General features: G+C 38.9%; 1 protein-coding gene and 1 non-coding gene across 4 annotated transcripts; both read right to left on the reverse strand.

Moving 5' to 3' along the window:
• Positions 1-3,610: 3,610 nt before the first annotated feature.
• STX7 (syntaxin 7) lies at positions 3,611-56,230 on the reverse strand. 3 transcript variants are annotated; one of them, XM_019951761.3, is made up of 10 exons: positions 56,105-56,230; positions 50,900-51,050; positions 22,824-22,893; positions 20,750-20,843; positions 19,930-20,067; positions 19,109-19,161; positions 18,483-18,579; positions 17,180-17,252; positions 13,219-13,301; positions 3,611-5,058 (listed from the first exon to the last, which is right to left on the reverse strand). In XM_019951761.3, the coding sequence occupies exons 2-10, from the start codon at positions 50,982-50,984 to the stop codon at positions 4,813-4,815; spliced, it is 939 nt and encodes a 312-aa protein (XP_019807320.1). In that variant the 5' UTR covers positions 50,985-51,050; positions 56,105-56,230; the 3' UTR covers positions 3,611-4,812. The 3 variants fall into 3 exon arrangements, with proteins under 3 accessions (XP_019807320.1, XP_019807322.1, XP_019807323.1); XM_019951763.2 differs by lacking the exon at positions 56,105-56,230 and adding an exon at positions 53,359-53,521; XM_019951764.3 differs by lacking the exon at positions 3,611-5,058 and adding an exon at positions 7,053-8,385.
• On the reverse strand, positions 38,686-38,792 carry LOC117307567 (U6 spliceosomal RNA). Its single transcript, XR_004521334.1, has one exon. It is a non-coding gene; the product is annotated as a U6 spliceosomal RNA (small nuclear RNA).
• Positions 56,231-72,089: the final 15,859 nt, after the last annotated feature.

Genomic DNA, 72,089 nt, shown 5'->3' on the forward strand with positions numbered 1-72,089 from the left:
GCAGTCAATTTCTCTTTGCTCTGTTCCATAGAGCTTGAGGGGGTTTTTAGATGGGAAAAAAAAAAAAAATACAAATGTCATATTGAAATCATTAGGTGGGAGACTTTGGTCTTTTCGTTTTCTCTTAATACAATGATTTTTTTTTAAAGGTTAAATCATACTACTTTACAAATCATAAATAGCTTTGAGGATTAGAAAAAAGTAGACCTTTAAGCAGTCTTCTTTGTTTAGTCAAAAATGACTGGCTAACCTCACCCTAGTTCTCTGAGGCACAGTACTACCAAGTCTTAGAAAAGCAAGTCAGCAAAAGGCCTGACCCATGAATCCCAGTGATCCTTACACACCTAAGTGTCTCCTCCAACCATGTTTAATCTAAACCAAACATTGCATAGTACCAAAATAAGACCTACTTTGTTTTTCTAAAACCCATATTACTTTGTCAGTGTGTAATATATTTGGGATTAAAGGTTTTTCCTTATTAGAACTATTCAGGAAAAAAGTCTAGACTACCCCCAAATCAAAGGATACTGTTGGCTGTGAGTGATCAAATCCCTCTCTGAAATAATACTCTTCCCCTCCGTCTGTATTTTGAAAATTACAGAAAAATTAATAATGTAAAATGCAATTGATGCTGAATTATTACCCAACAGACTAAGTTAAGTGCTTAAGATACCAACAAAGCAGATGAACCAGAAATTACTAAGAAATTTTAACTGTGATGAATTTATGCAGCATTTCAAAATAAGAAAATCTAGAAAAAAGTCATTTTAATTTCAGTATTTAGGTGTTTTATGACCTTCTGAAAAAATAAATTTTCTTTTGAATTACATATGGGGCTGTCATCACAATCTTTTTAGTATTTGGAGCTTCTAAAATTCTCAATCCAGCCCTGGATACAAAAACTCTAAACACAGAGTTAAGGCATCAAAGATGAAAGCTAGTACACTCACAACTATTTACATTGCAAAAGCTTTGCTCTTCTCCAAGAACATGCAGTTGCCCAAACGCTAACCTCTCTTTACAAGGTTATGCTTATTAGCTAGGATTTGAAGCTCAATAGCAACACTGTTCATCCATGGTTCAATTCAGATTGTAATTTCTTTTTAAACTACCTGACCCTTATAATCATATGGTGAGTAGGTCTGATCATTCATCTTCCTGAGGCCAAGTACTTGGCCTGAACACAGAGTCACTTGTGTTTCTGAAGCTTCTCAGCATCATGATGATTGGGGTAGAAACTGTTGATTGAGAAAAGTTTGAAAGAAACCTTTCATACAATGTTTTCATTGTCTTGTTCTTTTTCTGGAACTAAAATTCCTGACTGGAAAAGCAAAAGTCTTCCTAGATACAAGGATGAAGTTTTAAGAGATGTTTCTAATTGTTGTGGAAGCTATAAACAATTTCACTGTCCCCAATGTCAGAATTTGCTAAATAAGATTTTGCTTTTCCTAGGGCCCAGTATTTATTAAGCACTCAGCAAATTCTTATTGAATAAATGAACGACTCTACCCAACTTCACATCCTTGTCTTGAAGCTGTATCATCCCTCATAGTATTAAAATGTTGCACTAGTGTCCAGCTTCATATCCAGTGCACCACAGCCCACATGGTATCCAGATTGGATTATAGTTTGGAGGAGAGGAATCCTTGAGCTGATTGTTTAGACTGGGTTTCTGCCCTTCCCTGAACCAATCACTAAGGCAAAAGGAATGGGATGGGCTGATTTATCTAAAGTAGTGCCCACCATCTCTGGAGTTAGGTTGGAGTCAATTCCACCCAAAGCATGTGGCTGCTACCCAAGAGAGGAGAAAAAATATTCCAAAGGAAAGTCTGAGACCAGTAAGAACTGGCAAGAGGTGCATGGCTTCTGGGTAGGCAACTAACACGTACTGACAATGTAATTTCTATTTTCAATATGACTCAATGAAAAACTGATGAATATTACATATGTTAGAAATCATCCTTCTCTCTTAATATTTAAAGAAAAGCTCCTCTAAGTTGGTTTGGAAAAAGAAAAATTAGTTACATTTGACGCCACGCTCTTGTTTTTAGGAAGGGACCCTAAGATAGGACACCATCTACTGTAGAGTGGAGTTTTAGACTTTAACTAGACATTGATGATTCGGTGACTGGCCTTGAGGGTTTTTTAAAGTTAACAGTGCTATTTCCAAAGAGGTTTTAAATAAAAAGTTGTTTCTAAGAAAATTTTCCCTAATTAGAGGTTATAAAAACATTCTTTAACGTTTTCCTTCTTAGCACGTCATTCCTTCTTGCATCTCAGACCTTCCTTCTAGTTATTTTTCTCTACTCTAAATTCATCCTTATTCTTTAAATGAAAGTTTATTGGTCACAAATTCTCCTTTTAAAGAAAACAAAACTAAATATGTCTTTATTTTGCCTTTGTTCTTGAAAGATAATTTCACTGGGCACTCATTCTAGATTGACAGTTATTGTCACTTAGCACCTTGAAGATGTTATTCTACTGTCTTTTGGCTTCAATTTTTGGCACTGAAAATTCGACTGTCAAAATCTGTCATTCCTTTGCATGTGGATATTTAGTTATTCTGGCTGCTTTTAAGATCTCTTTGTCTTTGTTGTTCTTCAGTTTCCTTTTACTCATCTTGCTTGATATACGTGTTATTTCTTGTATATGTGGATTCACGTTTCTGATTAGTTCTGGAAATTTTTCAGCAGTCATCTATCTCTTCCATTTTTTTCTATTCTCCATCTTTGGGACTCTGATTAGACACGTATTAGATCTTCTCATTCAATCTTTCAGGTCTCATCACCTGTCATTCATATTTTCTATCTCCTTATCTGTCCTTACTACAGTATGTCTTATTTTCTCAGTTAATTAACTACTCATGAAAGCTTTTCATGATTAGGTCTTCAGCTACGCAAGTTACTAAAAGCTTGTATCTTACTCCTGGGCTAAATCTCTAGTTTCTAGAGATGTAAACTTGGTTTCTTTGATCCTGGTTTGACTTTAGCATTTCAGATGTACCATTTAACAGTTGATATGAAACTTCCAGAAGGCACTCACTAGCAACTGAAACTAGTATCAGTAAATCTTTGTTGAGGGTAAACAACTGCACTTCTAAGTTTCCACCAATGCTAAGAGATTTTGGAGTTAGTAACTACCGTCTAACGGTACTTACAGTAAACACTTAAAAATTTGTACTTTGGGTTTGCCAAAGTGGGAATTAATGTCCTTTCAAGTTTATTTAAAGACTCAGTTCAGTTCTAGCAGACTCCCTCTAAAACAAGTAAGGGTGTTATGCATGTAACGACTGCACAGGAAATCTGGTTTTGCCTTCCACCACTTACATTTTAAGCAGGAATGCCATCACTACACAAAACCTACAAGAATCCCACTCTGAGTAATTAAATGACCAACCTCTTAAAAACCTGCCAGAAGCAACAGGGTCTATAAAAATCTATTTAGTGTGTCGTTTAGTTCTACTTCTGCTTTTAAAATTAGAATTATTTGGAGAAAAATAAGCTTTCCTAATATTCATGATTTTCATGTTAACCAAAGGATTGCGAAAACAAAGGATTAAAATCGACCAATTGAAACAGTATTTAAATTATGAGAAAATGGGTTAATGTGAGCCATTGAGGGTGTTCTTTATTCCATTTTGATACCACAGAAAAAAATAATAAAAATTGCCAAGGGATAGGGCAGGGTTAAATTAAAAATGTTTTAAGGGACATTTTACTAGGAACATGCATAATGCATTGGCTTTGAGTACATTCTGAAGAAACATGGATTCCAAAATTCCCTTAGCTCTTTCCTCTTTCCAGTGCTCTTCCCTCTATTGGGAGTAATAATTTTGCAAAAGTCCTATAAATGTCAGTCCTATCAGGACGCCCTAGCTCTGAATCCAGATGCTGCCACCAAAAGATGGAAAGTTGTTTCCTGGAGACAATACATACAGATCAACTTTCAAATTAGTAGCTACTTTTTAGAAAACTATCACTTTTCTAGTAGTCTGTTAACTGAGAAAAGAGAATGAAATTCACTTACTTGGTAATGAGGTAATAGGATAAACAGGAAGCCAGTCCTTAAGAATGAGCAGTCCCCAGGTGTAGGTGGATTCATCCTCATTCAGTTTTTCCCTTACCTCCTTCCTCTCCCACCCACCATTTCCCTCCTAACATCAAGTGTTTTTTACATGCTTAATACCAAAATGTAAGCTCCTTGAGGGCAGGGACCACATTCTTTTGGTTCACTCTAATACCCTCTGTGCCCGGGCATGTGGCAGCCTGGCACAAAATAAATGCCAAATTAAGTACACAAATATTTATTGGGCAACTAGGGAAGGACAGAGGAAGGAAACAGCTAGGTGCTGGGGTCCCAGAGTATATATAATACAGAGACTTTGTTCTGGTTGGGAAAATGGGCTTGTTTACCATTTAAAATCAGTGTTATTTTTTTTCCCCACCAAAGAACCCCTAATGGAAGAGAATTCTGTGAGGCTTTCTGCTTCACCTTGTTTGTGCCCTTTCCATCTATCAGCGTTTCACCATTGTGATGGGCTGTCTGCTGTCACCTCAACATCACTGTCCCCTCCTTCTGTAGCGTTCTTTGCACTGCAGGGGAGCCAGAAACTACACTTTCCAGAACCTCCTTTGCTTTCTAGTTCTAAGTCAGTGTGGCCCAAAGAGAAGCATTTCCAGGGGATGGAGGAGGCAGAGAAGGGAGAGGCCACCCTCCCTTGGAGGCCATCCAGGCAGAAGTGTGCACAGGCCCGCAGACACGGGCATCGCAGCAGCTTCCAAGATCTCTCACAGGTCACCTGCTTTGGTGCTGTCAACAGCCTAGACAGCTGGTGACAGTTCCTTGAGACTCACTGCGTCGGTGCTGCAGGCTGAGGTGACGGGAGCTTCCTGGATGCTTCCAGATTCTCACGGCCTCCTGGGCCAGCTCCTGAGATCCGCCCAGGGTGGTACTGCAGATGCACCTTCCCTCGCCTGCCCTTCTGACGCTCGGTGGAAGCTTCTGACTCCCCACATTGAAACACTTTATGCTTACATCATCAGGTGGTTGTTTTCCTGACTGAACCCAAATAGAAAGGTTAAAATACTTGAATTTAGCATTAAGAGAAAAACAGGTTTCCTACATGTCTTAACTTAGTGAAAGAGATAATGCTTCACTGAGTCTACTGACTTTGTTAAACGCAGATGAAATGAAGAAAGATGAACCTGCAGGTTTACATCAGGCAATTTCTTTATTTCCTGTGTGACAGTATTTTGAGGACACAGATTCCTAAAAAAGTGGGGGAAATGGTTTTCTCTTCACTGATTGATGAACTATGTCTGGACAGTCGTTAAGCAGAAATGTGATGTATTCTGTCAAGGAAGTGGTCCAGTGTAACACTTTCAGGCTCCTGTGGGTGCCAATCTTGCTATATTTTCTTGCTGAGAAATACAAGGTCAAGCTGCTCAAATCTTATGGTGTACCGAAGAGGTCTGGGAGCCAGAGGTCAGTTTTTTGTTTTCCTAAGTGAATTATGAAAATATGCAATTTTTTTTTCCACGAAAGGATGCCTAATGATGTTCTTTCCCACTAATGAGAAATTTTCATCATATTTAAATGAACTAAAAATGTCATTTAACTCATAACTTACCCAAACAACTCTCATCTCCTTCTGAAATTTAATTTTTATTGTAGTAACCTGATCATGTGTAAAAAATAGTTTTGCTTTTCAAAAAATAAATGCTGAATAAGTTACCCTTGTGAATTGCTCTTCATTATTACGGCGGACAATGACCTTTTTTTCCTTTATATAGCTTTTTTTATTGTGACATTCCTTTTTCTACATGAAGAAACAAATGAAAATCACACCAACTAGAGAAACTACTCTGCATTTTCCTTGCTCAAACCACAGATTAATTTTTGTGGAACAAATTTTCAAAAGTCATTTTTCATTATAATTTTGTCTAGATCGGTATTCAAAACATGATTTTTTGTGTGCACGATTTTACTTTTTCTTTTCGGTACGCGGGCCTCTCACTGTTGTGGCCTCTCCCATTGCAGAGCACAGGCTCCGGACGCGCAGACTCAGCGGCCATGGCTCACGGGTCCAGCCGCTCCGTGGCACGTGGGATCCTCCCGGACCGGGGCACGAACCCGTGTCCCCTGCATCGGCAGGCGGACTCTCAACCACTGCGCCACCAGGGAAGCCCGATTTTACTATTTTTTAACAAAAGCAGTGAAGACCCTGAAGAAAGACCCAGTGGCAACGTCTTCCAGGTGCAGTGTTCTCAGTGAGCGACACAGATACAGCTGCCGGGCACCCAGTGTACTCAGTGCTCCTGACTCCAGAGGCTGCCTCCATGGTTTGTTGTCTCAGACCAAGCTCCATCTGTGTCCATATCTGTATTTTTTTAGGGTTGATCCCACGCCTAGTAAAACAAGCTGCATTATGTTGAAACGGCACCACTTATTTTTCTACCACTAATCATTGTGCAAAACCAGAACATTTTCTTAATATTTAATGGCTAGTACAACAGCTTAACCCTTCATGCCACACTGTCATTCAGTTTAAGCAAAGAGGCTGGTTAATCTCAGTCTGCGTTGTTCAAGTATGTCTTCAGAACACACTAAAATGAATAACATGTGTCACTTGATAAGGAAAGTTCTTCAGTTTGAGACTCAGTTCAACTCAAACAGATTCAGATATGTTGACAGTCATGAAAGTAAGCATCACTCTTTCAAAGAGATTCTAAAACTCACCTAAAGAAAACCTTTGTTAAGAACTTAAAAAAAATTGGCTACTGTATTGTTTCTCATTTTATTTTTTCTAATCAAGACTACTCTTTTGTGGAAAAAATTGAGTTTTGATGACAAGCAAAGCAGCTTCTACCTATTAGCGGCAAAACCTTTTAAGATTGCCAAAATAAAAACTTTTGAGTACGCCAGTACTCCAGCAAGATGCAGAATGGTGGCCATGTGGTTACATCTCCTCTGTTGAGACTGCAGTGGCAAAAGTGTGAGGTAAGTATCAAGTCCCACGGAAGCAGAGTTCTCCTGAAATAAAACTATCCAGACACTTTTTAAAATCATCTTTATTTTGGTTGCAAAGATACAATTTACTTAGTTACTTAATATTTCATTTGTTCCCATTTGAAGTCTCATAGCTTGCCATGTAAAACATTGCCTTCACTATCAAACTGCTATATAAGAACATTATAAAATACAAACTATAAACTAAGATAATCTTCTTTACAGTATTCAGATTAGTGCATTAAAACAACATTGATTAAAAAAGGCAAGTGAGTTAAGTGGCGAACATCCAATTCCCTTTCTAATGAAGGATGGTACAAAATGGTATGAAGGGAAACAGAATTTTAAGTGTTAGGTGCTCAAAAACGGTAACTGTGGGAAAGTTACTTCCCAAAAGTAATCTTTATTATTCTACAGGACATAAGAGAAGGTAATTAATTTTCCATCATAACAGCTGTGGAAATACACAGCCGAATACAAGTTGGGATCTTTAGAATTCTAACACAATAGGTATTGATCTGTCATACTCTTCCTCCAAATCACATTAAACATTTATAGTGACCACACAATCCCCTGCAAACGAACGTGAGACTTAAACAGAACCCATATAAAAACAATCTATCCTTAGTATTTTACTAGCCAATCTACAGCAAATGCTTACTATATACACATCAGGAGTAAGAGATATACTAGGAAGTTATTCACTGATTTCATTCAGAATAAACAAGGGTCTTAAGAGAAAAATAACAGTAAAAGTTAAATAGACAATTTGTGTTGCTGTGAACTAGATAAAAACAAAACTCCAAACACAAACATATATGTTAATTTTTAAAGTTATTGACAATACTTCCTCTGCTGGCCCAAATCAAAATTAAATTTAAGATTTGTAATTGAAGTAACACAAACGTGGGTGCATGTTACACTGTGACAGAGAGGTGCACACAGAACACACACACACCTTTGAATTTACTAATTCCAAAAACTAAGTCAACAGGATAAATAAATTATAAACGAAAGGCACATACAATGTGGGCAAAAAACTAAGTTACTAGGTCGAAAAGCAGGAAGCTATGCCAGCAGTGATATTTAAAAAACCTTTCAGTATTAGAAAATATCAGATTTAATCCAAAGAAAACTTCCCCCCAAATAAAAATAACAAAGTATGGGAACCATCCTTTAAGCAACAGCTTTAAAATAATAACAATTAAAAAAACCTACCATGATTAAAGGAATCTTCCTACATAATTTACATAATGTAGTGCAATATTGTGCTCCTTTATAATCTTAGCCTTTCACTCCCCATATGATGAGACCGATAATTACGACTCCGATAACAAGGATAAAAATGATGATGCACAGGGTTTTCCTGGATTTGCGCTGCAGATGCGAAAAAACAAAAACACGTTTACAGATGTAGTGGAGCATCTCTATAGCAAGTGAAGATCATTCGGTTCACTTCTAGAGTAAAATCAATAGTAATTTATTGCCCTCATTTTGGGCTATATTTTTTTGCTTTTCAATACATATAGCCCTATGCTTTCAAAAAATATTCTTCTTGAATTAATGGTATAATTCAGGGGGTAATTATTCAACTTCTGTTGGTACTTTTTCTAGATGTGTGGTTGGGCTTAATTTAAAAATGACACAGAGAAATAAAAATTAATAACTTGAGCAATAGAGTTTACCTATGTGTGAAAACAAAAAACAGCTTAAAGGAAGATAAAAAAAGCAGAAGGTAAATATTGGTCTTTGAAAGCAGAATTTTCCAACAAGAGAAGAACTTAGAACTCATCTCTTTCAATTTCATCACGAAAGGCAGGAAGAATATTTAATTACCCTAATGGTTTACCCTAATTTATTTATTAGCGGAATTAGCTCCCCAGTCCAAGCTGAGTTAGTACAGGACTGGCACAGATTCATCTGCTTTCACCAGTCCTTTAAGGAAAGAGGGTGGACGGGGAGAGGTTTTGGTTGTACGTGTTCCTGCTGGCCTGATGCCTGGTTCCTAGGCATCAGGCCAGGCCAGAGGCCTTCTAGGAGGCTCTGGGGTAGGGAAGGCCACATGGTTGGGGATTTAGGGGCTGGCCTCACTCAAAGCTGACGAAAGGTAGAATATATGAGTCCCTTCTTTAAAGTGGCAAGAAAACTTCCCTTCTCATCCAGACACCTACTCTCTATTCCCTTTATCCAAACCTCATAGAATTTTAACCAGGAGAAACTTTAGACAGTTTTTTGTCTCTTCCTTTTATAATAAGGAAATGGAGAAAGAGAAAGGGGAAATATCTTGCCCCATGGTCATACTGCTAGTGATTATCAAAAAAAAGGATGGTTCCTTTCCACTGATGACTTGTCTACTGATCACACTGTGCTTAGGCTGTGAGCTACGTTTTTTTTTTTTTTAACATCTTTATTGGGGTATAATTGCTTTACAATGGTGTGTTAGTTTCTGCTTTATAACAAAGTGAATCAGTTATACATATACATATGTTCCCATATCTCTTCCCTCTTGCATCTCTCTCCCTCCCACCCTCCCTATCCCACCCCTCCAGGCAGTCACAAAGCACCGAGCTGATCTCCCTGTGCTATGTGGCTGCTTCCCACTAGCTATCTATTTTACGTTTGGTAGCGTATATATGTCCATGCCTCTCTCTCACTTTGTCACAGCTTACCCTTCCCCCTCCCCATATCCTCAAGTCCGTTCTCTAGTAGGTCTGTGTCTTTATTCCTGTCTTACTCCTAGGTTCTTCATGACATTTTTTTTCCTTAAATTCCATATATATGTGTTAGCATACGGTATTTGTCTTTCTCTTTCTGACTTACTTCACTCTGTATGACAGACTCTAGGTCTATCCACCTCATTACAAATAGCTCAATTTTGTTTCTTTTTATGGCTGAGTAATATTCCATTGTATGTATGTGCCACATCTTCTTTATCTATTCATCCGATGATGGGCACTTAGGTTGTTTCCATCTCCGGGCTACTGTAAATACAGCTGCAATGAACATTTTGGTACATGACTCTTTTTGAATTATGGTTTTCTCAGGGTATATGCCCAGTAGTGGGATTGCTGGGTCATATGGTAGTTCTATTTGTAGTTTTTTAAGGAACCTCCATACTGTTCTCCAGAGTGGCTGTACCAGCTCACATTCCCACCAGCAGTGCAAGAGTGCTCCCTTTTCTCCACACCTTCTCCAGCATTTATTGTTTCTAGATTTTTTGATGATGGCCATTCTGACTGGTGTGAGATGACATCTCATTGTAGCTATGATTTGCATTTCTCTAATGATTAATGATGTTGAGCATTCTTTCATGTGTTTGTTGGCAGTCTGTATATCTTCTTTGGAGAAATATCTATTTAGGTCTTCTGCCCACTTTTGGATTGGGTTGTTTTTTTGTTATTGAGCTGCATGAGCTGCTTGTAAATTTTGGAAATTAATCCTTTGTCAGTTGCTTCATTTGCAAATATTTTCTCCCATTCTGAAGGTTGTCTTTTGGTATTGTTCATGGTTTCCTTTGCTGTGCAAAAGCTTTGAAGTTTCATTAGGTCCCATTTGTTTATTTTTGTTTTTATTTCCATTTCTCTAGGAGGTGGGTCAAAAAGGATCTTGCTGTGATTTATGTCATAGAATGTTCTGCCTATGTTTTCCTCTAAGAGTTTGATAGTTTCTGGCCTTACATTTAGGTCTTTAATCCATTTTGAGCTTATTTTTGTGTATGGTGTCAGGGAGTGATCTAATCTCATACATACTGGACATGTACCTGTCCAGTTTTCCCAGCACCACTTATTGAAGAGGCTGTCCTTTCTCCACTGTACATTCCTGCCTCCTTTATCAAAGATAAGGTGACCATATGTGCGTGGGTTTATCTCTGGGCTTTCTATCCTGTTCCACTGATCTATCTTTCTGTTTTTGTGCCAGTACCATACTGTCTTGATTACTGTAGCTTTGTAGTATAGTCTGAAGTCAGGGAGCCTGATTCCTCCAGCTCCGTTTTTCGTTCTCAAGATTGCTTTGGCTATTCGGGGTCTTTTGTGTTTCCATACAAATTGTGAAAATTTTTGTTCTAGTTCTGTGAAAAACGGTTGGCAATATTTCTTAAAGTAGACTTATTAATTTCCCAAATCATTCCCATCCTTGAATATGAATGGAAACTGCATTCAAAATCTCTCAACATTCAAATAAACTATAAAACACAAAGAGCTAAAAAAAATTCTAATACTGTCATTTAAAATATAAACGTTAAGAGTTTTGCTCCATTATTCATTCCTGGCCCAGCTGTAGCTTTCTATATTTCTCCAATGGCTTGTATATCTCACAGCTACAGGCAGGAATCCTTTTGCTTACAAAGTAAAAAAAATTTGTAATTTACTTTGTGTCAACTAGAAGTAGTATAAAATTTACAAAAAGAATATGTTCCTGACTCTGAAATTATCCTGAAAACTACTTATACTTTTCAGTATTCCATATGGCCATCTAATTTTTCAACAGAATATACTCTGCATATATTACATATATTACATATATATTACTCTGCATATAAGCAGTTCAAGTTTCAATCTCATCATGCCCATGTATTTTCCCCAGATTCCACCTGGTTACCACAGACCCATGTGTAACGTGCCTTCATCAACAATGAGAGCTGTTCCCCTAGAGTATCTTTTTTCCTGGGGCACCCTCTCCAGCGTGCGGTGGTGAGGTCCTGGGGTGCCATGGTGATGAAAGCATTTTCCACCTTCCTTTATGTTCATGGTCCATCCAAACTATTTAGAAGCACTGCACCGTATTTTGCAGAGGCATAAGTTTAATATCAAGGCTGCCAAGTGGGACTATTGGGAAGCTGCTCTCTTTCTAGCCCTTGTGTTGCATGGCTCTTTCCTCATCCCTCCAGGGCCTGTGGGATTAAGGATGGGGGCAACTCTTGCTCTGGAGGTACAACTTGGGAAGATGTGTTCCTTTTCCCCAGGGTGGCTATAGGCCTTCCCTTCCACAAGGAAGAGTAAAAATAAAACTTGGGGATATATCTATATCCCCCTGAAGTCCAAAAGGAAAATGAAATTATATGGAATCCCAGTCACTGATGAATCCTGCTAAACACTCTGAGCAGCTATAACTGTTGGTATTTACAGATTACTCTGTGTGTGTGTGTGTGTGTGTGTGTGTGTGTGTGTGTGTGTGTTCAACTATTCATGAATGACACCTACATTCTAGGACATGGTGACATTAGCTATCTTGAGCTGCATATCTGAATCTCATGCACAAAGACAGTAAACATGAGTTACTCTGTCGGTGAGCACAATTGGTTGTATAACTCAGCATCCTCTATATGCACTGATTTGTCCAGTGAAAAAAATGGCATTGAAACTAAAGGGAACTTCTAAGATCAGTGAGAAAAGTGAAAAGCAATTAAAAAATACCTAGGATGGTGATAATATCTTAGAAATTTTATAAGAAGGTAATAAGTTTCTGAGAAAATAATTATGAACAACTACATCAACAAAAAAAAATGAAGTTTTAAAAGGGAAATCAAATGCTAGGGTGGTATTTAGGGGTTCCCAAAGAGCCTGGGCTTATCTTTGTTAAACGTCAAAGGTCTACATATTAAGTGATATATTAATAGTTCATGGTGCTAATATTTGTAGTCCTTTATATATATTTGACTCATACCTATGGATTCCCTATACTAACCTGATTCACTTAAGAGATCAGTTCATTCCTGGTGAAGAGTCTGCTGAATGCTGACAGAATACCCACTGGTCAAGGACACTCACTCTAAGCTAATATAATTTCCACAGGACCTGAAGAGATCTTTCTGGACAAGGATCTTTGCCTCTTTAGTCCATAGTATCATTGACAAAAAAGAAAGGTAGAAGGGAACAGCAAGAAACAGAAGGAAATCGCTATCAAAGAGGTTTCTGGGTTGAAATGTCAAAATGACATCGGAGACCAAAAGTTGTCAGAAAAGACTGGAGTTGTGTACTGCTCCCCTCAAGACTCTAAACTTCCCATCCCTGTGGGCACAACACTGGTTCAAACCTGAGAACAGACAGGCTACATACACACAGTTTGAACTGACTGGCATATTTCTAGCCTGTCTTCCATGGTATTTTGAATTTTAACATCTCCAGCCACTTTAAACCTGATTTTACACACACACACACACACACGTTTAAAAGTCTGAGTTATAAGACAATTCAGCACAGTTAATATTACCTGATAGTCTGCCGCCCTTGACAGCTGCTGGTTTGCTTGCTGGACGTGCACCTCAGCATTTTCCACATTGGCTTCTATGCTATCTTTAAAATAAAACACACACACAAAGCGGGTGCTGATGCTTTAGTAACAGAGCTGTATCAATCACCAGATTTTATTCAAGATAAGATTAAACATGTTCACTATTCAAAGGTTAATATTAATAGTGTATGGGTAAGGCTGAATTTTTTTTTTTTAGTGATACTACTTCTCAGGTGATCCAAACAATACTGAAGAATTTGAAGGAAAGAAACTTGATTATCTTCATTATAGTGCACTCCAGTTCTACCTGGTAACCCCCAAAAGTACCGTCACCAGTACCTGCATTCTGTGATGGCCAACTCAGCAGCAAGCAAGGCATCTGAACTTTGGTTTAGGGTAAATATAGAGAACTGAAAACCGTCATCTGCTGGGCGGCCCTCATCAACCTCCTTCTGTGCTGAAACCTAGGCTCCCTGAGGGTCCCCAGAGCCTTCTCAACTGGTGACAATTTCCTCCCCCCCTCCTCTGACCTGGGGGTGGAACAGGTGTCAGTCTGTAGGATGGGTGACCACTGTTTCCTCCTCCTCCGTGCCGACTTTCAGTTTTAGAGCTATTGCTGTCCAACTCATTCAACCCACCTTGCTGCAGACATCCACAGATGTCTTTTCTTCTCATTCTTTGACTATTTTAGCCCCTGAGTCACTGATGTTCTTTTCGATGCTTCTACTGTCCTACATAACGGTGATTTCAATATCCAATTGCTGAGCCTCTAATGCCCAGGCCTCTCAATTCTTTGAACACATGTTTTTTCAAAGACTTTGCCTGTGGCGCTTTCCGAGCCACCCACAGCCATGGTCACACCCCAAACCTGTCATTACCAATAACTGCAGCTTCTCTATCATCTCCATTTCAGGTGTCACTCTCTGATTACCATCTGCTACCTTTAGAGTTCTCGCCTTCTAAGACCCCAGCTTTAGTGATCCTACCACTTTTTCACTGCCCCTCACATACTTCATGTCCTCACTTTCCTCTTCCCTAGCCTAGACTCCATATACACAGTCATCTGTCACTGGTTTCTTGCATTTCTCCTCAGCCCTCTTCCCTCCTACTGTGGTCACAGTTAGGTGACAAAACCCCAACCTGTCCCACGCAGCTGAACATGGGTGCAAAAAAGAATCGCCGTGATGACTTATTTCACTTTAAATTCTTGACTGCACAGCACGCCTGCCTCATCTCCCCAATTCCTGGAACACTAAGTCACACTTCCTCCTCTCTCCCCTAACTTCTCATGCCTCGTCACACATTGTCATTCTCCACCAGTGACCTTATTTCTAGATCACTGAGACAATAGGAACAACCCGAAGACACTTCCACAATCTCCGTTGACCCTACCCACCACCACATGCAACAGTCTCTGTGCTCCCCATGCTTGTACTTTATCCCACTCCTTGTTGCCTAGTTCAAAGACTCCAGGCCAGCAATTTCCTCCCTCTCACTATCAACACTTCTTTCCCATCAATCCTATTGCTGTCATCTTAAAAACACACAAACAAACCCCCAACCCCCTCATTTATGCCACACCCACTGGCAGCTATGACCTCACTTGACTCCTAGAAAGACTTGTCTCCACTTGCTATCTCCAGTCGCTCTCCTCCCAGTGTCTTTTGAGCCTACTTTATCATGCTTTCACCTGCACTATTTCACCAGCACAGCTCTCATCTGAGGTCACCTATGCCCTACACATTGTTAAATTCAGCAGTCAATTCTAAAGCCTCAGTTTACCTAACCGAATAGCAGCATTTGAGAGAGCTGACCTGCCATCGCTCTTGAAACGCTTTCTCCTCTCCATTCTAAAACTATACATTCACGTGGTTTTCTTCTGTATCACTAGCTATTCTTTCTTGGTCATTTTTGTTCGTTCCTCCTCGGCTCTCTAGGCTCTAAATCAGGGATCAACAAACTTTCTTTGTCTCAGATAATAAATACTTTAAGCTCTGCAGTTCATTCATATGGTTTCTGTCATAAATACTCAACTATGCCTCTGTTGTACAAAACCTGTTGTAGATAACGCATAAACAAATGGATGTAGTTTGCCGACCACACCCTAAATATTTACAAGTCCTCAGACACCCCTCTTCTCTATCTGCACTTATCTCCTAGGTGATCTCACCTAATCTCATGGCTTTAAATACCATCTATGTACAGATAACGCCCAGATTTATACCCCCAGGCCAGACGTCTACCCTTTACCCCATCTTCTCGGTACCAATGCCTATCAAACCTTTACCTGGGTGACACCTAGCCCCTGAATCGTAACAGATCCAAAAATCACTGATTTATAGCCATCCAAACCAGCTCCAGTGACAGATTTCCGCATCTCAGAAAACGGCACCGCCATGATTTTCGTGAGCCAGGCCAAAACCTTACAGTCACCCTTGAATTTACTCTCTCACATCCATATCCAGATAGTCAGTAGATCTATTTGGCTCTACATTTAAAAAATATCCAGAATCCCACTGCTTCTCACCACTTCACTGCTTCCGTACTGATCCAAGACAACATAGCTGCCCACGTGGATTCCTGCAATAGGCTTTTAAGTGCTTTGTTTTTGGTCTTGTCCCTTTGCAGTCTGCTCACCTAAGTCAAATGATAACGCTCCTCTGCTCAAATCCTCCTGTGGCTTCCCCTCCATTAATACAAAAACAGTCCTCACGATGGCTCAGGGGCCTATGTAATCTGGTCTCCTGTGACTTCTGACATCGTCTCCATCCTCCTCTTGCTGACTCCATTGGCCCACGATGTCAGGCGTGCTTCTGCCTGAAGGCCTTTGCACCTGCGGTTCCCTCTGCCTGGAACATGTTCTCTTGCCTGCTCCCTTACTTCCGTGAAGTCTTCACTAAAATGTCACCTATCAGTGAGGCCTTACCTGACTCCCCCAGAAAAGCAGCACATTCCCCCCACCTCCTGCAGTCCTACCCCCGACCTGGCCTTATTTTCCCCGTAACACTTATCACCATCTACTTACTTTTCTTTCTGTTTTAATTGTCTCTCTCTTCCAATTAGATTATAAGATCTTTTATCTGTTGTTTAATTTCAGCTGAATCCTCAAGGCCTAGATATATGCCTGGATATAGTAGGCATTCAATAAACATTTACTGGATGAATGAATGGCTTTTGAAAATTTACCCTACTGGGGCTACAGAGGAGGGTAAGAATGGACAAATAATAATTATATTAAACTATAGGTCCAAGCATTTCAACTGAACCAAATTCAGAAAATGTATTAAATATATCTTTAGCATACCCACAGATATCTTCATATATCAAAATGATAAAGATGATCAGAATCCTGATCAATGTTGACAACTACACCTTAAATGAATTACAATTACATTTAAAACTTAAAGGAAGTCTTAGTCACTGATTTTTTTTTAAAGAATTTTTCAAAAAGAATTCTCAGTATCTAAGTAATACAACTAAATTAATGTACTAAAAAAGCTATAAGAATTAATGTTCAGGCAAATGGCTTCTTATTCCCTCTACTTTAAAAGACAAGATAGTGTGCACAATTATGAACAGATGTTTTCCCCAAAGTCCTTGGTGTGATAAGAATTAAATTGGGATAAGACAGAAACCAGAGATCCTGGAAATAAGCTAGAATGATGTTAAATGTTACCTTCCATGATCTCAGCAGCAGTAGACCCTGATTAAATTTGGAACTTCTTAAATAAATTAAGCTGGTCATTTCCACCAGTAGGAGCCGAAAACGAGATCTGTTTTAGATAATGCCAAGGGTGATGCTTTGTTTATTACAGACACTGTACTTTTGATTTCAGGAGGACCGAAAGAGAGGAAGGAGCTACCCTGGCTTGAGAAGTTACCACAGGTAAACTGCATGTAGCTTCCTTCTGCCTCATGAAATCGAATGAGTAGGGCTTACCTATTACATCTCCTTGCTCATGAATCATCATTCCCAAATCTTTAAATATTTCATTAATATCCATAATATCAGCCTAAGAGAAAAAAAATGCATATTATTGTAATCAGAAATTCAGTCCCCAATCCACAAAAGGAGAAAATTTTAAAAAACACAAACCACTGCTCATACCTAGGTGAGCATGCATCTGGACCTAATAACATATATTTGGGGAATATCAGAAAACTATTTTACTATAGGCAATACCAAGTAAGTAGCCTCTGAATCTCAGTTCTCTAAAATAAGTTTGTGATGTTAAAAATATCAAGTGATTCAGAGTGGAAATGAAGGACTATACAATAGAGAAGGGTTGTGGGTTACTGAATTTATGTCATGCAATATGATTAGTTTTGTTATCATGAATAGTATTTCCTCAAAAAAGTAAAAAATATTCTTATTGTATTTCTAGTAAAAATGTATATGTCAATTTGACACTTTAAAAGAATAAAACATTAGGTATAAATTCAAAGCCTCACATTAATAAATCTGAAAATGCAATGGAAGAGTGATGGATAAATAAGTTATAAATTTAATTTTCTTCAATATATAACTATTATTTTGCTTGATTAAAAAGTAAAGTTTAAACACTTTATTCAGGAAAGGTGGGGCAATTTACATAGTCATCCTGTGCCTCAGTTTCCCCATCTGTAGAAGGGCAATGATAATGACACAGTTAATTACTTCACAGAGCTTTTATGAGAACTAAGTAAGACAATTAAAGAATTCATCACATAGTGCTTGGTGCATGAAGCCCTCAATAAATGGTAGCTATTGTTAGCTATTATTAGCCCACTTCCTAGGGAACAGGTAGGTTCCCTAAGAACTAAGGCTACTAAACCTTTTAGACCTCTTTGATATCCTACACACACTAAAGAGAAATAAAACACTTTTAAAGCCCTTGGAAAAGTCTTATTCATGCAGGTGTGATGTGTATCATGTGCCATGGAAGCTTTCTAGACTCTCTGAACAGACCTTTATCTCTAGACTGATAATTTTCTCAATGCTCAGGTGGCTTGAGATGACTTAACAGAATTAAAAAAAAAAAAAAAGTTGGAGTAGAGGGAAGTATATTTTCTCATCCTTGCACAAATTCTAAAGAAATTACTTTATTTTAACAGAATGACTCTAATTTATATGAAATATGCCATCAAATTGATACATCTATTTAGTTTTCTTTCTTGACCTCTCTCCCAGCATCATCTAAGCATCTTGAGGACAAACTCACTAAGAACAGAACAGCAATCCAATTCTGCAATGTAAAGCTTACTTCGAGTTGCCTAATAGAAGACTCTCTCTCCTGAATAAGGCGGAGGTCATCCTCTGTAATTTCTTCATCCTGCACCTGCACCTGAGGCTGAGTTTGGCTATTAAAAAGAAAAGAATATGTAAAAAAGAAAAACCGGTATGAAAACAATGAGGCTTCCTTTTTATTTAAGAAATACTTATTGAATAGAATATTTTTTCTTCAAAGTCATAGAACTGCTCACTTAAATTCTAAAAATATAACAGAAATGTTAACCAAATTTTATTCATGTTTCATTTCAATGATGTTATTATTATTTAATTATTGGAAACTATTATATTTGGCAAGTGAGTACTTCTTCTTGGTTGATTTAAACTTCACCTATGGGAATAATCTATATCAAATAATAATTAAGTCAATAATATTTATTTGGATAATTAAAGAGTATTATTGCTATACTGGAATATTTTTATATATTTTATAATAAATAATGACTTTGAAAATTTTTCAAACTTATTGTTTTCTATTTATAAATAACTTAGGATAGTCATGATATATACTGAAAGCTTTAATTCTGCCCAGGGACTGTGATGTAAAAAACGTATTTGAAGAATTATCTTTTGATCTGTATAATGTTTTATACTTCTTACCTTTCCCAGGACACAAGATTCCTTTCTTTTGAGCTCTCCTCAGGAAAACCACCCTGAATAATTTAGTAACAGAATGGATTGAGAAGATGCAAAGGAAAAACACACAACACTCACATTTTACTTCATAATAATCTAAACTGATTTATGTACACACTGGAGTGCAGGTGTAAGAAAAGAGAGAGAAAAGTTCTTGTTCTAGTATTTTAGGTCAATTACTTCAAGTAATAAAAAAAATTATATCCTAAGCTGACAAAGAAGGAATTCATTAAATATTCTCAAGGGCCAAATAACAAATATTATTTGATTAAAACATAATGTAGTCTTGGAATCTCTATGTTAAGGAACAACGAAACAACCTGTGATAGTTTCTAGGGAGATTTAAAATTAGATTAAGTCAAGATTCCACTCTAACTTATCCTTTATTTTCTCCAGGTGTACATTCGTTTTAAATATTCATACAATATATTCACTGTTCATTTACATCATCTTCATATAATGCAGGATTAAAGTGCTCTCTACTCCAGCACGAATACAAAGTAACAGCCTCAGGCTCAAGTTAGGATTTGACTCTAATCTTTTCTGACAAAACGTTTCTATATTTTATATAATCTTTTGTTCCACAACATTGACAGAATAACCACAATAATACATAATGATCATCCTTCTTAAAAACTGATTAGAAACACCTGAAAATAAGTATTCAAATACCGATTTCCAAGATATTCACAGGTCTTTACGACTCAAGAAACATGCCGTATAGCTCTTCACGGGGCCCTTGGAGGGTACCACGTTCTTTTTACAGTGCTGATTTAAATACTTACAGACACTCTGGAACTGGCTCTTACTCGAGCGACAAACTCTTTCTCTCTCTCAGCAGCCTGTCTCTGCGCCTTCTGAAAGTTTGTCAGTGATGTGGTGAATTCCGCCACTAAGCGATCCTTCTGTATTTTCCTTTGACGCTAGAGGAAAGCCGGGGGGGAAAGAAACCTACCAGAATCAAGCCGTGAAGCTCTATAGAATTTGCAAAAGCTGTTTTGCTGCTCTTTATTTAATTCTGAAAATTTCACTCACTCTCTTATTACAGGGCCTTACTGATTAACTCAATAACATTTTGAACAATTTGACAGTATGTTCAAATACTGTGCTTATTTTACCTTGAGGCAAAAGGCCCATAATGTTGGATTTCTCACCTCAAGTTCTCATCCTAAAAACTGGGCCATGATTTTGTGTTAAAGTATTTTTTTTTAATGAAAATAAAACCTTTGACTCACCTAAGTAATAACTTCCACAAAGTAATAAGCAGGGTAATAAATACATGTGCCCCTAGGAAACCTCACATCTTGAATGAGCGTGTATGTTATATGAAGTCAGTCCTGGAAGGCCAGGAAACAATTACTCAGGAAGCATTTTCTGAGCACTTACTTAATTATGGGTCAGGGCAAGTGCATGGAAATAATTTTTGCTTTATTGAACCAAAGGATACTACCTGGGCAATTAAATATAGTTTTGTGTTCTGTGAACTAATCTCAAATTGATTTTTTCCCCCTAATTTCCTTTCTAGCACAACAGTTCAAAAATCCTACAATACATTTGATTTCTTTCACATTCAATACATCAACAGTGTGTCTTAAAGCTTCATACCTGGTCACTGGGGGTGGTGGGCAGAGATCCAAACTCTTTAATGTACTTATCTGTTTCTTTGGCAAGTTGGTTCGTATATTGCTGCTTCTGTTGCCTAAAATGAGAAAACACACATTATAGCAATAGAACTAACACATTTCTTTAAGCTATAATTCCGCCACTTGATTCAACCCTGATGAATAGTTTTAGAAAAATCACTTTTTTATAGACTGGCTCCAAATTTTCTCTATGAAAACAAAATTTTCAGGTTCTATTCTTTCCTAAATATTGAACAAATACTATGTGGAAGGTTCTTTACTCACACATGGAGTAACCAAGCTCTGAGAAATAAATCAGCAGCCATTTAGAAAGGAAGATGACAAAAGCCAACAGGAGATTGTAAGGTGTATGATGTTTGAGATTTGGTGGCTGTGGGAGCCTTTGATGTGCATCCCACAATTGGGAGGTCAGCTGAATAAGTAAAGAAGATTTGTTGTCTTTAACTCTGCCCAGTTCCCAGGTCTCAGGGTACAGCCAGCCTCTCATATTTCTCTACCTGAACATTTATATCCTATACTTAAAAAAAAAAAAAAAAGCAGAGACGAGTAATAATATGAATTTACTATTATTTAAGTTTGCTGTGGAAAGAACAATAACACTCCTCTGTAAAAAGAACAGAACAGAGTAAAAGAGGTAAATTATATAGCTATTTATATCTATCTTGCTAGCTAGCTTATGAAGTAAAAACTAAGATCTCTAACTAAAGAAATTAGCACTAAAAAAAAGCCTGTATTAATGTGATGCTTTACAAGTACAACATCAGTACTTCTCATATATATTATCTCTCATTTTAAACATGTATTGGTCACACTTAGGATCCTTTAAAATAATGATACTATGTAAAAATATGTTTTAGTATAGATATCTGTATTTGACTGATAAGGAAGAATTATACTCTACTTTTATATACTTACCAAGTGCCCTATCTTTAATATGCCTTTTAAAAATCTTTAGAGAAAGTAATATAATTAAAATTCTAAAAGAAGACTTTAATGATGTCTACATATTCAGAATCTCCACTATTAACCTTAGCAAAATATTATTAACTACTAAGAATTATGGTTTCTATTCCATTTTACTTTATTTTAATAAATGATGGTTTATTATTTAGATTTGGGGCATGTTTAGCTCCTTGATATCTACCCACTGCAGAAAACTGCAATACAAATTAGAAACAACTGCAAATTCCTCAAATTGTACTTCATAAAAATATGAATTACTATTACCTATCTCTTAATTTCTTCTTTGCAATTTTTCCTTCTGTAGCTAATGTTTGGCATATCACTTATTACATATATATTACTTGAAATTTGTAGCTGTTAACAGTGCTGAACTAAGATTTAAGATTCAGGTTCAGAATAATGTTGGGCAAATCATCAAACCCCAAACAGACATGTTTTCCTTGTAAGTAAAATGGAAATAGTTCTTTTAATCTATCTAGCTCACTCCAATTTTGTAAGTTTCAGATGAGAAAATGTGTAAAAACACTCTGTAAAATCTGTAACCCATGAAGTATTATTGCTGTTTTTCTAATAGCATGTTAATTTATTCAAATATGTACTAGATAACTTCATTACAACTTTTTTTTTTTTAAACAGAGGCTAATGCTTTCTGAAATTCAAATATGTAAATATAAACTTTTAGGGGCATAGTTCATATTGGATATGCATTGAATCTCAGTGAAGTAAAAATCATCATATGGATTGTTAGCTATGGGAAATGAATCACATAAGTAGAGAAGCTCAGAGTACCGTTTTTCAAAGCCATCAAAAACAACCTATTAAAAGCTATAAGAAAGCTAACCAAAGAAGTTCTGCTTTGATAGAGTAAGCCAGATCTTTAAAATGAAGAAACACATCTGCCCACTCTGGACAGGAAAAAACCTACACAAAAGCTTAGTACAAATGAGGCAGCAGAAAAACCTTATTAATTTTCCATTGTTTTCTCCAATAAACGTAACACTACACACTATCAAAGGAACATAACAATAGGTGGTTTTTCCCATTTCCTTTTTTCTTGTTTAATTAATACTTACAGCTGCTGCCTCAATTCAGGTGAATCTTGAGGTGTTCCAAGTTGATTCAGAGTCCTCTGTATTTCTGCAGCTATTATGATAGAAAATAAATGTGTAATTGTTACAAATGTTAGGGCAATAGAAATTAATACAAACAATAGGACAGTCAGAAAAAGACAGAAAAACAAAGAGATAAATATAAGAAGTATTAGTTGAGAAACAAAAAAGAAATGGTTTATTCAAATCTAATTAGTGACAATGGACTAATTTTCAAGATTAATTAAATTAATTAAAACTCAAGATTAGAGACAATGGATTTATTTTCAAGAGTATTGTGTGGGGACCTTACCATGTGAAACGGCAATTATGAGCCAAAAATATTATCGTCTTCCCTATTCCATCAGAACATTTAGTACAATGGCACATGGACTTTCACGTAACTCTACTGGCATAAAAATTGTAAGGAAAATAATTGTTACAATTACATAATTCACTGGGATATAAAGTGAATGAATTATAGTTAATAAATGAAGGGGGAATAACAAAATTAGAAAAATTATTTTTCAACTATGTAATAAGTGATTCAAGCAAAGATCAAAGGATGCTAAAACCATGGGGATACTCACATGACCTCAAATTATCATCACACAGATGTCACTACTTTGAGTTAACTTTATCGAAGATAAATCTGTTGCTTATAAAACAAATGATCAAATTTAGGACCACCAATGGTACAAACTAGCATTATGAGCCTCCTGACATAATGCAACACGAAAGTCACAATATGACCTATGTATTTTGCTTGCCAAAATATTTAACCCAAATCTAATCATGAGAAAGAAATCAGACCAATTTAAATTATGGGCTAATCTACAAAACAACTGGCCTGTACTTTTTAAAATGTCAATGTCAACAAAAGAAAAGAAGTATGAAAGCAGGAAAGCTTTCTAAATTAAAGAACTAAAAAACACAAAACACTAAAACACCCAGTGTATGATTTTTGACTGGATTCTGAATCAGGAAAAAAAAAAAAAAGACAAACCCACAAAAACTATAAAAACGTTGTGGAGACAACTGGAGAAACTTGAATTTGAATCTGGAGAGAGAGCGACTAAACAAGAGTTGAAAAATGTCAGCAACTGGTGAACCCAGGTAAAGGGTATATAAAAAATTCACTGTACTATACTTTTACTCTTCTGTAGGTTTTAAATATTTTATGCTAAGTTCACCACTCAGAAGTCTATGACCACTGTAATAAAAAAAAGGGGCTCTTTACAAAAGGGGAGGTCCTAGTTTTACGCATTTATATACACAAATAAAATGTCAAGTAGAAACAAGTTGAAAATCCATCTCAAAGTAAGAAACTTTCACACTTCCAAGAACTAGAGAAAAATGATTCAACCCACCCATTCTTTTCATTTAAAATAATCATTGATTTATACAGCTTAAATGCTTTTATATAGTCACTATTTATTGATATTTATGGGATCAAAGGAATGACTGTATTCCAAAGCACAGGATAACTTTTTTTCACTGAGGATGATGTAATCAATATTGGTTTCAAGTCAAAGATGAAAAATATAAATACTGGAGAGGAATCATATAGCAACTGTTAACCATGCAGCTACCTACAAAGGAATTTCTTTTTGCAGTTCTTTTCGGTAACAGATTTTTCTTTTGTGAGGTGGAGGAATTTTGTTTGCTGTTTTATAACATATGGCGGCTTCCAATTAGTTACATATTTCCTTCTTAACCTCAGCAGATTTTCTTGGGCTACCTTATAGGGGTTTAAAGCTTTTATTTTCAAAAAAAGTATGTTGATAAGACAAACTGATGCAGGCATTTATCACATATCTAGAGGGCTCTTGTCTTTTAAAAAAGGTCACAATAAGTGAAAAAAAAAATAGATTGCTCAATAAATGACACGAGGAAAACTGACTAACCACTTGGGGGTTAAAACAGAGAACTCTAGCTTACCTCATGAAGTAAAATAAATCTGTAATAAATTATTAATATAAGAAACTATTAAACTGCTACATAAAACTATAAAAATGTATTTATTACACAATCTTATTTATGATCTTGGCATGAGGTATAAAATATTATCCAAGTATGATATAAAACTAAAAACCATGAAGGAAAATATGTCAAACTGGCAAAACATACACAAAATTTTAAAATACTATATGAAAAATATGTATCTACATTACAAATAAATAAAAGTAACGTGTGTGTGTGTGTGTGCGTGTGTGTGTGTGTGTGTGTGTGTGTGTATACGTACACGGGAGAAAATACCTGCAGCATATAATGAGTAAAGGGGTTAATATCCCTAATATAGAAAAGAATCCTATAAACTGGAAATATAAAAATAGCTCAATGAAAAATGGGTAAAAGGTATCATCTTAAAATTATAATAAGCAAAAAAAATATGAGAAATTAAACTTCATTGATAATCAACACATATCAGATTGGTAAAAATCAAGAAAAATAAGCAGATGATAATATAATTACAATCAAAAGCCTTGAAAAAGGTAAAGACATAGGAAGGAGCAATCTCCATCATGTAGAAAGAATCAGAAATAACTGAGAAAAGGTCAGACAAGCCAGTACAAAAATCAGCCAGGAACAGGAACTTTAAAAATTGATAATATTCACTGAAAACATGAATAGCAAAAGAAAAATTGAAAAGAATATCAATCCTGGAAAGGATAAATAACTTTAATGTATGAACGCTATATAAAACTGTTCCGCCCTTAAAAAATTTAAGTAGACATGCTTCTGATAGGCCCAGTGGGAAGGAGCCTAAATCTACCAAGTGGTTATTTCCCTAGTTTTTGTAAACAGATACACTCAGCAACCCGTTTTCACCCTTTCTCCCTGAGTAAGGGCTTATATGCAAAGGAAGAGATAACCGGGAGCCCCTGAGGGCGCAAGACTCCAACAAAACAGAAAACCAGGAGCAACACCTATTCTTGTGTACTGCTCAGAAAGGCCTCCAAGACCTGACAAGCTGAGCAGGGTGAAGTCTCCCCTATTCCCCTCTTCCCATTTAACTGGCCTGTCTGGAGGATGCAGAAGGCAAAGAGTTATGATGGCTAGCAGAAGCTTATTCAAATGGTGACTCCAACTGCAGTGCTCCTCAAAACGTGATGTATTTACTAGAACAGATCGTCACAATCTCTGGCACCTTGTATAAACCTGCTGATACGGTAAATACTTTTTGCTCTACCCTAAAAAATAGAAAACATGAGAAGGAGTTTGTTTTCAACTGGATGGGATGGCGTAGAGCCTTCACAGTCTTATCTTAGGGTTATATATACTCTTTATCTCTGTACTACAAGTTAGTTGTCAAGGTTGTTGATCCTCTCCTCCAATGGGACACTACACTAGTCCAACACACTGCTTACATGTGCTTTTAGGATCTGAAAGGCAAGAAGCAACATGCACTCTTCAATGCCTTGGAAGGATGGAAGTATGCCAGTAGATAGAAGATAAATTCCGTGAAAATACAGGACCCTGTTTCTTTGGTGAAGAATCTTGTTCCATTAATCCGTATGGATCACTGACATACTCCTGCAAAGTAAATGACAAATTGCTTTTCTTTGCAGTCTCAAATACAAATAGGGAAACAGTGCTTAGTGAGACTTTTTATGTGGCTCCAACCCATTTTACTGAATGCCCCCAAACGTTGCCAGCTCTGGCTTCAGCTCCGCAAAAGAAAAGGCTATCCAGCTAGTTCAAGTGTTGGTACAAGCAGCTCTACAAGTTGGCTTTAATGACCCGGTTGATCCAATGGTAACTCAAGCGCCTGTGCAATTTCAGAGTTCTGTATAACACTAGTGGCAAGTCCCACTAGGAAGAAAAAAACCCACAGGAGTCCCTTAGAATCTTGGAGCAAAATCATGCTCTCTTTGGCAAACCAATGTTATCTTTTGAGGAACAGTTCTAGTTTTGCTACTAAGCCCTGGATAAGAAGTAAACAGTGGTATACTAGGTGACCCAGTGACCTGAGCTGCCTGCTATGTATTAGGTGTTATGTTATCTTGTCAGTTTATCTCTTTCTAGATTTTGTTCTGTGTATGTTAACCAGCCTGCCCCTCACCCCAACTTCTACAGCACTTGTTCACTGGACTAATCAACCAGCAATGGTTTAAGAATAAAAACCACTTGTAGGCTCACCAACTGGACTTCCCCTTTCTCAGATTAACATGATTACTGGAAATGCCATGTACCGATTTGCAGCAAGAGTGTCAAAAGTAAGTAAGTGATGTGGCGCCATCTATGGGGCTATGAGCCAGTCACCCAGTGGCAAGATGATGACACTCCTTCCTTCGTGGTGGAGGCGGAATTTCATACTCACTGAAACAGCAGTACTGTGGATTTTGTTATGCTTCTTCTACTGCCCTCCCCCCCCATGATTCTACCAGCTTCCTAATCCATATATTAGTCACAATCACGGTATTCTACACACCGGTGCTTTTGATCAAGATATTCAATTGACAGAGAAAAAAAAATTAACAGAACTTCCAAGGACAACGGGATTCCTTGGTCTCCCAGTACTCCATTATCTGGAAGCTGCTGGACTTCTAGAATCTTTAATGGCCTTTTGAAGACCCAATTACGGTGTCATCTGAGAGACAGTGTCTTGGGAAGGTGACCTGCAGCCCCATGGGATCTTTACGCTCTCAAAGAACCCCCACTCCTTGGTGCTGCTTCACCCACAGCCAGAAAGAACACTCAGATTTAGGAACTAAGGGGCAAAAGTGAAGGGAAATAGTTCACATTTACACCTAATTACTCACTTGCAAATTTTCTTCCATCCCTTGAGGTGATTTACAGACAATATCCAAATAAGGAATATAATCACACCTCCATCTGGTAGAAGCAGAGGAGGAATGGACTGGAAATCACCCACTAGACCTGGCACTGGATGCAGGAAATAAACAGGCCTTGGTCCTATCCATCTGTAGAGATGGGAGAGGAGTTCAGGTTGTATGAGTGAAAGCGGTACCATGTTAGACAGGGGCTTTTTAATTTTTTCAAGCTTAAGTATGCAAAAAGGGAAATATGTTCATTATCGGAAACAAAAGGTATGAACTATAATGGACATTTATTTTTGGTCATCTGATACCCCAAATTCTTATTACATTGGCTCTTTTTGGTTTATAATACCATGACCACTGGGAAGCATCATTACAGAACCAGTCTTAGGGGAAAAAACTGGTTGTTAAACTAGTCTAAGAGTCTTTGGGCTTTGCTTACCTCCATTATGAGTAACGCAGGTGATTAACAGTCAGAGTCCTAGCAACAATCACAAAAAGAAAGGCCAGACTCATAAAACAAGCTACTTGTAATCAAAAGCTAGATTTACTTAGTGCTATTTAGGTTTCATAAATATTGAAGTTCTTTACAAGTCAAATGCTTTAGCTGACAACCTTCTTCTCACTCTGAAACAATAATTTTAATAACACAGTATCTCATAAATTGAACTTTCTTAGAAACGCAACCATTATGCTTTGCCTAACAGAGTGCATTAAATTAATGACTGCTAGATGCTTTTCATGAATACAAATGTAAGACAAGGCCCCTTACACTCAGGCAGCATGTAATCTAGAAAAGGAGAAAAAAAGGTACATTATATAAATGTTACAATAATGTTTCAAACGAGGACCTATAATATAGGCATTCAATTGAAGGACAATCCAAAAAGCCTTAACAGAGGTGGCATTTGTATTGTTTTTGAAGTAAGACACTAGACACTTTGTTTTGGAGATTCAAATCTCTAATACCATACTTAGACATAACTTGAAATGATCAGATTACCGACTGGTTCCCCCAACCACAAGGGTAAACTCCTTAAAGGCAAGAACTAGGCATCCATTGTTCATTACTGTATCTCTAGAACCCACCATATTGTTCACACTCAACAAGTATTTTTTAAACTGAACAACAAAAGAGCATTAGAAAGACTGAATCCTATATAAGAAGTCATATGTATTTCTAAAACACAAGGCATATATAAGAAGAAAGCTAAGAAAGGTAGGTATGCTCCTTTATTACTCATTCATTCGACACGGTCCGGCCATCCACTACCCACCGGGCACAGTGAAGGGTTTCTGAACATCAACACTCATTTACTTGTATATCTTTACTTTGTATAGCTCTAAACTTGAGGATCAAGTAAACGTATCATCTGATCAGGTGATAAAGGGCCTATGGAAACATAAATTTGAAATTACTGAATCAAATTTAGGAGAAATATTATATGGCATTAGTTCAATTCTATTATATACATCAAGTTGAGAACCAAACAGAATAACTGATTTGTCCAAGAAACTATGGCTATTTCAGTAGAAGAGCTGGGATTAGAATATAGATTTCTTAGTTTCTAAAACAGTATTTTTCAGTGTCCTAAAAGGGCTAAAAGTAAAAGGCTTTTAAAAAGATCATTTCATAATCCAGGTGTATGATAGTTGCCAAAGCAAACAAAGGAAAAATAAGTCTGTGCTAACTTCAAGTAACTTAATAGGAGTTGAGCTGAGATGCTTAGGTGTTGCAAGTAGTGTTCAAAGTACATTTCAAGTCCTACCAGTGGACCACAAGGATTCTTCCGCCCTACTGAAGTTGATCAGGAAATAAACACCTGTCCTTTCTTCAGGTCTTATGAACTGGCAAGATTCCAGAGACATCAATTTACATATGACCAGTATTACCCTCTTACACCAGGGTCAGCCATTTATGACCTGTCGGGGCTTCCAGCCTAGTTTTCTACAGCCCTCCAGCTAAGAATGGTTGTTACATTTTGAAAGGGTTAACAAAAAACAAAACAACAATGAATACACAAGAGACCATACGTGGGTAGCAAAGCCTAAAATGTTCACTATTTGGCTCTTTATAGTAAAAATTGGCCGATCCTTGTCCTAAACTAGTAAAAATTCCTAAAACTTTGTATTCACAAACTCAATTCAGTATGGTACTTGAGTGTACTAAGTACTCACTATGTTGTCTGTTTCACACAAAACTGAACAATGCTGCAAATCTTCCACTGAACACGCATGTATACTAGGTTGGATTTCTGCAATTTTCAGAAAGAATGTTACCAGTACCTCACAGGTGCTGGCTTGTATGGGCTATTATTTTCAATTGCTGCTCTTCTCACATTAATTTAGAAACAATTATCGTTACTTTTTCATTGTACTGGATGAACATTTTTGTAGAGTAACTATGTCGTTACCAATCTATTATTTTATTACTCTCCAGTTTTTGACTATCTCCTAGTTTTAGGATAGTGGTTCAGAGGATCTCTTGCCTTACTCAAGTTGACCATGTTCAAAAATGTTTAAGCAAAATTAGTTCAGAGAAAGAGAGAGAGAGATAAAAAAGAGGTTTCTAGGTAGATGACAAACAGGATGGTGATCTGGAAAAACTGATAATCATTCCTAGCTTCTTCCAGGTCATGTCTACTGGGTTTCATTTCATTACCTTGCCTGGGATACTGTGAATTTATGAAGCAGTCATATTCATTTTTATTGGCATATGTCTAATTTGAAAGAAAAAAACCCTGTGAAACATAAAAAGTAAGGAACAAATATTTTACATAACCATAAACAGTTACTTGAAGAAAAATTCACCTGCTACTGATAAACTGAGATAGGATTAAATCAAGATGCACCTCTACAACAATAGAATGAATAAATTATTTTTGCATTATCTACAATCTGCAACTATTTGCACCATTACTTCTAGAGAGGTGACTTTACAGTATATATTACATTTTTCATGACGTAAAGATAACACTATTTCCTACACATCCAGAAAAGGTGCATTATTATTTCCACAAAACCCAAACCATCCCCTTTCTGGCTCTTCATTATTTTCAGTACCAAACACCCATTCTGTTCCACGTGAGTCTGCTGCCATCTAGTGGATGATCTAAGGAAAAAAACGCTTCATAGCAAAGGGTATTTTTTTCTGCTGTACAACTGTAGGCAACAGTTGGCATCTGGGGCTGCGTAATGTCACCACCTGTCAGAGTGCCCTGGGGACCAGGGAGGATTATGTCTGACCACTGAGAGTGGCTGGGCTTCCTGGGCCAGCCCTAACAGGCATGTGCGCCTTCAAAGAAATGTCTCCAAACAACGGAGAACAGAATACAACTACTTGCTCTTTTAGCACAAAATATCTGTTGCTCAACCCAAAATAATTCACAGTTGAAACTGTCAATCGTAGAAAAAAATAATGGTTATTAAAACCCTTGGACAAGTGGTTTTGAGATTCTGACTTGGTCTCACCCACATCACACTGAGGAAGAAGAAGTAGAGTGTAACACTGACCAGCAAGCAGCCTGGGAGCCAGACAGTCTGATTTGGAAATCTGACCTCACTTCTTGCTGGCTGCTGACCTTGGGCAATTGACCTCATCTTTCCAAGCTATAACTGCCTCACTAGTCAAGCAGGGGGGGAATCACCTCTTCCTCAGTTATGATGAACTTCAACTGAGGACAGTGTATGTAAGCACCTTGTACTGGAAACAGAAACAGTTCAATAAATGAGAGCAAACAGTATGAAGTGGCTTAATGTTTTTCTCCTGAAAGTCAGAAATGAACAGTAAGAATATTCTTATTAATATATATTAATGTGAACCATGCTGTAGGAGGGTGTTGAAACTTAATAAACTCTGATATAGTTATGAGAATTGTAGAGATAATGATAAATATCAACTGACACAAGACAGTTATAACCCCTAATTAGGAGCGAACTCAGCTACCACCTGACAGTGACATGTATACACACAAGTAAGAAACTGAACTAGAAAAAAAACCCAACTAAATATTAATAAAAACAAATTCTGTTTTAGACAACTCCTCACCTATCAAACACTCTATCTATTTTAAAGGGTGGGTTGAAATATTACAGACGATACATATAAAAACATTTTCAAAATGGCATAGATTTCTGTAAGAACACGAGATGCTATTACTGGTAAGTTTACTATAATCAGAGTTAGAATCATTAGGTTGGGCTCATTACACAGTACAAGGTGCATAGGATAATGTATCATGAGAAAATATATCAGCTAGTTGAAAATAAGTTTCAACACAAAAAGGTTCTGAGAAAAATAATCAAGTGAACTAGGTCCCAGAAAAGTATATTATAATTCCAAAAAGCACATGTTAAGTAGAAAAACTCCTTAGAGAATCTGAAACAAAGCTACTAATATAATTATGGGCTTTTTTCCAATAGGCTCTCTATCTCATGCTCTGTCTTGTGACCTGAATAGGGAGCTTATTTTCTCTGTGGGTAAAAGAACTGATGTGAACGGTGGGGAGGAAACTGAAGGATCTTCTAAAGGATGAGTCTTGAGCTGAGAAGCTCAGGTGAAGCCTGCGCCTCGGGGCCAAGCCTGCTGGTTTACTGTGCCCTCCTTCCTGGCACTCCAACACTTGCAGGCAAGTCCTGCTTCCATGAAGCAATCTCCCATTTAGAACACATTTAATTTTAAATTTCTCATTGGTTTTCTTTCCAAATACTTAGAGGGAGAAAGGCACACAGGCTAACGAAGTAGAAATTTAGGGCATTTTAAAGCTACTGTAGACTAATAAAGAGTTAAATCTAGAGTCATGATTCTTAAAAATGAACAAAGTGCAAAAACAAGCCATTTGAAAACTGTATGTAAACAGTACTTCGGATTTCTAAGATGGCCAGAACACTGCAAGCTCTGTCTTAGCAAAGATGTTCAGTCCTAACATCTTATCATGTGGCCCTGCTCAGCTGACCTGCTCAGAGAGAGTCGAGAATCGGGAGTAACAGAGGTCAAGAGGAGGACGTGGCCCCTTGAGTAGGTGATCTGTGTACTCAGCTAACACAGGGGGATTTGCCAGCGGGGCAGCCTTACTCCTTGCGGTTCTCCAGCCTTCCTGAGCCCTCCTTGGCCCTCCTCACCTCCTGGATGAGTTTCCTTCCTGTCATCCACCAGATGGCCCGACAGTCTGCTCCAAAAGCAGCCTGAGTATTAGCCATGTGAGGAAGTTCACCTCCAGCTCATATGGCAGTGATTCCTCAACTGTTTATCTCAGTCCGAATTTCTAATCAGTTTTTTTGTTTTTTTTTTTTGCGGTATGCGGGCCTCTCACCGTTGTGGCCTCTCCCGTTGCGGAGCACAGGCTCCAGACGCGCAGGCTTAGCGGCCATGGCTCACGGGCCCAGCCGCTCCGCGGCATGTGGGATCTTCCCAGACCGGGGCACGAACCCATGTCCCCCGCATCGGCAGGAGGACTCTCAACCACTGTGCCACCAGGGAAGCCCTCTAATCAGTTTTATTTGCAAGGCCCTGCTGTTCACATGTTTTTACTAAAACACTGCAAATGGATTTCTGCTTCCTATAGGAACATGGTACAAGTTTTTTCCTGAATCTTCCCTCTTCTTCCCTCTTCAAGCCATATAGACGGTGCAGAGAGGCAGGAAAAAAGAAAACCCATGTAAGCTACATTTTCAGAGAAATTAAGACCACAAAAGAATTCTCAAAAATATGTACATGTGGCCAGAAGAAACAGAAAAGAGCAGATCGTGAGTGGGAAGCCATGGGGATGGGATAGGAAACAGGGGTGCTGCAGAGGAGAATAGGGGAGGCAGAGCGCCAAAATGTCACCAGCAAGTGTGCGCCACCAGGAGATGATGGTGATTCCCAAGGGGGACCGGGGCAGGGCTGACAGGAAGCAGACACTCTGCTGAGAGAGGTGGAGAGCAGGGGCTTGGACCATGCTCGGGGCCCCAGGCTGCTCATCTCTGAAAGTGTCACCTTTCCCTAAGAGGAAGGGGATGCCTTATGCACTGGGGAACCAATGGAGTGACAGGGGGACGTCTGGACTGGAGGGGGAACTCTCCTATGTCAGGCTAGGTTCTGAGAGGCAGAGGGGGAAAGAAACAGTGCCTCAGGGCAGTGCAGAGAGGAAGGAGCCCGAGGGCACAGCCTGGGCACCCTCTCCCTTCACAGCTGTCTCCTGCCAGGAAAAGCAAGCTCACTCCACTGAACAACAACCAAGAGAACAGAAAGAGCAGCCATGCAAAAGATTATATAAAACTGTGGAAAAGAACAGCAAAACTCGCTACAAAGAAAATGCAGCAGGAAAAAATGTTGCCACAGAAGTGGATAAGGTGAAAATTATAACCCAAAATAGCACCCTTTTTTTTGTTTTAACTCAGTGAGGCAATTGCAATTTTAAAGGAAAATCACAAAACAGCTCATAGACAAGATGGCCAGATAATAGGCAGCAGCGAAGCAGAAACTAGGGGAACTCAGGGAAGAAAAGAGAAAGACAAATTCAGAAATGAAAGGAAAGATTAGATGCACAGAAAGCCTGAGCCCCGTTAACAGCTGTTGCCATTTTGGGTTGCTCAGGCCACAGCCCTTGAATTGCTGATGGCTTTAGCTCCTAGCTCAATGTCACTGTCACATCCTCTCTCAACTCCTAGTGATTTCAATACCCATGCTGATAATCCTGCCACCATCCTGGCCTCATTTCTTTGCACGCTTTTCTCCAAATGATCTTGTCCTCCACCCTCCCGTAATCACACACTCCAAGATCTTACCAAATGCCTTCTCATTACCAGCAACCGTAACTCCTCCATAACCTTAGTTTCATACACACCACCGACAAATCACCACCTCCTGTATGTCTAGCTCTCTCCCACTGGCACCCTGACCCAATGAGCCTCTGACCCACCCAGGACCTAGCATCCTTTGGTCCTGCCACTTTGCCACTTTCCCTCACATGACCTCCCCTTCCCGGCATGTCTTCGCTTGCCTCCTGACCCAATTTAAACGCCACAGTCAGCTTAAATGTCATCTTCACTCTCTTGCTTATATCCCCTCAAGCCCCTCTCTCCACTTACCTTAACCACTTCACAAATCCAAAACTCTAGTTAAGACCAACACTGTGCTTCCTCTATTATGTGACTGTGCCATACGTCATTTAACCAAACCTCTGTTAATGGAGATTTTATCCTAAGTTTATAGGTTTAAAAGTTGGGGAACTTAACCATTTATGCTGTCTCTACAAATGAATCCTTCTGAGTTCTATTACACAGAGAGAAAATAAAGTGTAATGCTGACTAGATGAGAACATTCTCCTATCTATGTATCGACTTTCCATTTATTTACATGCTCAAAAGGCTGGTTCTACCCAGAGTAGAAGCCTGAATTCTTACGATAGCCTGTAAGGCACCCCCCAGCGCCCACCCCAGCCCCTACTCTGCCCTCTGTGTGCTCTGCACACACTGACCCCTCCTCCACTCCTCCAACACCCAGGCAGGCTCCCACCTCAGGGCCCCTGTACCTGCTATCCCCCCATCTAGAATATTCTTTCCCCAGATACTGAAGGGTGCATTCCCTTACTTCCTTTAAATACATGTACAACTATCATCTCCTCAGTAAGGCCTATCCTGGCTCCCTGTGTATCCCATTTAGAAATGCAGTCCCCTCTCCAGGATACCAGATCCCCACTGTTATGTTTTCGTCAGGGTGCTTCTCATAACACTTAACACCTCCTTCCAATACACTATTTACTTATTTATTTTCTGTCTGTCTTCTCTCACTAAAGGTTAGCTCCATAAAGGTAGGTATTTTGCTTGTTTTATTCACTGAAATATCTCTGGCATCCAGACGGCGCCTAGCACATCACAGATGCTTAATACTCATGGTATGAATGAATGCACATAAATGCACAATGACCTGGTACAATATAAAACATGATCCAAATGCACAGTGTTACGTGAATCAGACTGTCCTGGGTTCAAGTGCCAGCCTCTCCAAAATAATTATATGAACTTGAGCAAGTGACTTAACCACTTCAAACCTAAAATTTCTCATCTGACAGAGTTGGCCAGAAGATCAAATAACAATGTACAAAAAACAGATTCAAAATACCAAATACGAGGCACAGAGTACACAGTTAGCAAAGAGAGCTAAAAGATACTAACCTACATACATATCTTCCAGAATGAGATTTTTTGTTTTCAGAATGAGATTTCTGAGTAAAGCAGGGTGTACAGGCAATACTCTACAACTAAAGTCACTGGATGCATTTGGGCCACGCTGCCCAGCTCTCCTCCCCCACCTCAGCAGAAAGGCAGTGCTCTGAGCACTGCCAAGTAAACAGGCCTTAGCTGGATTTTTAGCTAAAGGCTTCCACATTCCCCAGCAGAAAAATAATAATCCACAGGCTACGAGGGGATCTTGGTGATGTCTGCAGGCATTCTCTTGGGACGTTAAATGGGATGAAGAACAAACTATTCCAGAGAAGTTGGTGGCCATACTCAAAAGGAGTAATATGCTACTGCAACAATGGTTTCTTCAAATAATGATCATGATAATGACACTATAACAAGAAAGATGACTCGAAAAGGAAATGTCCCAAGACTTACAGAACACCATTTTGTATGACCGTTGGTTTCTTCCAAATCAATTAATATGCAAACCAATTAATAACTGCTTTAAGAAAACACCCAGACTGGAGTAAGTATAAACGGCAATATACTCTTTAATGAAAAATATTGCTTATTAATTGGTGAAAAACAACAAAAAAGTGTCAAAGAGATGAGGACAAGAATTGTCAAAACCATTCCAGGAAACCAAAACTAAACAGCCCAGCCTGAGTTTTGTTGTCCTGCTCTCACACCAGCACTGAGACAACTAAACCGTACGCACAGGCAGCATCACAGGGCAGCTGAGCAGCAGTTACACAACTGACCACGAACTTTATTTAATAAGAGAAGCCACTCTGTAATACAATTACTGAGCATATTGAATATATTTATAGTGGAAAAAGCTAACAATAGTTAAATTAATTTTTAAATAAGAGCCTGGAAACATATATATGAAAATTTTTATGGTATAATCAGCACCACATTTTATTTATACAGAACTCAGAGGAAGGATTCATTTGGGAGGCAGCATAAACAGTAAGCTCCTCAACTTTTTTTTTTTTTTTTTTTTTTTGCGGTACGCGGGCCTCCCACTGTTGTGGCCTCTCCCGTTGCGGAGCACAGGCTCCGGATGCACAGGCTCAGCGGCCATGGCTCACGGGCTCAGCCGCTCTGCGGCATGTGGGATCTTCCCGGACCGGGGCACGAACCCGTGTCCCCTGCATCGGCAGGCGGACTCTCAACCACTGTGCCACCAGGGAAGCCCGCTCCTCAACTTTTAAACATATAATTTTAGGATAAAATGTCCATTAACAGAGGTTTGACTCCTGAGCAGTTTCTCAGAGCTATCTGAAATGCTGTCTCCTGGGCTACAGTCCTCATTTTGCCCCAAATAAAACTTAACTCACAACTAAAAAACAAACCAAAAAAACCCGAACAAAAACAAAAAAAACACAGACGTTTGAGATGTATGGCAAATTCATATAATAACAAATTATGCAAGCAACATAGAAGAGAGAAAAAACAAGCAGCAAAAAAAAAAAAGGTATAGTATTATCCTATTTTCATTAAAAAAGAAAGAAGGTAATTATGTATAAATATTTCTGGAATCATTTAGATTTGCTACTAAAGAAAAGAATATGCAAGTTGACTTTAATGCTGTTTTCCTCAGGTTGCCATTGAGGAAAAGCACTCTGACAGGTAAGAGATTTTGGTAGATAAGTGCTGAAAAAACAACTGATGTCACACTGTCAGTCCTGACTTATCTTTATGATCATTATCAGTAGTCGCTTCAAATAGAAGCAAATCTTATAATTAATGCATGTTTAATAAAGGTATTTCTATATTATTATGCATTAACTATTCTTCTTAATGTGCTATTTAGTAAGTGAAAACATCTTTCGGAATCTTGAGTTTTTCATAAAAGTCAAAAGAAGTTAAAATAAATATCTCTTCTTCCATTCTGTATCATGTGATCAACAATATCTTCCTATGCACAGGAGTGCACATTACTTTTGAAATACAATTAGTTACAACAAACTGTAGAATCTCGGGATTCAAAAGCAAACTTCACCATTATCTGGGTTTCCCATAACTTTAAATCCCAGTGCATCACGCCAAGGAATGCAGGGCTGTATTTAGTTTGTGAGGTCTGCCATAACAAAATACCACAGACTAGTAGCTTAAACAACAGAATTCTATTTTCTCACAGTTCTGGGCGGAGGCTGGAAGTCTAAGGTCAAGGTGCCAGTGGGGCTGGCTTTTCCTGCGGCTTCTCCTTGGCTTACAGATGGCCTCCTTCCCACTGTGTCCTCATGTGGCCTTTTCTCTGTGCCTGGGCGTCCCTGGTGTCTCTCCTCTTAAGGACACCAGTCATACTGGATTAGGGCCCCACTCTTATGACCTCACTTAACCTTAATTTCCTCTATAAAGGCCCTATCTCCAAATTCAGTCACACTGGGGGTTGGGACTTCAACAATACGAATTTTGGGGGGACGAAATTCAGTCCATAACAAGGACCCTGACAGTGCTAATGTGAGAGGAAGGTTAAAAAACAGTACTAATGAGTAAAAAGATACCTGTTAAGTATGTTTGACCTAAGCTCAAATACCTGTATGAATGAGTAACTTGTACCAGTCCACAGCATCCTTGGAAAGCCCTGCTGGAAGGACCACTCATATTTGCTGCAACTTCTTTCTACTCATCTCTTAACTGCCCTCCTTAATATCATACAGAAGGAAGGGTGACCCTCTTCCACCTGACACCCCTTCAATTATCTGAAGCAGCAATCCCAGCCCCCCTAGAAGTGTTCCTAGTACTTCCAAATGCTGTGTGTATCAATGGATCATAGTGTGATTTCTGTACCCTTCTCATTCCCCTCTCTTTCCATTATTCACATTCAATAACTGCTTCTTTTTCAGAACTGGGTTCACAGAAAGGTAGAAAGGTAACGTGCCTTTCCTTTAAGAGTTTTCTTCTTTTTTTCCCCCCATGTCATCCTTCTGCAGGGGCTATGCTAATCGTCTGTGTATTGTTCCATTTTTAGTATATGTGCTGCTGAAGCGAGCACTGAGATTTCTTTATATAACTTGTTTCTTCCTCATTCAGGTGATTTTACATTGCAGTCAGGATTTCTGAGAGCTTCCCATCTTCTCAAACCATGTTCCTTCCCTCCAGTGTCACATCTTGGAATCACAACATTCTCTTTTTTGAAATTTTCTATTCTATCCTTTCTGTTCTATCCTTCATCATCCAATAAATCCTTACTAGCACCTGTATGCAAAACTCTTGAGAGACATAATTCTGCATAAAGGTACGATCCCCAGCCACAGAAGAGATTACAGACCCTGGTAGTTAAGGGAAAAAAATGCTGGCACTTAAAAAAAATTATAAAGATGAAATACAAAAGAATTCACAAGCCAGCATCTCATTACCAAATGAGTGAGGGGAGATTGCTGCCATAAGGTCAAAGGAAGGAAAAGAAATAAACTTATAATGGTTACTACATGCGAGGCACACTTATCCCTACCTGTTGAAAATAGATAAATGTACTTTAGATACATTGGGTAACCTACTTGAGGTCATTCACTCCAATTTTATTAAGGGCTGACTCATGGCCAGGCACTGTTCTTACAATACAGAGCTGTGAACAAGGTATATTAAGCCCTTTCTCTTCAGGAGCCGCCATTCTAGTAGGGAATGCAGAAAATAAGTAGGCAAATGTGGTAGTTTAATTTACTGATCAAAGGCATTACAAAAACAAACTGGTTGGGCTTCCCTGGTGGCGCAGTGTTGAGAGTCCACCTGCCGATGCAGTGGACACTAGTTCGTGCCCTGGTCCGGGAAGATCCCACATGCCGTGGAGCGGCTGGGCCCGTGAGCCATGGCCGCTGAGCCTGCGCGTCCGGAGCCTGTGCTCTGCAACAGGAGAGGCCACAACACTGAGAGGCCTACATACCGCAAAAAACAAACAAACAAAAAACTGGTTAATGAGAAAAAGAATGAGTGGAGGAACAAAAATGATAGGTCAGGGAAAACATCTCTAAGGATGTGACCTCTGGGCTAAGACCTAAAAGCCAAGGAGAAGCCAACTGTGTGAAGATTCGGGAAGATGTCTGAAGCAGAGGAAAAGTAAGCGCAAAGGCCCTGAGGTAAGAAGGAGCTCAACTGTTCAAGCAGCAGAAAGGCAGCCAACGTGGCTGAAATCTGAAATCTTGCAGCTGCAAAGGGGAGAGTGGTAGGAGTTGGCAAATGGGGGCAGGATCAGATCTGGAGGGTGTTGTGAGGCATGGTGGGGATTTACAACAGATTGTGAGTGCCACGGGAATCACTGCAGAGTTTCCAGCTGTGAGATGGCATGGTCTGACTGATTGTTCACCTGGGCTATAGTATGGAGAATAGACTGTAGACAGGCAGGAATGGAAGCAGGGAGAACATTTTGGAGGCTACAGTCATGCCGAGAAGAAAGAGCAGCAGCTGGGACCTGGGTGGTGACAGCAGAGATGGAGAGAAATGGACAAATTTTGCAGGGAGAACCAATAGGATGTACACTTAGGTTGCAAATGGGGAGCAAAGACACACAGTACTAGGGATTGGGGTTGTAACCAACGGTAAGAAAATTCATGTTCAGGACAGAGGCATGTAGATGGTTCACATATAGGAGCAGTGAGGGACAGAGCTCCCTGGAGCATATTTTAAAGTTTTAGTTCATAAAACAAACAGAAAACATTCAGTCATAAACAGCACTCGTGTTCAGTCATGTAGGAAAAATCACCAGAGAGAAGAAAGGATGGTTGTTCTCTGTTCAAATTCCCTTGGATATGACATTAATTTCCACTCCTAGCTCTGTTCTATGTCAACACCTTAGGCATGAAGAGAATCACAACAATGAAATGAAAGCTATTAAAGCTTTTCTCCTCAAGGCGAAAAAATTCAACCAGGTATTTTCAGACGTGTGACGTCAGAAGTAGATATAACAAAGGGCGTTTTAGGGGAGGGAGGAGAGGAGGGAAAGAGAGAGAGAAGAACACGTTTTCAACTCCTTTCCCTCTGTAAACTGCCTTCCTGTCCACCAGACCACCCCAGGAAACAAAAGGTAACACCTCCAATTCCTCGGTAAATACACAGTTCCAGTCAATTCATTAACTTCTCAGGACTGGAGTTCTTTTGTTAAAGAAAATTTGCCCTGGCAACCAAAAAGGAGAACTCAATGATACTAGCTTCCCTTTTCTGCAGTCATGTGTTAAGGTGCAAAACTAGTGTCCCTTTCACCAGACTGTAGTTAAAAGAACTGCATTCATTCTCAAAAGTATAACAACAAAAGGGCTCAAGCTTTTGTAGAGATTTTATTTTTCTTCTCAAAGTCCTAAGGACCTTACAGGGACAAGAGCCAAGCACTGATCCTGCCTAATAAACAATTAAAGGACGCACACAGAATGAGAAGCTAATTGCAACACAGAGAAACCAATAATATTTACTTCAAATCTAAAGAAGTCTGTGTTGGACCAACAATTTTAATCTATAGGAGATAAACGATAAAAAATAAAACAATTAAGATTCAACACAGACCTTTTTCAGTCACCTTCTCTTAACCTTTATAACATGGGATTAAGTTCACACATTTTATGCCCCTCTAAAAAGTTCTGACTTCTCAAATCTTCCGGAACACACACATAAGCACATATGACATATCATGCATATTTCTCCTAAAAAGCAGAAAACTTCTGCACTTACACATTCCGCTGAGTATATTTTATAAAGTTACAAATGGATCTATTGGGTTAATTTTCCAAAGGCTAGCTTTTAGCCACTCTCTATCTTCCTTTTTCATTCTTTTTTTAAAATACATTTTATTTATTTATTTATTTTGGCTGCATTGGGTCTTCGCTGCTGCACACAGGCTTTCTCTAGTTGCTGCGAGCAGAAGCTACTCTTCGTTGCAGTGCACGGGCTTCTCATTGTGGTGACTTCTCTTGCTGTGGAGCACAGGCTCTAGGCACGCGGGCTTCAGTAGTTATGGCATGCGGGGTCAGTAGATGTGGCTCGTGGGCTCTAGAGCACAGGCTCCGTAGTTGTGGCGCACGGGCTTAGTTGCTCCACGGCACGTGGGATCTTCCCAGATCAGGGCTCGAACCCATGTCCCCTGCATTGGCAGGCAGATTCTTAACCACTGCGCCACCAAGGAAGCCCTCTTTTACATTATTCTTTAAACCAATACTCAAATGCCAGAGTGCTCATTAGCACTGGTAAGATTTACTAAAATATGTACGTATGGGAAAATTTTATCTCAACGACTGTGTTTCATGGTCAGCTGTGGTTATTTCTATCTATCAATTTCCTGCAATTCATAACTTAGTTACTTCTGACATGATTCACTCCAGAATCCCTTGTGACTGCAACTCTCCCACCTCCTAATACTTAGATATGTAACTCTTAGTGGAACTCCACTTGTGGCTAACTTGTGAATGACTGTTTCCATTACGGGAGTTTAAAAGCATGCATGATGGGTCCAGATATGGCAACTGGTTTCTTAATAACAAAGAGAATAATCCTGCATATGTCAGAAGAGCTTTCAGGATTTTTTACAACTTTAACTTGGTTAAAATTATAGCCTGCTAAAGTTGGTACAGACCATAATCCGGCCCACAGAAAAAATACATAAGAAAATCATGTCTTGGAAGGTAAAACAACTTACTCAGGCCACACTGCTGTTGGATGTGATTTCGGGAAACGAGCAAGCACGCACATACAGCTTGCCTAATTAGAAACTTTTCCTATTGTCCCATTGATTTTCTTAGCTCAGCTACATTCTGGAAGTCTGATTCTAATCAGGGAATTGCAATATACATCACAGTGGGACACACTGAAATTTAAGACTATAAATGCAAATGTTGGCAAGGATTTGGAGCAACACAAACTCTGATATCCTGGCTGGTGGGAGTACAGTCTGGAACCACTACTTTAGGTAACTGTTAACCTGTATCTACTACAACTGAACATACACATATCCTATGACCCAGCAACCCAATTCCTAGACACACGTATGAAATAAAAGAACATACAAGAATGTTCAGCATTGTCCATAAAAGCAAAAAACAAAACCAAACAAAGCAAAAATACAGAAACACTCCAAATGTCCACCAACTGTAGAAAGAATAACTAGATGTGGTATACTCGAATACAGTAATGAAAACAAATGACTGACAGCCACCTGCAACAACACAGATGAACTGCACAAACCTAATGGGAGAAAGAACTTCAATATAAAACATATTTCTTGATTCCATTAGATAAAGTTAAAAACTAGGAACATTAATCAATGACATTAGAAGTCGGGACACTGGTTACATCTGGAGAGTATGGAGGGGGCTCTAAGCATGAGAAGGGCTTCAGGGGGCTGGTAATATTCTATTTCCTGACATGTGTGGTGCTGTAACATAACTCACTGAGCTATATACTAATAATTGGTATACAACTCAATATATATAATATGCTTCTATTTTTTTAAGTTAAAAAAAAAACAATGTTTAATTATGTGATGGATTTCAATATATTTATCTGCTTCCTTCAAAAACACGAGTTCTTTCTGTGTGTTCCGTGTGTCCCAAATCCATTTTTCTGTATTGTGTGTGTCTATTCCAGGATGAAGGGCCCCTGTGAAATACCCTACTCTGGTTCACCTCATATAATAGGCTCAGCATTTTCAACCCACAGAGGCTTGCTTATCCTTGTCCTATATGTCACAGGTAGGAGCCTGTCTCCAAAAAAAATACAGACGGATGTTAAAGGGTAAATGAAGGGGATATGGGGATGTATGCATGCATAAAGTTGATTCACTTTGTTATACAGCAGAAACCAACACAACATTCTAAAGCAATTATACTCCAGTAAAGATGTTAAAAAAAAAAAAGGTAAATGAGTGTATATCTCCTTTCCACATACTGCTAATGAAAATGGTACTTAAAAAAAAAACCTTGAGAACTAAATCTGAAGTTTGAGAACTAAATCTAAGCATGTCTTTGATGCACTATGATCTTCTAGACCTTGGATAACAATCAGTTTTATTTAGATGTCGACTCCAGTCTATTGGGAATGGTTGCCTGGAGCACTGGGTTGAGAAAGATTTAATGCTGTGTTAGGGCCAGTGACAGAGAATACTGTCAACGCCAGGGCAAAGGATGGAGCACAGACACCTTGCCGACTCAGAGTCAACAGAACACTTTCTCCTCTAGGATAAAAATAGTTTAACTGTTTTAAATGCTCCACAGAGAAATCTCTAATAAAGTTCTAATTTATAACATTTGTTTATTACTTATACTTAGAAAGTGATATTATTTAATACAATTTTACTTCTAATATATTTTACATTTATGTATTTATAGTATTTAAATATTTTATGTTTAATATAAATTACATTATTGTAATGTGGTTTAAATACTTCACAAGTAAAGTAAATCAATAAGACTATAGGTTATTTTTTTAACAAAAAGTAGTTTAACAGGAAAACAAAACCACTTAAGTTTAAAAACATTTTGTTTCATCTATCCTACTCTTTGCAAAACAGAACTGCCAGAATACTATTTTAAAAACTCACAAAATTCCAGTCTTACTAAATGTTATTCTTGGGTTCCTCCAAGAATCAAAAATCTTTTGATTGCTATTTTTGGTATAAATTAAACCATACAACTCAATATTTTACAAGTTTTTGTTGATCTTAATCAAAGCTAAAATGAAAATAAACTTTTCCCACTGCAGTACTCTGGAAGACTTTAGCTTTAGCTGAACAGATGCACATATTCTAAGTCCAAGGGGATTACCTTACTTACAGCACCTTCTCTTTAGATTTCTTTTGTAAAATTAGATAATTTGTGCTGACACAAATTCAAAAGATGCAAATGCAGTGTGAAAAGAAGCACCTAATGTGGTGCAAAGTACCATCTTATTCAATCACATCCAGTATTATTAGCATTACCAGATGTAGAAAAAAGTGAACTGAAATTTCACACTTCTCCCTTTCACTTCCATGTGATTTCCGCATAGCCCTTATCAGTAATGCACACTGGATGGTAGGTTAGATTTTTAGCAATAACTTGCTCTACCGAAATCTAAACTTCCCATCATTTAAACATTGAATCTTAGAATTAAAAATATACACCGTGATGACTGGTTTCACTAGATTCATGAACCCAAACCTCAAATGAGTAATCAAACTGCCACACAACACTTCTCTGCTTCTGTTTCCCTGGTACATCCATTCTCTCAACTGTCAAAACTACAAGTAATGCACCTTCTCTTCTTTCCATAAACTTCTAACAACTTTCCCTCCCATTCTCTATCTGATGCCTTTGCCTATTTTATTTAGAAACACTCAGACAGACACTTTCCATCTTTACCCATCACACTCTGCACCAAATCTGTACAGTAGATAAAAGGCAAACCACTCATTAGTGGTCTATTCCCCATCGCCTCTCACCTTCAAAGACAATTCTTTTGCAAGTATACTCTCACTAGAGTCTCTCTTTTGTAGTGGAAAAAATGTACCTTTTCTTTGACCCTCTTCCTATTTCCATGGTAGAATCTACTAGTTGCCTCCTAAATACTGATTTCTCCTTTCTCTCTCAAGTGGAGCAGTCCCCATTTTTAGTGAGCACATTGCAATACAGCTAAAAGATGCTTTCAGCTTTCCTAGCAGTGGATGTAGCCATGTGACTGTCTAAATTCTGGTCAAGGGGCTTCCCTGGTGGCGCAGTGGTTGACAGTTCGCCTGCCGATGCAGGGGACACGGGTTCGTGCCCCGGTCTGGGAAGATCCCACATGCCGCGGAGCGGCTGGGCCCGTACGCCATGGCCACTGAGCCTGCGCGTCTGGAGCCTGTGCTCCGCAACGGAAGAGGCCACAACAGTGAGAAGCCCGCATATCGCAGAAAAAAAACAAATAAAAATAAAAAGAAATAAATTCTGGTCAATAATATATGCAGAGGTGAGTAGGATGCTAAGAAGTCTCTTTAGATGGAAGAGGTCAGTCCTTCTGCCTCCTCTCCATCTACACTTGGAACGTGGATAGGAAACCACCTTTTTTTTTTCTTTTTTTGAATTATCAAAATTTGTGAACCATCTTTTTTTTTTTAATTAAAAAAATATATATTTTTACCTTTTGACCCCCCCACTTCACCCATTTCTCCCACCCCCTACCCCTGACAACCACCAATCTGTTCTCCATACCTATGAACTTAGTTTTTCTGGTTTGGGGTTTTTTTTAGATTCCACGTATAAGAAAGATTATATGTTATTTGCCTTTCTCTGACTTATTTCACGTAACACAATGCCCTTGAGGTCTAATCATGTTATCACAAATGGCAAGATTTCATTCTTTTTCTTTTAATGGCTGAATAATATTCCATTGTGTATATCTATCTATCTGTCTACCCACCCACACACCACATCTTCTTTATCCATTCGTCTATCCATGGACTCTTAGGTAGCTTCCATATCTTGGCTATTGTAAATAATGCTGTAATGAACATGGGAGTGCAGATACGCTTTCAATCTAGTATTTTTGTTTTCTTTGGATAAAAACCCAGGAAGAGTACTGCTGGATTGTATGGTAATTCTACTTTTAATTTTTTGAGGAATCTCCAACACTGTTTTCCATAGTGGCTGAACCAATTTACATTCCCAACGACAGTGCACAAGTGTTCCCTTTTCTCCACATCCTCACCAAACCTGTTATTTCTTATCTTTTTGGTTTACTTTGTTGTGCAGAAACTTTTTAGTTTGATGTAGTCCTACTTGTTTATTTTTGCTTTTGTTGCCTTCACTTTTGTTATCAGATTCAAAAAATTATTGCCAAGATCTATGTCAAGGAGCTTACCACCTATGTTTTCTTCTAGGAGTTGTATGGTTTCAGGTCTTATGTTCAAGTCTAATCCATTTTGAGTTAATTTTGTGTATAGTGTAAGACAGTGGTCCCGTTTCATTCTTTTCCACGTGGCTGTCCAGTTTTCCCAACATGATTTATTGAAGAGACTATCCTTTTTCTATTGTATATTCTTGGTTTTGCTGTAAATTAACTGATGATATATACATGGGTTTATTTCGGGGCTCTCTATTCTGTTTCATTGATCTATGTGTCTGTCTTTAATGCCAATACCACACTGTTTTAATTGCTATAGCTTTGTAATAGAGTTTAAAATCAGAGAGGGTGATGACTCCAGCTTTGTTCTTTTTCTTCAAGATTGCTTTGGCTATTCAGGGTCTTTTGCAGTTCCATACAAATTTTAAGACTGTTTATTCTGTGAAAAATACCATTGTAATTTTGATAGGGATTGCACTGAATTTATAAATTGCTGTGGGTAGTATGGACATAATATTAATTCTTCTGATCCATGAGCATGGAATATCTTTTCATATCTTTTCATTTATCTTTCCGTGAGCATGGAATGTCTTCTTCAATTTATTTCCTTAATGTCTGATAGTTTTCAGTATACAACCTTGGTTAAATTTATTCCTTTCTCATACAATTATAAATGGGATTTTCTTAATTTCTCTTTCTGATAGTTTGTTATTAGTGTAGAGAAACACAACAGATTTTGAGTACTGATTTTGTAACCTGCAACATTACTAAATTTGTTTATTAGTTCTACCAGTTTTTTGATGGAGTCTTCAGGGTTTTCCATATAATATCATGTCCTCTACAAATAGTGACAGTTTTACTTCTTCCTTTCCAGTTTGGATGCCTTTTATTTATTTTTCTTGCCTAAATGCTCTTTCTAGGACTTCCAATATTTCTGAATGAAAGTGGCAATAATGGGCATCCTTATCTTGTTCCTGATCTTAGAGGAAAAGCTTTTAGCTTTTCACCACTGAATATGATATTAGCTGCAGGCCCATCACATATGGCTGTTATTATGTTGAAGTATGTTCCCTCTATACCCATTTGGTTGAGAATTTTGATCATAAATGAATGTTAAATCTTGTCAAATGTTTTTTCTGTATCTACTGAAATGATCATATGATTTTTATCCTTCATTTTGTTAATGTGGTGTATGTATATCACATGGCCTGATTTGTGGTCGTTGAACCAGCTTTGCATCCCTGGCATATATCCAGGGATTTATTCTTTCAAAGACACCAGTTTGCCAGATCCCATTCTCTGCTTTCATCTCATTCAGTCTGTTGGCAGCATTAGACACATGATGCCTCACTCATTCTTGAAACACTCTTTGAATTTCTGGAAACCCAGCAGAGCCTGATTTTCTTCTTACCTCACTGGTCACTCCTTCCCTGACTATGGTGTCTTCCCCTGCTTTCCTGACTTCTACATTTTTTTAAATGCTCCAACACTCTTCTCTGAACTCTACTCACTCCTTTGTGATTATTTTAGACCTATGGTTTTAAATACCATTTATATTCTGATGACACTCTGGTCTCCAAATTCATACACCTAAACTAGATGTTTGACACCTCCACTTAGATGTTTAAAAGACACCTCAAAATTTACTTGGCCAAAACAAAACTCTCCCCACATCTCCTGAACTATAGTTCTTCCCATCTTAGGACATACTCACCACCATCCACTTGGTTGCTCAAAGCAAAAACCATGAAGTCATCCTGGTCTCCCCTCTCCCTCTCACCCCACCCCCGTGCATCAGCAAGTCCTGCTGTCTGTGCCTCCACAGTACATCCATCACTTCTCTCCATCTCCCTTGCTACCACCCTGGTGCAAGCCAACATCTCTCTCATCAGAGCCCTGCCATGGCCTGTGTGTTCTCCTTCTATTTCTTCAAAGTCTGTTTTCTAAGCAGCAGCCAAAGTAATCTTTTCAAAGTGCAGATCTGATTGTGTCTCTTCCCTGCCTCTTAGAATGAAATTTAAGCTCCACATGGCCTCCAAGGTTTTAGGTGACCTGATTGGCCTCCTCTCTGATTTCATCTCCTGCCACTCTTGCCTCAAGTGCTGTGCTTCGGCCACACTGGATTTTTCCTATTTTCTGAACACCCTAAGCTCTGGACTGCTTTTTAAAAATACCAGCTGTGGCCTCCATCTAAATGCTCTTTCCCAGTATTTTCTCACTACCAGCTCCTTCTCTTCCACATTCAGAGAACCACCTAAGATAAGGCAGTTTCTCCCTCATCACTTGCTCTCATCACATCACTCTCATTTTTTTTTCTTCATAGGGAATTATGTTGTTCATTAAATGTTTAAACCATCAGTTTCTCCTCACACTGGAAACTACAGGAGAACAGGACCTTGTGGATCTTGTTTACTGCTCGATTCCCAGGGTCTGAAACAGGGACTAGCAAACAGCTGGTGCTCTATAAATTATTTGCTGAATGAATAAAGACTTAACATAAAAATGAAAAGTCATTTGTTTAACCATTATTCCAGTGTCTTAATTACAGACCTGAGAAATATCTCACCGCCATATGCTGTTCACTCAGTAACAGGGACTGCACTGCTCCTGAGGTAGACAATTCTATCCCTCAACAACTAGGATTATTCAAAGCCCCTTATTCCTTTCTCAAGCTGTTGCTTCCGTTCATCTGTGGAGGCCTCTGTGATCAAGTAGAGTACATTTCTCGTGTTTTAGACAAGACAGTTCTTCAAATATCCGAAGGTGGTGATTGTACCTTCTCAGAGTTAACAGTCCCAGTCTCCTTAACAGCTCTTCACAAGGCTGTTAAAAACAAGAGTTTCAGGTCTTATCATCACCCTCCCATGTACTCCAAGACTGCCCCAAACCACGATGTAGTCACACACTTAGCTATCAACTATGCCATGAATATGCAACTGTGGTCCAATCTACCTCATATCATCTGGCTGGTCTCATGAACTGATCTCTTTCTGAGAGAGTGTAACCTGACTGAAGTTAACGCTTCCTTCCTTCCAGTTCAAGCTCACACACCATCTCCAAGATACATCTCCATGTATCTTTCACACCACTAAGTGCACAAGGCTTCTGTAATCTCCATGCACTACAGTCATTCCTCATCTTCTTCCCAGAATTCCCGACACCGTTTAGCTTCCCCAACACAGGATACCTGCCCTATCCTACAGAAAAAGACCTCCTGGCCTCCTTTCTTGGGTAAAGGTCCTGATTTTCCACATGTGCAAATTAAAATTATAATTTTCACACAAGTAGCCTGAGGCAGACTAGCACTATTTCTAATCAGCAGCAAGGGAGCCACAAAAAGGAGAGGCCCTTTTGGCTACCATGGAAACAATTTGAAGCAGGAAGAGCAAGGTGGAGCCAGCCAACGCTGGTGCCCCAGGACAAACTGGAACAATCCTTGACGTACCAATCCTATAGACCCTACTGCGGACAAAGTGATACCTCTACGCTATCCCCCTCCTTGCTCCTCCAAGGACAGCCAAAGAAAACAGGAGCTGCCCCAAATCAGGATAAGGGTTATCCTACACTGCTGTGCAGGTCAGCACTTTCTTAGAACTATCTATAATCTAGTTTTACTCCCTCTGCCTCCAAAACAACTGATATCTCATTTCAGTCATTCAGGCAGAGTAATAATTGTTGGGAAGTTAATGATTAAAGAAACACAGTTGGTCATCTGAAAACATTTCAGATGTTCCACAGTGTGTTTAGCATTCTGGTAAAGAGAGTAGCCTTAATGAAGTAGGCTGAAGAATAAAACTATACATATTAACACACTCTGAAAGAGTTCAGGCATGCCCAGAGGGCCAAAATACTGACCACAAAATGACCGGAATAATCTAGGTATATGATTAGCTGTGATTCAGAAAGAAAAACTAAAAAACTCTATAGGTTCAAATCTGCTACAGGGATTTTTTTTTTAATTTCTTATATATATTCTGAGGAGTACTGATAGTGCTTGACAGTGCTTTCCAGTGCCAAACCTATGAGATTTCATCAAATCTCATTTATCTCATCTAGAACCTGACAGTTTTAATGCAAACCTAAGTATCTATCCTTTTAAATCTTTCTTTCATTAATGAATGTTTATCAGGTGCCTGATACTCTACAGAAAAATGCAGTTAAGTGTTACCTCTTCTAATATAACTACTCCTTATCTTTACTCTATAGAGGTCTAGCCTTTTAAAATCTGCTCTTGGAGGAACACTAATTGTCCTTTTTTGAATCTCCACCAAGTTTCAATGAAGAATTGAAAACAAACAATGAAGTCAATTTAAAAACTCAACTCACAACATTGTGTGATCTTCTGGATGTTGGAAGAGATAAGCTGGGCCAGCTGGGCAGGGTCACCACCAATTCCTGGAGTGTAAGACATAGTTGATTTGCTTGTTCGCTAATTTCATCAGCTGTTCATGGGCTGTGCAGTTTTCTAAGCAGTCACCTAAATAACATAAAAGAAAAGTCACATAATTGCATTTTTAAAGTTACTGGCTTACACTTTCCAAATTGTCGATCTGGGAGGTTACAAGTACAAATTTGACGATCCTACTAGGGTTGAAATCTAGCTCACAAAAACACACTGTATGAGGAAGTGTTCCTCTTTCTTATTTATGTACTCTCTTGGGGGTGCTCTTCCATCTACATTCACAAATACACCTACACACAAATGAGTCTCACATCCACATCTCCGAGTCACACTCTTAACTCTCTTTAGTGTCTATATGCCTTTGAAGCTATAGGAACTCGCCAACTGCCCTTTTAGCTGCCAGTGGAACTGGCAACAGGAAATCTCTACTTTGGGGAAGACACTTAGCATTTGGGCCTGCTGCCAGGATCCAAATAAGATACTGCACATCCAGGGACCAAGAACTTTCCCACTCTATACAGAAGAAAGGTAAAGATCCACTCTTGCATCTACAGGACTAGCATCAACAGATCAGATCCCTTGCATCAGGACCACACAACCACACGATTAGCTGAGGCCTGCTCTCTCCCCCAAAGAGGGACTATAATCAGTCCTGTTGATTGCCACTTAGTATTGTAGCATTTCCCTCAACCCTCAAAACTCAAACAAGTCTGGTCTAAGCCTTCTCCTGTTTTCTTTTATGGTCTCCTTTTCCCCCCTTTAGAGAATCAACCAATCAGCTACAAACTACCAGTTTTCCTCATCCCTTTACTCAAGCGCCTAAATTTGAGAAAGCTCCTGCTGGTGAGATAACTAAGCTTCATTCATCCAAAGAGCTGCCACTGTTGGACTGGCTGGCATTTCCTTAGAGAAGGGGTGCAATGGCGATTCCCTCAGCTCAGTGCTGAGTGAAGAATGAAAAGAACCTGTGAATGATGGAAGAGAAAGAAAAATTCAACAAGATTATCTATAGCTAACTTATTATTTCCTAAGCACTGTGTTTAGGACTTTCACATTTTCTTAGTTGATTCTTCCACCAAGCTTATGAGGTAGGTACAACAATAATTATGATTTTTCAAATGAAGAAACTGAAGCATAATGAGAATAAGCAACATGTTTAATGTAAGAAAAGAGCTAAAATTTGAAACTAAATCTTAGAGTCTGTGTTTTGAAAACACAAAACCATCTTGTTACTTCCCTGTATAACAAAATTAAGGACAGGTCAGCCCACTCAATTTAGAAAAACCAAATTTATCACCTTTCTGCAGACTCTGTATGAAGTTTTGCTAAACTCACAAGGAAGATGAGGAATTCAGCTTGGGATAACTACATGCATGGATCAAGGTAACACTGCCGAACAGCTTACACCTCTTCTCTCTTATTCTGCTAACAGTGATATCTAAAATACAACAGTGGTTGGCTCTCCTGATGATGAGATATGAGAAATAAAGGATCCAAATAACTGACTGTACTTTAAAATATATGTATATAAACAGACAGATAGACAGCTAACTATAAACTGACTTAACAGTGTACGATCTTTGCACACAGGCTACATCAACCAAGTTATTCTGATGTCTGCTTTCCACATCAGTCTCCAGCACCTAGCCCAGAGCTAAGATGCACTAAAGTACTTTTGCTGTATACTTTGAAAGCCCATTCAGAATTTCTAGTTTTATTGCTCAGAATAACAGTAACTCATTATCTATACCTGCACTATCAAGTGTTCAGCTATCACACGTGTGGCCACTGGCTACGATAGCTCACGTATGGAACATTTCCATCACAGCAGAAAGTTCTATTGAACAGTGCTCACCAAAAATCTCAATAATTAGCCTGCTATGAGGATATAGAAACACTATAAAGAGAAAGACGGGAAGAGGGGATCAAGGTGCAATACTCATACTGAGAATCTTCTCAAGACTGTTTCTACAGAGCACAGATAAAAGAACAAAGGGAATTTTAAAAAGAAATCTTGAGTGTCAAACATTACCCCTAGTTGCTACTGGACACAGTGTAGAATCCTTAAGATTCCCATTAACATAAATCTCATGCTCTATAAATCCTGTGTGGATAAAGCAACAGAAACAGTCAGTTTCACTTTCTTAATGGTGAGCACCAGCATAAAGCTCAGGACTTCCCTCCACCCTGTGCTCCAAAATGATAAGTTCCCAGAAGGGCAGGTTTTTTGTTTTCAGTTTTGATTTTTCTTTTTTTGGTCTATTTTGTGGACTGCTCTACTCTCAGCATCTGGATATACAATAGGTGCTTAATAAATATTTGTAGAATGAATAAATGTACCTATTTCCTAAGAACACACACCCAGTCTGAGGGTAAATATTACCATTTCTAAGACAGTGAACTCCAGGGCCTTCTTTCAGATCCAGGATGTCCCAGGCTTATCGCTGCCTTGGACTACTGCTTGCTGCCATTTCCTCTCCCTGCAGGGCGCTTCCCATGATCTCCATGTGACCTGCTCCGCTTCCCCAGCAAAGTCTCATCACGTGCTAGAGAAGCATTTCATATTCACTTTGATTTGAAGTGAGAAGTCACCACTCTGTCACTCTGCTGATCTAACCTACTGCATCATAGTACTAATCACCATTTAAAATGATCTAGTTCGTATATCATTTATTATCTATCCCTACCTCTGGAACATAAACATGAGAGAGACAAGGCTATCTTCTTTTTCTTTTTTTTTGAATTTTATCTTTTTTTTTATACAGCAGGTTCTTATTAGTAATCTATTTTATACATATTAGTGTATATATGTCAATCCCACTCTCCCAATTCATCCCACCACCACCATCACCACCCGTGCTTTCCCCCTTGGTGTCCATACATTTGTTCTCTACATCTGTGTCTCTATTTCTGCACTGCAAACCAGTTAATCTGTACCATTTTTCTAGATTCCACATATATGAGTTAATATATGATATTTGTTTTTCTCTTTCTGACTTACTTCACTCTGTATGACAGTCTCTAGGTCCATCCATGTCTCTACAAATGACCCAATTTCATTCTTTTTTATGGCTGAGTAATATTTCATTGTATATATGTACCACATCTTCTTTATCCATTCATCTGTCGATGGGCATTTAAGTTGCTTCCGTGACCTGGTTATTGTAAATAGTGCTGCAGTGAACACTGGGGTGCCTGTGTCTTTTGAATTATGGTTTTCTCTGGATATATGCCCAGTAGTGGGATTGCTGGATCATATGGTAATTCTATTTTTAGTTTTTTAAGGAACCTCCATACTGTTCTCCATAGTGGCTGTATCAATTTACATTCCCACCAACAGTGCAAGAGGGTTCCCTTTTCTCCACACCCTCTCCAGCATTTGTTGTTTGTAGATTTTCTGATGATGCCCATTCTAACTGGTGTGAGGTGATACCTCATTGTAGTTTTGATTTACATTTCTCTAATGATTAGTGATGTTGAGCAGCTTTTCATGTGCCTCTTGGCCATCTGTATGTCTTCTTTGGAGAAAGGTCTATTTAGGTCTTCTGCCCATTTTTTGATTGGGTTTTTTTTTAATATTGAGCTTCATAAGCTGTTTATATACTTTGGAGATTAATCTAAGGCTATCTTCTTGTAGACTCCACAGTGCCAGGGACATAGATGTTCCATGAACGTGAGGGTGATCACTCTCCTAACAGACATGAGCATTCTCTACATAAACTACATTAACTGCATTCATTAGCTCAGCTCCTCCATCCATTAAACTATTATACTATTTGGCTTTAGTCCACAATACCGAGAATTATTTTTCACTCTTTCACACACACTAAACTTTCAAATTAAATAGAATTATGGCAAATCTTATTCAGACTTACTGCAGGTGTTTTATACAATTTCTCACCCAGCAGCACCTGGCTAAAGTTTGAGATCATAACCAAAATTAAGATTGACTTTGAGATCGGGAGCAAAAGTAAAATATCTGAAGAAAAATGTAGATGTTAATGAGTTCACATGGTATCATATTAACTCTGAAACTAGAGCATAATTCTTAACTAGTCACAAGTCTGAGACAACCTTCTCAAAGTGGCCTGCAAAGCAGAGGCGTGTCCACATCACAAGACACAGCTAAACACTGCTATCAGTCTCTGACCAGGGGGGATGATCAGGCCAACCCCCGAAGAAACGTCCACCTCCAATATTACTAAACAGTACAGCATTTCATAATCATTTCCTTTTCTTCCAGATCCCGAGCAAGCTTTAAATTATATATAATTATGGTCAGAATATGTTGATCTGAATTAAACAAAAATTAATGTATGTCTATAAGAACCAAGCAAATGTAAGAAACTTGAGAGTAAAAAAATATACAGCATTTGACGGGAAAGGCATTTTTGTTTTCTTTTTGTCTGAATTTAAAGGAAGTAACAACCTAAAAAACAAGAGGGGTGGGCTGAGGTGGGGTGGAGAGGCATCTTGGAATATTTTATGTAGCTGTAAAGGGCTTAATGCAAACCAACTAAGGACAGGTACTGAAAAGATCAAAGAAAGGTAGTGTGTCAAAGTCTCCAGGCCAAATAGAAAACCAACTACGATGAGCCTCCGAATAAACGTATACGGTTCCTCTACTATAGAAATATATATCTTCAGTTCTTCTATATTCGGGAGGAGAACTTTAAAGCGCGTTTTCTAAATCCGAGCCTTAAAAAGAGGAAGAGGTCAATTCGTGTCCAGCGTGAGGCAGAAGCCGTTCTCCTGAGCTGGGCCGGAGCGGCTCGGGCTCCAGCCCCGCCCCGGAGCGCTCAGCCCGCCGGTGCGCCTGAGCGAGAGCGGCCGGGGCGGCCGGGGGAGGCGGCGAGGCTGCGGCGCAGCCGGCGCAGGGCGGGCCGGGCTGACTAGGCCGGCGGCACCAGCCGGACTGCACCGCGCACCCGCGCCGGCCCGGGGGGCGTGGGGAGGAGCGCGCTCCCGGCGCTGGGGCAGCGCCGGCCCTCCGACTCCCGAAAGCCTGCCGCGAAGAGCAGGGCGGCGGCCACCTGACAACGCGCACAAACAAGGTGGCGCGGCAGCCACGGGGACACGCGCTTTCGGGGCGCCCAGCCAGGGACACCCCCTCCAGAGACTCCTCTTACCCCGACGTCCTCGGCTTCCTTCTCCTTCTCTGGCCCCGGCCACCCAAGGGCCCCAGAGCCGCCAGCAACGAGCCTCAGCTGATGGGTGGAGGCGCTGGAACGCCCACTGCGCATGCTCTCAATCCCTCCCTGGGAAGGAGGCGGGGATATCCCTCCTCTTATTGGCCAGCGGGGTTGAGTGACAGCGGCCCTTCCCCGCCCCCTCTGGTTCTAAGCTAAGGAATAGGGGTTCCAACAAAACTGCAAGGGAGGTGTTCTTTGAGGCCTGACGTGTAGATGGTGAACGCCTTATCCTGCGTGTAAAAAACAAGAGGAGGGAATGGAGAGCAGCTGTTTTCTTTATCAGGTGATGCCAGCCTCCCTAGACTCGTGTCTTCAGCCAGCCCCATCAACTCACGCCTGTCTTGTTTCCTAACCCTTAACCTCAGTAGAACATATTCGCAAGTCCATTAAAAAATGTGAACGCAAATACGCAGTTCTAGCAGGAACAATGAGTGGAGTCATTTCCGTGTGCCCACTTAGTAACCAAGTTTTCGTAGCACACTCAAGTCATATGAAGCATCCTTGCATGGCAGGAAGTAGTTTCAACAGGATTTGAAAAGAGCAGAGAATGTTCTCATGATAAATATTCAAACATAAAGTAATTGTTAGATAAAAAGCATCAGTTGCTTCAGGTGAGAGAAATACCAAATTAATTAATTAGGCCTTTGTCTGTATTAAGGCAATAATATTTTCTGAGAGGATCATCAGGACATCAAAAGTCCAGATGGACTAAGGTGGAAAAAAAAACTAAAACCAGAATATTTTGAATTGGTACCACATGAGCAAATTCTAGTTTGTTTGGAATTATACATACATATGTGCATAAGTGAGTGAGGTCAACCAACGATAAGAAACATAAGAGGCTCTCCGTTTATTTTTCATTTTTCTACTTTTAAGAGAGAAATGGGAACAAGAAAATTTTTCTATTTCTCATTTTTTCCAGAAGAAAACTGTGGTATAAGTGTGGTAATAAGCAACAACTTATACTCTGCATCTGTGAAGAGGGGGCAAGAGAGAGATGGGCAGGCTGGCCAAACAGAAGGCACACACCCCATCGAAAGGGGCAGCATGATTCAGCTAGAGCCGATTGTGGACTTTTAGGAATAATTGGCCCAATGTGATCAAGTTATCTGCTTTGTCAAGATACAGTGTAAATTCTAATTTTTATGTGAAAAATCTTTTTTTCAATATTCATAAGTTTTTATAAAACATTCTGTGATCAAATAATATACATATATCAGCCTTTGTAATAGGCGATAGTTTCAGCCATAGAGTATTAAAGCTGGAGAAAGCCTACCAGAAAAGCTACTCTAATTCCTCATTTCACAGATGAAAAAATCTGAAACCCAAAGAAATGTCATCAAAATCACACAAATAATTATGAGAAGCACAGATCCAGATGACCTAATTCAGAATCTTGATTTCTTCCTACCATATAATTCATTCAGCACATATTCACTGGGAATCTGCCATGTGCCAGGGACTGCGACAGGCACTGCAGATATCAAGATGAGTAGGATATAGTATTTCCCTCAGGTTGCTCAAAGAGTGAGATCCTTCCCAGAACACTGCAAGAGATGCTGTGATAAAGATTTGTACACAGCACAGAGGGAGCCCAGAGATGAGGACGACTTACTGTGGGATCAGGGACCATTCCAAAAGGGAAGAGTTAATAGAATCCTGAAAAATGTGTAAGACTTCACTGGGAAGACAAGATGGGAAAGGACATTCCAGCCAAAAGGAAGAACACATAAAACTTCATAAAATCACAGGCAAGTTCAAACTCTCAGGGATCTCTTCTAATTTTCATTAGACTAAAGCAGAGTGGGTGGAATGGAGGGGCATCAGACTAGAAAGTCAAGTGGAGTTTATATAATGAAAAGCCTGGATATCATGTTAAATGAATATCTAATAGGAGTTAAACTATGAAAGCAAAGGTGTGATGTCCTCATATTTCCATGCTCTGAAGAAACCTTTGGAGAATGGGCAAAAATAAAGGGAAATAAAAGTGAGAGAGAGTTTTGACCACTTAGGAGGCTGTTGCAATGGTAGCATCCCCCAATTAAGAATCTTCCCAATATCAGAGATATTGAAGGACTGTAGTAAGGCAAATATATTGGAGAAGAGGAGGTGAGGACTGCTTTGAGAAATATTTAAGAAGACTTGGAAATCAATTAGATATGGACAATGAAAGAGATGACTCCTCTTTTTAAGACACAAAACTGAGCAGAACATGATGTAGCTGAGATCTAAGATTGCTGATAAAGCAATTGCAGTTTGAGGATGGAGATGGTGAAATGAGGGAGCAAAGTGACAGTAAGTTTAGCTTGGGATGTGTTGTTGTGTTGAAGATTCTGGGGAAGTGAGACTCAGAGATGTCCAGTGTCCTACAGGTACTTGAGAATTTGAGCTGGAGTTCCGGATAGAGTTCTGGTTGGAGCTACGGGAAGAGATGAGCTCACTGACCCTAAGGATGGGATGTTGTGGACTTTCTGTGTTTAAGGGAGGGCAGAGGAAGAAAAACCATGAAAAGGAGTAATCAGAGAGATAGGAAGTAAGCCAGGAAGAGGTGTAGTAGAGAATGAAGGAAAACATTTCAAAAAAGAGGGAATGGTCTATGATAGCACATGTCACAGAAAGTTCAGGTAAATTGAGAACCGAAAGTTGTGCATTGGAGTTGGAAATTAGGAAGTGGTTGGTAAATTTAGGAACAGGCATTTCAGTCATTCAAGGAACTATCATGCAAATAATTTACATTTACGTAGCGTCTGCCGCGCTTTCCAAACATCCTATCATGTTTGATAGAATCCTGGGCTGTGAGAGGGGGCGTCACGAAGCACTGTTGAAGAACTGGAGACTTGGTGGTCTCTTCAGGTCACCCTGCTAGTTACTGACTGAATGAGGACCAAAGCTCTGTTGTCTGAATCCTCCTCCTGGGCTCCTTCCAATTTTTCATGTTTCAAAATATGAGTGGATTTCTTCCAGGTCTTTTGAAAACTAGGAATAAGGTTTCACTCCTTTGTATCCTTTGTATTCAAGTGGAAAAAAAAAAGGTATAGTTTAGGTAGCCCTGCAAAATTTAGAGGTACAGAGGATAAATGAATTCCAGAAGAGTTCCTGATATTTATGGTATCCCACCTGAGCATCAGCCTGCTTCTTAGTGAAACTTAGCCAGGTGCCTTGAACACAGCAGGGATCAAAAATTCTGCCAATTTAACAGGTGATCATTTCACTTCTCCCCAAACAAATCCTTTATACTTGCAAGAATTCCCTATGTCTGAAGGCTTGTGATTTGGATTTTTCAGAGCTAGTAATTTTGGGGATTTGGGTCTTCTTGGAAAGAATTCGAAGGGCAAATCAGAAGTAAGTCTTTGAGCGGGAATTGTTATCTGCATACTTGTGTCCTTATTAATATAAATACCACCTAAATAACGTCTGCCATGTAGGCTAGGGAACTCTTCACTGCTGTATCTACAGTGTTTGGAATAGCAATTCTAGCAAATCGGAGACAATTGCCTGTTCACATTATAGCCCCTGAGCTAAAATATTTTTTAAAAGGCCCACCATGTGATCTTGTGGGACAGCCAGAGAAGTAAAAGACACAAAAAGGAAAAATACAAAAAGGCAAGGAATTTATTGATAAATGAGAGGTACAAGTGTACCGGTGAAAGTTTTTGATTATAATGTATGGGAGAACCAAAGCTGTTTTAAGAAATCTGTGCTAGATTAAAAGGCAGTTTAGGAACTTCTCTGGCGGTCCAGTGGTTAAGACTCCACGCTTCCACTGCAGGGGGCCACGGGTTTGATCCCTGGTCGGGGAACTAACATCCCACGTGCTAATATTCCACATATTGAGCAGTGTGTCACCACCCTCCCAAAAAAAGTCAGCTTAAATTAATGTCTAATAAACTAGAGTTTGTTCCATTGTGCTTTGTTTTTAAGCACCTCTCATCTCCCTCTGCAGTTTGCTTGTTTTCTAAGACCACTCTGCCCCTAGCTATATGCCAAGCACAGAGCAGATTTTGCTCTCACTTTTAAACATAGAGCTAATAGGAATCCCACAGAAATCTTATATGGACCATCATAGCATGACGATTGGTCTGTTCATCTCTAATTTTACCTCCTACAATTATTATCGTTGTGTGCCCTCTTAGCTCTGTGTCCCAGTCCACTACAATACCTTCCTCATTGGCATCTGTACCTCCAGTTCTACTCAACGTCATTATCCTCAAAGCCACCACTGAGTATTTGAAGCGCAAATCTGAAAACATCACTCCAGGCTTCATGCCATCACCATGATTGCCACATGCCCCCAAATGTACTTCTTAAAAATAAAGGTGCTGGGGCTGGTCAGGGGTGAAAGGTTGTGTAGACTGGGAGGAGGAATCATAGAAGGGCATCTATGGAGAAATGTCTGGAAATCTTATTACGATGCCTTCCTGAAGATTCGAGGTGCGTGTTTGTAAATTAAATGCTCTGAGAAATGCTTCGGTAAAGAAACAAGTATAACTTTCTTTAACCCAGTATTTTCTGAATGTATTTGACCATAGAACTTTTTTTTTATACTTAATGGCTGTAGAGATCTACATGGTATCTATTATGGAAAACATTGCTCTCAAAATCAAATCCAAGCCCCTTATCAGGGCATATAAATAGGGTGATCATACAACCAGTTTGCCCAGGACAGCCCCAGTTTAGGCTGGTTTTTCCAGCCTTCTGTCTCTGAGCACTCCCTTTCCTTCTCAAAAGTGTCCCAATTCAGATGATACATTACATGGTCACCTTATATAAAATGACCTATGTGATCTGGATTCTGCCTTTCCCTGCACCAAAATTTATGCTTTGGAATATGCTAGCTTAAAGAACTTCTCCATCTCTTTCTGCTCCCACTTCCTTCCCACCAGCTCTCCAAAACCACACCAGGGGTTCCCTTATTTCTGTGCTTTGCTCTGTCAGTTGCCTTTAACTAGAATGCACTTTCTTCCTCCTCATTTTTAAAGTAAACTCCATTTTATAATAATTGTAGACTTACAAAAGAGTTGCAAAAATAGTACAGAATTCCCATATACACCTCACGCAGATTCTCCCAGTGTTAACATCTTACATAACCATGGTGCATTTGTCAAAGCTAAAAAATTAATTAATTGGCATAGTACTTTCAATTAAACTTTCAATTAAACTATTGATTTGGATTTCCCTAGTTTTCCACTGATGTCCATTTTCTATTCCAAGATCCAATCCCACATTGTATTTACATAGCATGTTTCCTTTGTCTCCTCCCATCTGTCACAGTTTTCTGTCTTTCCTTTTTTGTCATGAACTTGACATTTAAGAGTACTGGTTAGGCATTTTGTTAGAAAGTCCCTCAATTCAGGTTTGCCTGATGTTTTCACGATTAGACTGTTACAGATTTTTGAAAAGAATACCAGGGAGGTGAAGTGTTCTCAACATATCATTTCAGAGGATACATGATATCAGAATGATCTGTCTTCTGGTGATGTTAATCTTCACACCTTGGTTAAGGTGATGCCTTTGAGTTACTATTTTTCCATTTCTATGCTATACCCATTAGAAGAGAATCACAAAGCCCAGTCCACAATCAAGAGGAGGAGAACTGAGTTCTACCTCCAGAAGGGAGGAATATGAATAATTTATGAACATATGTTGAAACTACCACAAGAACTAATAAATATTTGGACAGAGACCCTTTGAGGCTAAACCATCAGAGGCCACAGTTATTATTACGGAAAGAAAAAATTTTCAAGTGGATAGTTATGGAACGTACCTCTCACATCAGATGCTTGATAATAAGAAAAATTCTCAGGCTCCACCCTACCTAGTTTCTTAGGTAGAAACTAAGAAACTGCTGTGATTGCTTTTCTCAACTTCATGTACATAACTAATTTTGCCTTCTTTTTCTAAAGAAAGATCCTGACCGTGAATGTTTCATCTAACTCTTTACACTTTTGTTTGTTTGTTTGTTTTTGTGGTACGCGGGCCTCTCACTGTTGTGGCCTCTCCCGTTGCGGAGCACAGGCTCCGGACGTGCAGGCTCAGTGGCCATGGCTCACGGGCCCAGCCGCTCCACGGCATGTGGGATCTTCCCGGACCGGGGCACGAACCCGTGTCCCCTGCATCGGCAGGCGGACTCTCAACCACTGCGCCACTAGGGAAGCCCCTCTTTACACTTTTGAACCTCAATTTTGCCTTCGCGTATTCTCTTCTGGTATTGCCATACTGCCTAGTGCAGTTATTACTATTGTGTTCTAAAGGTGATTTTCTATTTCCTTCAATTTTTCTATGAGGAATATTTGTCACTTCTCCCCAGTTTATTTATTTCTTCAATCATTTATTTATATCACTATGAATTTATGGATTTTTATTTTCTTCTTTAGGTTATAATTAAGTTACCTCTCTACCATTTCAGGTTTTTTCAGGTTGGTTCCTGTGTCCTTTTGACAGGCCCCATTTTTTTTTCCCTAGCGCTTCCTTACTTGTTAGTATAACAAGATGCTCCAGGCTTATCTTGTATCTTCCTTGTTCCAGCTCTAAAATCAGTCATTTTGGTGTGGAGTCATTGTTCCTTTTACCAGAAAATAGTATTTAGAAACCAAGATCTGGGCACTAGCCTTCTTATTGGTACTGGGGTGTCATTGCTTCTGTGCCCTCTCAGTGGACAGAACTAGGAAATAAATGTCTGTGTATTAGCTCATGTATACACATGTATCTGTAAGTTTATCTGACTTTATTGAATATATAAATAAACATGAGTTCATACAGTTATTTCCAGCTCTCATCCAGCATCACAGCGTTCATTCTAGCCTTCTCTGCTTCCTTATCGTTAACTTCCTCTTCTGACAGTGAGGAACCCAGCCCCAGTATCTGTCATCAATTACTTATTTGTGTAATGTAAGGTAGTTTCAGAACTGCTAACTCATACTCCTGTGAGAGAAAAACTTGAGAACAGTGTGTAAGGACAATTCTTTTTGCCTTTAGCCTTACAGTACTGAGTCAAAACAATGTTTTCCAGAATTACCAAGATCAGCTCTTTTTTCCTCACTCCCTTCAGTGAATGTGTGTTTTATGTTTGTATTGCACTTTGGTTCATTTGTTATGTGCCTATATTCCATCTGGATCTCACCAAACATACTGGTTGATTTTTTTTTTTAATTTAAGTAAAGTTCACTCTTTTTGGTATATATCTCTATAGGTTTTTGACAAATGCCTGGAGTCATGTATCCATCACCCCAATACCATACAGAGCAGTTTAATCTCCCTTAAAGTTCCCTTTTGCAGTAACTTTGAGTCAATTTGTCCCCCAACCCTTGACAACCACTTATGTTTTCTCTCCCTATAGCTTTTTGCCTTTTCCAGAAAGGTATAAAAATTGAATCATGCAATGAGTAACCTTTTGGGTTTGACTTCTTTCATTTAGCAGCGTGCATTTAAGATACATCCACCTTGTTCTATGAATCAATAGTTTGTCTTTCCTATGGCTGAGTATTATTCCATTGTCAAGATGTAATGCCCTTTAGCCTTTCACCTATCGGTTGTTTCCAATTTTTGGCTATTACGATTAAAACTTCTATAATTATTTGCATGCAGGTCTTGATACAAGTATAAGTTTTCAATTCACTTAATTAAATATCTAGAAGTGGGAGTGTTGGGTCATATATGTTTAGTTTTATAAGAAAATGCAAATTGTTTTCCAAAGTGGCTGTATCATTTTGTACTCCCACCAGCAATGAATGAGGATTTCTGTTGCTCTAATTCCTTGTCAACATTGGGTAGTGTTAGATTTCCTCTTTTAATTTTATCTATTCTAATAGTTGTATAGAGGCATCTCACTGTGGTTTTAATTTCATTTCCTTAATGATGCTGGACATCCTTTTTAGGCCTATTTAAAATTCATATGTCTTTTTTACTGAAGTGTCTGTTCAGATCTTTTGCCCATTTTTTCGTTACATTGTCTCCCTGTTGTAGAGGTTTAAGAGTTCTTTATATGTTCTTGATCAAATATGTCATTTGCAAATGTTTCTCCCATCTTGTAGTTTGTCTTTTTTATTTTCCTTACGGCGTCTTTCACAGAGTAAAATTTTTAATTTTGATAAAGTCCAATTTGCCAAATTTTTCTTTTTGTGGATCCTGCTTTTGGTGTTGAATCTTTTTATTAGCAAACCCAGAGTTACACAGATTTTCTCCTATATTTTTTTCTTAAAGTTTTATAGTTTCATCCTTTACATTTAGGTCTACAATACATACTGAGTTAATTTTTATGTTTATATGAGGTATATATCAAAGTTTTGCTTGTTTTTGCATATGGATGTCTAATTATTCCAGCACCATTTATAGAAAAGACTATTCTTTCTCCGTTGAGTTACTATTGCACTCTTGTCAAAAATCAATTGAGGAGAATTAACAGCTTAACAAAATTGAGACTTTCAATTCATGAACACAGTATATCTCTACATTTACTTAGATTTTCTTTTCTTTCTTTCTTCCTTTCTTTCTTTCTTTCTTTTTATTATTTTAAATTTATTTATTTTATTTACTTTTTTTGGCTTCGTTGGGTCTTCGTTGCTGCACACGGGCTTTCTCTAGTTGCGGCGAGTGGGGTCTACTCTTCATTGCGGTGCGCGGGTTTCACGTTGCGGTGGCTTCTCTTGTTGTGGAGCATGGGCTCTAGGCACACGGGCTTCAATAGTTGTGGCACACTAGCTCAGTAGTAGTGGCTCGCGGGCTCTAGAGCGCAGGCTCAGTAGTTGTGGTGCACGGACTTAGTTGCTCTCTGGCGTGTGGGATCTTCCCGGACCAGGGCTCGAACCCATGTCCCCTGCATTGGCAGGCAGATTCTTAACCACTGTGCCACCAGGGAAGTCCCCTTTTATTTACTTTTAATCAGTGTTTTATAATTTTTAGTATACAAAACCCACACATATTTTGTAAGTCATATGTACTTTATTCATTTGTTTTGGTACTATATAAATGTATTTTTTATTTCAAATTCCACTTGATCTTAACTGATATGTACAGATCATTCACATTTGAAGTACGCTTGAATTAAATCTATGATATGTTTGATATGCTTGAATTAAAATCTACCATCCTGGTAATTGGTGTTTATTTATTCCATTTATTCTTTCTTTATTCTCCTTTTTCTTCCTACCCTGAGTTTAATCAAGAATTTTTAAATGATTCTATTTTATCTCCTCTATTGACTTATTATACGTATTGATACTTCTTTTAGAAATATTTTATACCTCTTTTTAGAATTAATCTGAGCCTACCTTCAAGTAATACATTTCTAAGGACATTATAACAGTACATTCCTAAGTCCTCCCTCTCCTTGTGTTATTGTCATACATTTCACTTTTACATGCTATAAAATATATTTTACTATTTTTGATATAGTTATCCATATCTTAGAGTAATTTAAAATGAGAAAAAATTTATTTTACCTTCATACATTTCATTTCTGAATCTCTTCATTTCTTTGTGTAGATCCAAGTTTATGGTCTGTGTCATATCCCATATACCTTGATGACTATTTTCATCTTGGAGTGAAAAAGGCAAGGAAAGCAGAATAGGATGATTTGTATTTTTGATACATGTAGCAGTGGAGAAAAAATTTTTTTCTCTACTCTCTTAAGTTTAGCACCTGGGGCTTGTGAATTAAACTAACAAAAGACATATTAACAGGATAAAAGTTTAAGTTTGGGTTAATGTTTGTCTATACAGACATGAATGGTCTTAAAACTAAACTCCCTTGGAGAAGGGATTGGAGGTAGGTTTTATTTGAGTTCTCCCTTCTGGGAGTAGATCTGCACTGAAAAGGAATTTTATAGCAGCCTAATTTCCCAGAAGTTGCTACTTCTGGTCAGGTAAGAAAAGCTTTGAGAAGACTTTTTTTTTTTTTCTTTTTCTTTGTTTTTGCATCTGTTGAATCTCAGATGCTTTCAGCTTAAAACTATCTTTATGTTAAAGTAATATATTTCGGGGTGGCATATTCTGTTCATCTTCACACAAAAATTTATAATTTCTTTATTAAAATCATAAACAAAATGAGAGAGAGTGACAAATGCACAGAAAATATGTGCGAGCTCTAACACAAATGGTTTACATCCTTATCACTTATAAGAAAGACAGATCTCATGTGGAGGATGCTATTGATTCTCCAATCAAATTCCCTTTAACTGCCACGGGAACCAAAGCACAGTTGCTCTACCTGCTAAGAACAAATCACAACCGTCTTCTTTGGAGAGTTACCCTTGGCCCAAGGTGAGCAGCCCTACTCAGGAGTCAAGATCCCCTGACCCCATAGACTCAGTCAATGACTGACTGACCTCAGCTCCTGGACTTGTGGAAGAACAGATGATTCTCTGGTGCAACTTGTGCTCTAGAACTTCCCTGTGGGATGGACTGAAGCTGGTCTCTAGCTGAGACCACATTCTTAGCTTTTCCCTTGCCTCAACCTCCTTTCCCTATTCCCCTTCTCTTCTGAACTTTATTCTCACCTTCTCTTGCTCCCCACTTTAGTTTCTGCATCTAGAAAAACTAACCTAAGACATCACACTAGAAAAATAGGCAAAAGCTCAGCATAGACAATTCACAGAAGGGTCTTAGTCCAAGTTTCCTAAAAAATACAGCTTAGGCAAAATTTCACATACTAAAGCTTTTTTTAATTGAAATATGTTTGACATATAATGTTGCGTAAGTTTAAGGTATACAAATGTTGATTTGATACGTTTATTATGGCACTATGATTGCCTTCGTAGCATTAGCTAAGACCTGCATCACGTCATGTGATCACCCTTTCTTTTTTACGGTGGGAATAATTAAGATCTAGTCTCTTAGCAATACTGAGATGAATTTCTAGGCTCCAGATGGAGACACTACAGCCCAGGGGGCCACGTCATCGAACCAAAACTTAGATAACTTTCGCGTCCCTGTAAATGCTCCTCTTGACCAGAAAAGCAGTATATCCAGTCAGCCAGTCCCCAAACGCCAAGCCACCGACTCTGGGTCTTCTCACTCGAAACAAGATTAAGTATGTGGCCCCAGCCAAGCAGATATTTTGTATTTTTCTCTTCCTTATTCTTTACTCTTGAACCTGTAAAAGTTTTTTGTCTTCTGTCCCATTTTGCAGTTTTCTGAAAGGAGAACCTTGTGAAGTGTTAAATAAAGTTTGTTTGTATGGCCTAAATTGTCTTTAATCATTTAGCAGCAAGTTTGATGTTTATAATACAGGATTGTTGTCTAAAATCAATATACTGTGCATTTGATCTCTAAGACTTATTTATCTACTAGTTGCAAGTTTGTACCCTTGAACATTTCTCCTACTGCCCTTACTCCCCACCTTCCCCACCCCATACTAAAGCTTTACCGTAATCCTAGGGCAGCTAGAACAAGATGAAATGGGAAGCGAGGCAGGAAAGGAGGGAGAACAGATACAAAGTGGCACCTCACCAAGAAAACATGGCTTAGTCACTTAGGACAGGGGACTTGGGGTATCTTCCTGATAGGTCTTGTAGAACCACTGTGTCTTGGAACAAAGTTTGGAGGAGTGTGCTGGAAAGGGGAGAAAGGAGAGGTATTTACTTTTTCTTCCTGTCCTTCTCTAGATTCTTGGGGATCAAAGATCACCCCGTGGGGCATCAAGTTCCCCTACATTTTCAGGTTGTGTTACCTAGGTTTTCTAGAAAGTCAGATCCGAAACCTAGAAGTGCACATTGTTTGAGGGGAAGGGTGGGGGTAGGGGCCTCAGCTTTTGTGGATTGGATTGGTCTGGAATTGTCTGCTAACATTGCCATGGATCATTTGGGTTGCATCGTGGAGGCTCTGCAGAAGCCCAGACTCGGGGTAGGCAGGCAGAGAGGCGCGGCGGTGCTGGACTGTCCCAGCGGCGGGGTGTCCGGGGCAGATGGCGGAAATCACCTGGGACTGAGCAGGTCTGGGGAGGTTCTTAAACTGCATGAAAAGAAAACAAAATCGCCAATAATCATACTCGAAAAGAGAACAAAAGTACAGGAGGAAAAGCAAAATCAAACAAGCTGTTTTGTTGTTGCTGTTTTGACCTGTCGAATAAAAACCAAATCTGGACTTAGTAAGAGACTTTCTTTGGAAGTTATTGCAATGGAGGGAAAGGGACAGTTGCAATGCGGAGAGCTCTTGGATCATAAGGTCTGCAAAGGTGTCGGGAGTTAGGCAATAGGCTTTTCCTTTTATAGAGGGTGGGGGGATGGTGGAACTAGGCTAGGAAGAATTGGGTGTGCGGACTTGGAATGAAAGGGAGCCACAAGATCAGAGTGTTGTATCCTGTGGCCATTTCTATTCTCAGGAGAAGCTGTTAGGGAGCGGCTGGCCGTTTGCTGGCTGAGGCTGAGGATGGACCAAAGTTCAGGCACCTGGGGGAAAGATAGAATCTTAACCAACATTTGAACAAAACAAGCATTTTGTTCTGATTGATTCGTAGACACTAGAAGTTCAGTTAATCATTTACGAGGCTAAGGATGGCCTTGTCATAGGTAAACAACGGGGGGCGTCTATGAGTCTTATCTGTGTAAAAAACGGCTCAGGTAAAATTCAACATTGTCAGACATAAGAGACTGGGAATACGAGAAAGAATGATACTACACAGTGCTGACCAGGTAGGTATGTGGGAAAATGGATACTGTCTTACAGTGTGGCAGCTCTATAAATTGACACAGCCTTTCCGCAAACTTTTAAATGCAATGCACTAACCCTTCAGCCCATCAACTTCACCCTTAGAAATATACACTGAGGAAATGCTTGAACAAGTGTGCTGAAATGACTTATATCACAATATGATTTTAAATAACAAGCGCTTGGGGGACTTCCCTGGTGGTCCAGTGGGTAAGACTCCGTGCTCCCAATGCAGGGGGTCCAGGTTCAATCCCTGGTCAGGGAACTAGATCCTGCATGTATGCTGCAACTAAGGAGTCTGCATGCTGCAACTAAGACCTGGCGCAGCCTAAATTAATTAATTAATTAAAAAATTAAATATCAAGCACTTGGGAACAACATAAATATCTGTCAGTGGGATTCACTAAGGATATTTGCACACACACAACAGTGTGGCTTTAATAAAGATAATGGAGAGGCAGAACGTAGTGTGATGATTAAGAGTATGCTCTTTGGAGTGAGGCTGCCTGCATTCAAACCCCAGATCTTGCACTTATAGATGTGTAATCTTGGGCAACTCATTTACACTCTCTATGTCTCTGTTTTCTCACCTGAAAAATAAATATGTATCCACCTCAAAGGATTGTTGGGAGGATGAAATGAATTAATACATGATAGTATGTAGTGCTCATATTGCAATATAAATATAATAGTATAGCTAGTATTACTAGGTTTATATTAGTGACATCAAAAGGTGGCTGCCATTTATTAAATATAAAAATCCATCTACAAAACGAAATATGTGTTATCATACCACTTTTGAAATACAGATATAGAGAGAAAAGGAGAGAAAGAAACAATAATATCTGGAAGAATATACATGCAGATTTTAACTTTTTATTTCATATACTTCTGAGCTGTTCAGTTTTTTCTTTTATAAAAGTCCATTTCTCTAGAATGCAGTCTTTTTAAGTTTAAATGTCAAACTATATTACAAAGTTACATTAATCAAAACAGAATGGTATTGCCATAAAAACAGACACATAACAGAATAGAGACCAGAAATAAACTCATCCATATATGGTCAATTAATTTACAACAAAGGAATCAAGAATATACAATGAGGAAAGGATAGTCTCTTTAATAAATAGTGCTGGGAAAACTGCACAGCCACATGCAAAAGATTTAGTGTAAGACTTGAAACCATACAACATCTAGAAGAAAACATAGTGAGGCAAGTTCCTTGACATTAGCCTTGGCAATGACATTTTGGTCTTGACACACAAAACAAAGGCACCAAAAGTAAAAACAAACAAGCAGGATCACATCAAACAAAAAAAGCTTCCATACAGCAAAGGAAACCGTCAATCAATACAATGAAAGGCAACTTATGGAATGGGAGAAAATACTTGCAAATCACGTATCTGATAAGGGGTTAATAACCAAAACATATAAAGAACTCATACAGCTCAATAGCAAGAAAATAATCCAATTAAAATATGGGCAGAAAACCTGAATACACATTTTTTTGATGAAGACATAAAGGTAATGACGCAGGTGCATGAAAAGGTGTTCACTACTCATCAGGGAAATGAAAATTAAAATCACAATGAGATATCATCTCATACCTGTCAGAATGGCTATTATCAAAAAGACAAAAAAATAACAAGTTTTGGGAAGGAGGTGGAGAAAAGGGAACTCGTGTGCACAGTTGGAGGGAATGTAAATGGGTGCATCCACGGTGGAAAACCATAGAGAGGTTTCTCAAAAAGATATCTGCACCCCCATGTTCATTGCAGCATTCTTTATAGTAACTTAAGTTTCTACCCACAGATGAATAGATAAGGAAACGGTGGTATATGTAGAGGATGGGATATTATTCAGCCATGAAAAAGAAGGAAACCCTGCCATTTGCGACAACATCCATGGACCTTGAGAGCATTATGCTAGGTAACATAAATCAGACAGAGAAAGACAAATACACTGTGATCTCACTTATATGTGGAATTCAAAAACAACAACAACCACCAAGCTCATAGTACAGAGAACAGATTGGTGGTTGCCAGAGGTGGGGCCGGGGGTGGCATGGCAGTTGGGCAAAATGGGTGAAGGTGTCAAAAGGTACAAACTTCCAGTTGTAAAATAAAGTGCTAGAAATGTAATGTACAGTATGGTGACTATAGTTAACAATACTGTAATGCATATTTGAAAGTTCCTAAGAGAGTAGATCTTAAAAGTTCTCATCACAGGGAAAAAAATTGTAACTTTGTGTGGTGATGGATGTTAACTAAACTTATTCTGGTAATTACTTCGCAATATATGCATACATCAAATCATTATGTTGTACACTTAAAGCTAATAAAATAGTATATGTCAATTATATCTCAAGTTTAAAAATCTGGTGTTAGGCCTTCCCTGGTGGCACAGTGGTTGAGAGTACGCCTGCCGATGCAGGGGATGCGGGTTCGTGCCCAGGTCCGGGAGGATCCCGCATGCCGCAGAGCGGCTGGGCCTGTGAGCCATGGCCGCTGAGCCTGCGCATCCGGAGCCTGTGCTCAACAACGGGAGAGGCCACAACAGTGAGAGGCCCGCGTACCAAAAAAAAAAAAAAAAAAATCTGGTGTTAATTAGAATGAAAGATTATTGAAGATTTTTAAAGAAAAAGTGTAAATGTTAAAAATATTGAAGAAATTCTTACAACAGTTAATCGGCTAATGTACAGTTTAGGAAATAATCAGCTGAGCCTTGGCTTCAAATATTCCTAGTCATGACCTTCAATTAGTATTCTCCTCAAAACTTGCTAAACCACTCCCCCTCCACGTTCTTTTTTCCTTCTTGAAGTCATCAATATAATTTTGGTGCCTCACTTTTCTCAAGCCAGGGAATTAAGGAGGTAGAGAAAAGGAGGGACTAGAAATCTGTCTTCAGATAGCTTACAGAAAGAGTAGAAAATAAAGACACAGGTTTGTCTGAATCCTACTTCTGCCACTTATTTTTCTGTGAATTTGGGTAAATTACTCAAAGTCTGTGTGCCTCAGTTTTCACATGTCAAGTAGAAATTATAATATGACCTCATACAGTTGCGATGATTAAATGAATTAACAATGTAAAACATTTGTGAGAGTACCTAGCACAGGGTAAGTGCTCAGCAAGTGTTAGCTCTCACTGTTGTCGGAGTCATGGCCAAGATATTCAGGAAGCATCTTGGGAGGAGGAGGTTTTTGTGACGCTGGGCTGTAAAAGAGGAAGTTACTGAAATGTGGTGGTGGGATTAGGGAATCACTTGTCTTTCTCAGTCTCC

This window comes from Tursiops truncatus, chromosome 12, assembly GCF_011762595.2.
Source record: "Tursiops truncatus isolate mTurTru1 chromosome 12, mTurTru1.mat.Y, whole genome shotgun sequence".
Classification (NCBI taxonomy): domain Eukaryota; kingdom Metazoa; phylum Chordata; class Mammalia; order Artiodactyla; family Delphinidae; genus Tursiops; species Tursiops truncatus.

Bases quoted from the DNA above. Each gene is read 5' to 3' on its own strand.
- STX7 (XM_019951761.3), bottom strand. From the start codon at position 50,984: ATGTCTTACACTCCAGGAATTGGTGGTGACCCTGCCCAGCTGGCCCAG. The intron at 20,844-22,823 runs GTAAGTATTAAT...TTCTCATTTTAG, and splicing joins CCTGAATTGAGGCAGCAGCT to GCAACAGAAGCAGCAATATA. The intron at 5,059-13,218 runs GTAATATTAACT...ATTTGGGTTCAG, and splicing joins CAAGGGCGGCAGACTATCAG to TCAGGAAAACAACCACCTGA.